Source organism: Aegilops tauschii, chromosome 4, assembly GCF_002575655.3.
Source record: "Aegilops tauschii subsp. strangulata cultivar AL8/78 chromosome 4, Aet v6.0, whole genome shotgun sequence".
NCBI classification, from domain to species: Eukaryota; Viridiplantae; Streptophyta; class Magnoliopsida; order Poales; family Poaceae; genus Aegilops; species Aegilops tauschii.
The window spans coordinates 484,703,577-484,775,457 of NC_053038.3; the positions used below are offsets into that span (position 1 = coordinate 484,703,577).

Here is a 71,881-nt window from a genome sequence, read left to right on the forward strand (position 1 = left end):
ATCATTGTCTTCACCGAGCTTACTGGTTCTATTTCCTCAACTCTTTCATTTCCTCATTGTTGTGTTGTGTGCTTGTCATATCTGTGTTTGAAGACTTTGACTGAAGACTTTCTCAATTTCCTCAGTTCAATTTCTTCAGTTTGTTTGTCTTCATCCTGTGCTATCCTGTGATTACGCTTTCTGTACTCTGTGCTTGTCTTCATTTCATCATGATGACCATGCTTGTATTCTGTTGTCTTTACTTCTGAGTACTTATTCCGCTGCAAGTAGTTCTTCGCTAAGGAATTTCCTCACCCGCAAATTCCTCAATGAAGAATTCATAAAAATCGCCTATTCACCCTCCTCTAGTCGATATAACGCACTTTCAACTGACTACAACCCCTATGACTCTGCTCGCATTAGGAAGAGGCGTTTCTGGATTACCAGCCAGGCAAATTTTTATTCCTCAGTGTTGTTCAACAAAGACAAAGTCTTCGATCATGAGCACATTCCTCACGTGGATATGGAATCTCTGCCGTGCTTCGGGCCAGTCGTCAGTGTTCTTTAGGACGCTGGACTGTTAAATTTATGCACTGACATATGTGATTGGAATGAAGAGCTCATTCTTCAATTTTATGCAACTCTGCACATCACCGGAGACTCTGAAGATGTGAATTCATGGGTGCTGGACTGGATGTCTGAAAATACTCACTACAAAGCACCAGCTACTGAATTGCTTCGTGCTTTGCCTCTCAGTCCTCCCCTTGAAGCTGCTCGTTGCGTCTACAGTGAACCTGAGCTTACAAATCACTATATGCAACTGCTGATGAAGCCTTTGAAGCCAGGTTAGGCCCCAAGAACAAAATTCCTTGTGAAGGAATTGTTATATGTGCCTCGGACTGTCTATCGCATTCTGACGAAGACATTGAGTCCTATCAAGGGCCACGACTCGAATGAACAAGAAGTCGTTGGCATCATGAAGAATCTGCTTTTCAATATCATTCATGGCGTTGCTGTCAACTTCCATGATTTCTTCATGAGGACTCTGGCCAATGTCGCAGTGTCACCGTTTGAGCTAAACCCTTATGCTCCGTGGATTATGAGATTCATCATAACAAGGTCTTCACTCAACTACAAAGCTGATACACTGAACCATTGCGGCTACTTGCCCCCGATTGAAGTCCTCAAACAGACATTTTCCTCAGCTGATGAAAAGGGCAAGGCTACTGCTGTCATTGATGAAGGCATTCGTCCATTGGATGGTCAATTTCGCAAGGCTGCATCCTACTCCACCAATGATGACTCTGCCACCCATGACTCTGCCGCCAACGCAACCAAGCCAAATCCTCAAGGCACAGCTCCCAGGGTGATGACTGACCGTGAGCTTCTCCTCAGTCTTCACTAGAAGGTTGATCGTAATCACAAATGGGTCAAGCGTCAGTTTGGTTGAATTCTTCACAACATGACTACTACCCACAATGCAGTGAAGAAAAACCATTACTACCTTCATGAAACCCTCAACCGCACCTGGGCTGTTCTGTCGCACATATATGGTGAAGAAAATCTGAAGAAAATGGGTCTCAACAAAGATTTTGACTGGGCTGCACCTCCTCCGAAGAAGTACAAGAAGGTAAAAGTTCCTTCCTTGGTGGCCAGCTCCTATTCTTCATCACGTGACACTGATGAACATGAAGACTTGGACGACACTGCGGCAGGCCCTACTACAACAAACGACCCCAACAACGATGACGCTCCTTCATCAACTTGATATTCTTCAGGGGAGTTAGTCCTCATTTTCAAACCTTTTTGGTCATTTGATGACAAAGGGGGAGAAATTTGAGTTAGTCTTCAAGCGGGTCTATCTTATATGGGCGTTTTTTTCTAAGTTACAACTCTCGTTCTTCTGATGACTTTGTCGGATCGAGTTGTAAACTTAAACTCTATGGTGGCCTGATACTTTTGTTGTTTCTTTTGCATGCTTATTCCTCGTTAATGTTATTGCATGCATGCTGAATTACATCAGTCACCATATTTCATCATGCATTTCAAATTCTTCATATATTATGTTAAATGCGTGTATGAATTACAAGATATAGGGGGGGATCTCCATGATTCAACTCTTCAAGTGTGCATTGCTTCAAAAGCAAATTCCTCACTATGCACATATTCAGGGGAGTTCTTCTATATCTTGTAATCAAATTCCTCAATATCAGTATTTACACTTCATATGTTTATCCCCGTTGAAAACTTAACCTATATTGTCATCAATCACCAAAAAGGGGGAGATTGTAAGTGCATCTAGTGCCCCTTAGTGATTTTGGTGTATTGAAGACTTATAGGTTAAGGGACTAATGTGTTTATAAGTGTACACAGGTCTATAAGTCTATGAGACTTTGATATTTACAGTGAAAGTTGACCCCTAAAAATGAAGTTCTTCGGCTGAAGACTTTGGATTTCTGAAGACTTTGAAAGTGAAGAAATTGGTGTGACCTTGAAGACATGGTATTCATTTGAGGAACATGAAGCGTGAAGACTTTTGTTTTCGTAGTTTCATTTTCTCTTTCTTGAGTCATAGGAAACACCGTACTGTAAAAGGGGGTCGAGGAAATACTAAGGAAAAATTTCCATGTGATGCTCAACTCAAAATCCTACACCTACCAATCCCTTCGAGTGAGGCCATTGGAAATCTTATTTAGTTCAGTCATATTCTTCAGTGACAGAGACGAAGTTCTTCTGGTCTCTGAGGAATTTGTTCTGACTGAGGAGTTAGGAATTCGCCAGTGCGGATTGCCTACACAGTGAGGAACATGATAGCCCTGAGGAATTTGATACTCAAATTTCCGACCGTTGTTGTGCTATGTGCCAGCTGTCCCAAAATATCTACCCAACTAACGGTCATATCATTGAAGGGCATTTATGTCTTATCATGACGGGCTGCTCCCTAGGCTATAAATAGCCGCCCCCCTACAACCACTAGCTGGTTGGCTGCTCCGAGAGAAACTGACACTTGTCATTTGAGAGCATCCCATCCTCTGAGGACTTTGAGCGAAAAATCATCATGTGAGGAAAACCCAAACCCAAACACCTACAAACCCAAAGTGATTGAGCATCACTGAAGAGATTGATCCTGCGTGGATCCTACGCTTGTTACCTTTGAAGACTGTGCTTCTTTCCAGATGGTTAGGCGTCATGGTCTTGAGCATCCAAGAGGAAATTGTGGATCGCCGAGTGACCGAGTTTGTGAAGGTTCGGAAGTCACCTGAAGACTTACCACGAGTGATTGGGCGAGGTCTGTGTGACCTTAGCTCAAGGGGAATACGGTGAGGACTAAGTGTCCTGGACTGCGTGTTCAGGACTGGGTGTCCGGGACTGTGTGTCCTCAGGTTTAAATACCTAGTCGCCCTAACCAGATGTATAACTGAGACAGCAGTTGGAACTGGTCTACCAAATCATTGTCTTCACCAAGCCTACTGGTTCTATTTCCTCAACTCTTTCATTTCCTCATTACTGTGTTGTGCACTTGTTCATATCTGTGTTTGAAGACTTTGACTCAAGACTTTCTCAATTTCCTCAGTTCAATTTCTTCAGTCTGTTTGTCTTCATCCTGTGCTATCCTGTGTTTACGCTTTCTGTACTCTGTGCTTGTCTTCATTTCATCATGATGACCATGCTTGTGTTCTCCTATGCATGCTTTTGAGTACTTATTCCGCTGCAAGTAGTTCTTCGCTAAGGAATTTCCTCAGCCACAAATTCCTCAGTGAAGAATTCATAAAAATCGCCTATTCACGCCCCCTCTAGTCGATATAACGCACTTTCATCCTCGTCTCCCGAGTCCATCGCCGAACACCTTGCGGGCGTGGTGGGCGCACACCGCTAGTACACCGCCCTGAGCGGCCGGAACGCCGGAAAAATCGCCCGAACGGTGGTGGAAAGGCTGCCGCGGCGAAACCTCCTCTCTTTTCTAGCGGGGAATGACCTATCTAGTGGTGGTGGGCGATGGGCGGCGCCGGGATCGGCAGGGTGCCGGCCGAGAGCGCGGGGGTGGGGGCGAATCTGGCCGGTTGGCTTGACTTTTCGCCTGACAGTGTGGGCTAGGCATGCTTTTCCCTTGCGCCGGAGCCCCCGAGCGCCTCCCAGTGCGCCGGGTTCGGCCTGCGATCGCCGGGCCCAAAAACGGGCCGAGCCGGCGGATTTTGGCGTCTTGGGGGCGCGACTGGGGTGTAGAAAGTCGCCTGGGGGCTGTTGGGGGTGCAGCTGGAGATGCTCTAACTCCCGGCTATGGATGCTGAAATTTTTGCAAAGACACCCGGATCCGCTTCATTAGAGCATTTCTAGTAGTTCCTCTATAATTATTTAATACCTCTGTACAAAAATGTAAGAAGTTTTTGCAATTAGTAGGAATAATGTCTCACACGTTCTATCCTCATCCCGATAGTGTGTCTAGTATCGTCGGAGGATGTGTGGAGATCTGTCTCCGTCAGATCTTGCGGGATTCGGTCGGTGCTGGTCTTCGATGGATCTATTTTGATTCGGTCTTTGTTGATCTTCATTTAGGTGTTTACAGGTTTGATCCTCCTCATCTACAACTTTCTTCATAGGCGATGGTTGCTACTCTGGTGTGCTGGTCCTATGGGGCCTTAAGACGACAACTTCCCGAATGTCTACTACAACAAGGTTTGCACGGCTCCGGCGAGGGAGGGGCGATGACGACCGTGCGCCTTCGGCTCACTCTAGTGCTTGTAGTCGTCGCTAGGTAGTCCATGGACATGGTTATAATTTTTATTACCTCTGTTGTTCTTTGTACTGCCGTAATTGAAGATGAATAGATCAAAAGTTAAAAAAATGAACTAGAAAAACATCTTACAATTTGCTGTGGAAGGAAGGGAGTACCTTCTTACAAAAATTCGTATGAAATTTACATCATCAGCCCTCTCATATTCCTACGATCCTTTAAAAAACTTTTAATCCCTCAAACTAGCACATTTATGCATATTTTTGCTCGCAACTCTCTCTCTCTCTCTCTCGCACGCGCGCGCGTGCCCCCAGAGCTGCGCACGTCCGCTGGTGCTCACCTCACCACTGGCCACATCTGGCCTTCCTCGCCGCACATACCATCTCTTGAGCCCCGTCTTCGTCTCTCATCGTCTTTAGCTCGATTCCGGTGATCTTTTTAGTTATTCATCTTCCCTGTCGTCTCCGGCCGTGGCGGTGCTCCTCCTTGTTGTCCCTGGCCACAAGCACAACACAAGAGACGAAAGAGTGCCTAATGAGGAGAAATCAGGTACAAACGAGAAACATTACAAAGAAACATGGTCGTCGACTGCCAGCACCAATTACAATCAATCCATGCGTTTCAGATCACGCCATCATGCCATCAGGAGAAGGAGAAGATGAACTCATTCAGAATAAGAAGTACCCAAACCGTGTTGAAAGTGCGTTATATCAACTAGAGGGGGGTGAATAGGCGATTTTTATGAATTCTTCACTGAGGAATTTGCAAGTGAGGAAATTCCTTAGCGAAGAACTACTTGCAGCGGAATAAGTACTCAAAAGTATGCATAGCAGAACACAAGCATGGTCATCATGATGAAATGAAGACAAGCACAGAGTACAGAAAGCGTAAACACAGGATAACACGGGATGAAGACAAACAGACTGAAGAAATTGAACTGAGGAAATTGAGAAAGTCTTTAGTCAAAGTCTTCAAACACAGATATGAACAAGTGCACAACACAGTAATGAGGAAATGAAAGAGTTGAGGCAATAGAACCAGTAGGCTTGGTGAAGACAATGATTTGGTAGACCAGTTCCAACTGCTGTCTCAGTCGTACATCTGGTTAGGGCGGCTAGGTATTTAAACCTGAGGACACATAGTCCCGGACACCCAGTCCTCAACACGCAGTCCAGGACACTTAGTCCTCACCGTATTCCCCTTGAGCTAAGGTGACACACACCTCGCCCAATCACTCGTGGTAAGTCTTTAGGTGACTTCCGAACCTTCACAAACTCGGTCACTCGGTGATCCACAATTTCCTCTTGGATGCTCTAGACCATGACGCCTAACCGTCTGTAAGAAGCACAGTCTTCAAAGGTAACAAGCGTCGGATCCACGCAGGATCAATCTCTTCAGTGATGCTCAATCACTTTGGGTTTGTACGTGTTTGGGTTTGGGTTTTCCTCACTTGATGATTTTCGCTCAAAGTCCTCGGAGGATGGGATGCTCTCAAATGACAAGTGTCAGTTTCTCTCGGAGCAGCCAACCAACTAGTGGTTGTAGGGGGCGGCTATTTATAGCCTAGGGAGCAGCCCGACATGATAAGACATAAATGCCCTTCAATGATATGACTGTTAGGTGGGTAGATATTTTGGGACAGCTGGCGCATAGCACAGCAACGGTCGGAAATTTGAGTATCAAATTCCTCAGGGCTATCATGTTCCTCACTGTGTAGGCAATCCGCACTGGCGAATTCCTAACTCCTCAGTCAGAACAAATTCCTCAGAGACCAGAAGAACTTCGTCTCTGTCACTGAAGAATATGACTGAACTGTATGAGATTTCCAATGACTTCACTCGAAGGAATTGGTAGGTGTAGGATTTTGAGTTGAGCATCACATGGGAATTTTTCCTTAGTATTTCCTCGACCCCCTTTAACAGTACGGTGTTTCCTATGACTCAAGAAAGGGAAAATGAAACTACGAACACAAAAGTCTTCACGCTTCATGTTCCTCAAATGAATACCAAGTCTTCAAGGTCACACCAATTTCTTCACTTTCAGAGTCTTAAGAAAGTCTTCAGAAATCCAAAGTCTTCAGTCGAAGAACTTCATTTTTAGGGGTCGATTTTCTGTGTAAATATCAAACTCCTCATAGACTTATAGACCTGTGTACACTCATAAACACATTAGTCCCTTAACCTATAAGTCTTCAATACACCAAAATCACTAAGGGGCACTAGATGCACTTACAATCTCCCCCTTTTTGGTGATTGATGACAATATAGGTTAAGTTTTCAACGGGGATAAACATATGAAGTGTAAATACTGATATTGAGGAATTTGATTGCAAGATATAGAAGAACTCCCCTGAAGATGTGCATAGTGAGGAATTTGCTTTTGAAGCAATGCACACTTGAAGAGTTGAATCATGGAGATCTCCCCCTATATCTTGTAATTCATACACGCATTTGACATAATATATGAAGAATTTGAAATGCATGATGAAATATGGTGACTGATGTAATTCAGCATGCGTGCAATAACATTAACGAGGAATAAGCATGCAGAAGAAACAACAAAAGTATCAGGCCACCATAGAGTTTTAAGTTTACAACTCGGTCCAACAAAGTCATCAGAAGAATGAGAGTTGTAACTTAGAAAAAACGCCCATATAAGATAGACCCGCTTGAAGACTAACTCAAATTTCTCCCCCTTTGTCATCGAATGACCAAAAGGTTCGAAGGACTAACGTCCCTGAAGAATATCAACTTGATGAAGGAGTGCCAGCGTTGTTGGGGTCGTTTGTTGATGTAGGGCCTGCCGCAGTGTCGTCCAAGTCTTCATGCTCGTCGGTGTCACGCGATGAAGAATAGGAGCTGGCCACCAAGGACGGAACCTTGACCATCTTGTATTTCTTCGGTGGAGGTGCAGACTAGTCAAAGTCCTCCTTGATACCCATTTTCTTCAGATCTTCTGTGTAATAAATGTGCGACAGAACAGCCCAGGTGCGGTTGAGGGTTTCATGAAGGTAGTAATGGTTTTTCTTCACTGCATTGTGGGTAGCAGTCATGTTGTGAAGAATTGAACCAAACTGACAATTGACCCATTTGTGATTGCAATCAACCTTCTGGTGAAGACTGAGGAGAAGCTCGCGGTCAGTCATCACCCTGGGAGCTGTGCCTTGAGGATTTGGCTTGGTTGCGTTGGTGGCAGAGTCATGGGTGGCAGAGTCGTCATTGATGGAGTAGGATGCAGCCTTGCGAAATTGACCATCCAATGGACGAATGCCTTCATCAATAACAGAAGTAGCCTTGCCCTTTTCATCAGCTAAGGAAAATGTCCGTTTGAGGACTTCAATCGGGGGCAAGTAGCTGCAATGGTTCAGTGTATCAGCTTTGTAGTTGAGTGAAGACCTTGTTATGATGAATCTCATAATCCACGGAGCATAAGGCTTTAGCTCAAACGGAGACATTGCGACATTTGCTAGAGTCCTGATGAAGAAATCATGGAAGTTGATGGGAACGCCATGAATGATATTGAAAAGCAGATTCTTCATCATGCCAACGACTTCTTCTTCATTCGAGTCATGGCCCTTGATAGGACTCAATGTCTTCGTCAGAATGCGATAGACAGTCCGAGGCACATATAACAGTTCCTTCACAAGGAATTTTGTTCTTGGGGCCTGACCTGGCTTCAAAGGCTTCATCAGCACTTGCATATAGTGATCTGTAAGCTCAGGTTCACTGTAGACGCAACGAGCAGCTTCAAGGGGAGGACTGAGAGGCAAAGCACGAAGCAATTCAGCAGCTGGTGCCTTGTAGTGAGTATTTTCAGACATCCAGTCCAGCACCCATGAATTCACATCTTCAGAGTCTCCGGTGATGTGCAGAGTTGCATAAAATTGAAGAATGAGCTCTTCATTCCAATCACATATATCAGTGCAGAAATTCAACAGTCCAGCGTCGTAAAGAACACTGAGGACTGGCACGAAGCACGGCAGAGATTCCATATCCACGTGAGGAATGTGCTCATGATCGAAGACTTTGTCTTTGTTGAATAGCACTGAGGAATAAAAATTTGCCTGGCTGGCAGTCCAGAAACGCCTCTTCCTAATGCGAGCAGAGTCATAGGGGTTGTAATCAGTGAAGAATACGTGCTCGCCGAAGAAATCATTAGCCTTGAATTTTTGCTTCCTTGAGAATGGATCCTTTGGCTTGGGCAGAGGAGTGTCAGTCAGTTGCATTACAACCTCAGGAATCGCAATCTCAGGTTCTTCAGGCTGAGGAATTTCTGGTTCCTCTTCAGTGGCAACCTGGGTCTTCAATTCTTCATTTTCATTTGCTTCAGCCTAGTGGCTGGAATTTCTTCATGAGCTTCATCAGATCCCATTTGAACTGTAGTTGCTGGGGACTGAGAAATTCTTTGCAATGGTGTGAAGAGTGGAGAGTTGGGGTGCTGACTTTCCCAAAAGTCATCATTCATCACTGGTGTGGTACAGACAATGTCCACGTCTTCATCTTCTATTTCTTCAACGCCGGCCTCTTCAGTAGTAAACTGAGGCATAGGCGAGGAAACTGTGCGGGTTGAAGGGATTTTATCCACTTCAATTTCTTCATCCATCTGCTCTGACGAAGCAGCAGAAGGATTTTCTTCATCAGATCCGCTAGGGATCACATATTCTTCATCAAAAGGGATGATTTCCTTTGATGGCATGGAGGAAACAGGAACAGCATCAATTGGATTAGCAAATGAGCTTGTCAATTTCTTCATCTTCTTCGGTGCTGAAGAATCTGAAGGAGCTGATGCTTTCCTTTTCTTCACTGCTGCACGCTCTACAGCCTTGGTCTTCTTCACATCTGATGCAGATGGAAGAATTGGAGTTGGGGTAGGTGCAGGAGGAGCAGAGGAATGTGGTTGATTTTCTTCAGGCACAACTGATGCAGTTGCCTTGACCTCTTCATTTTCTTCAGGCGCACCGCTAGTGGATGCCCTGGCAATTTCATCAGCGGCTGGAATGCAGTCATCAGCCCTGGAACTCACATTTTCTTCAGCAGCCTGAATGTCATCAGCGGTGCTGGCATGTTCTTCAGTTGGCTGAGCAGATGCTTCAGCCTGAGGAATTTCTTGTTGCAATGGGGCTGCAACATTGGAGGTGAACTTCTCAGTCAGTTTAACAAACCTGACCTTGGCTCCTTTCCAATCAGCATAGTAAGCATTGAAATCATCGCTGAGACTTTGATTTCAGACTAGATCTTCACAAGTTCATCAGTTGTCATAGAGACAACGTTGTTCTTCAAGAATTTCTCCTTCCTGTACTGCGCTTTCTTGAGCTGCCTGGCCTTCTCAAATTTCCATTTCTCTTCTTGGATGAAGGCAGTCAGCATATGACTTTGGCCAGGAGTCAGCTTGAAGTCAGGCATAGGAGTGTTTGGGTCCTTGTGCCAGAGATCAATGTAATTGAGGATCAACTTTGGATCCAAAAGCAGAGGCACATTTGTGCCCTTGGCTCTAGCGGCCCTGACTTGCCTATCTCTGATGATTTCAGCAAGTTCTTCATCATTAGCTTCGTCTTCTTCAGACGGCACTTGGAAGGCGACCTGCTTCTTGTGAGGACTTGGGCGAGAGCCTCGTCCAGTAGTGGTCTTTGTCTTCAGCAAAGAGGGTCCTGTTGAAGAATTTGGTGCAGCTGAGGAACTAGCTGAAGCTCCTGGGGCAATAGAGATGCCTGTAGTCCTTTGGCACGTGGCAAGATGCACAGGTGCTGAGGATTTGGTCGGAGCAGCTGAGGACTTTGGAGGAGCAGGAGCAGCGTGAGGAATTGGCCGTGAGGACATTGACGGTGAAGCACTTGGCTTACGCGCAGGCTTCTTTGCCATGGATTTCTTCGGCTTGACAGAGACCTCAGCGGCAGCAGAGTCTTCATTGAATTTCCTCAGTGCTTCTCTACCTTGTTTAGCCAGCTTGTCCTGGCGCTTGGCCCATTCATCAGGATAATCTTCACCACGCTTGAGGCTGGTGAGATCAGCTTCTTGGCCAGGTGCCAACGGAGGTCTTGAGCATGGAGGATTGAGTGCGAATTTCTTCATGTACTTGGGAGTCACAAATCTATACTCCCTCCACTCTCTTGCCCATCTCCTCTCTATCTTCTGAATGCGCACCTTGCGCTGATTTTTATCTTCCTCAGGGGGTGTGCAGTACCCAGCATAGATGTCCTCAGGGATTTCAAATGCAGTGTTGATCTCAGGCCTCTTTCCTCCTTTTTGTGGCTTCTTTCCATCAGCCATTTTCTTCAAATGAGGAATTTGAACAATTGAATTCTCTAAAGAAGTATGCAACTTTTCTTCGAGGAATGCTGCAAATGAGTTAAGTTGATGAGAACCTAGAGATTCAGCAGCGGACATGAGTACCTGTGAACAGAGTATAGTTGCGAGGAATTTGGAGAGGTCATATGCGTTCTCAGAAGGTTTTTCAAAAAGAACAAGTTTGAGGAATTTGACCAGATGAGTCTTGAAGAATTTCACTAAGCGTTATTTGTCTTAGGTTCCAGAGTTGTATAGATCGAAGATCCACACAATTGAGGAATCTTGAAGAAAAATTATTGCTTAGAGAAACGAATCAAGAACAGATGACATGTGAGGTGTTTAGTGTGTGAAGAATTTGAAGAATAAACACCTCTGAAGATTTTGTAGAAATCATTTGAATCAAAGAGGGCAATAAAAGTAACTTTTAATTACCCTGGACGAAGAACACGACGAACTGGGATGTGGAGATGTGAAGTTCGTCTGTGCAGATCTTCCACGCCCTAACTCGGCGGAGGAAGACGACTACGGCGGCGGCGGAGTGAAGATTTCCGCGGCCGGCGCGAGTACGGCGGCGATGAGGTTGAGGTAGTGAAGCTCTTCCTCATCGGCGACGATGAAGTAGCGGCGGCGCTAGGGTTTGAGAAGCTCGAGCTGGAGAGAGGTCGAGGGGAGTAAAGGAATTGAGGAAGGGGAGAGGGGGTATTTATAGCCACGGTGAAAAATTGTCCGCCCAAAAAATTGGACGAATGTGCCCCTGACCCTTCTCATTCGCTTGACATGTGTCACCCACGTACTGAGAAGTGGAGATCGTGTTAGATCATGGGTGAATAGATAAGTATTTCGTGGGATGCGGAACGGTTTGAGCGGCAAAGCCGAAAATTTGGATAAGATACGTTAAAAGTTCCGTTCGCAAATTCTTCAGCTGACAAGGACACAGTGAAGATTTTGAACGAGTTTCAAATAGAACGCACATGAAGAATTTGTGAATAGATTGGGTTGAGTATAGCATAGAGGGGGAAGGGTCCGATCACATTCACTTAGTAGAAAAATCAACTTGAAGAATTAGCCATAAGTGAATGCTGTAGAGGACATAAACTCATATATATATATATATATATATATATATATATATATATATATATATATATATATATATATATATATATATATATATATATATATAGCCAATGAAGTAAAACGACGGAGAAGGTGAAGACAATGCAAAGTTGAAGAACATGAACAACTGAGGAATTTCAAAACTGACGAAAAACTCAAATTGAAGATTTTCAACTTTTGTGGTGGCGTGACCCACCGTATAAGAATGATGATTTCAGACACCGCGTACAATTGTCGTAGGGTTCTGAGAATCAAATTCTTCGTTAATTTCTTCACACTTAGAGTGTTATTCTTTATTGATTGAAGAGAAACGTTTCTTCATGTGTTGCACATCTAAGTCATCAATTTTGCATAAGTGTTAGGATGAGTGTCCTTTTCAAAAAACATTCGAAGATTCTAGGATATTTAGCTCACACCGCAACTTTGCTAAATCTCTTCTCATCTAAGGGCTTAGTGAAGATATCGGCTAGCTGTTCTTCAGTCTTCACATGCTCAATAGAAATGTCGCCCTTCAACACATGATCGCGAAGAAAATGATGACGAATCTGAATGTGCTTTGTCTTCGAGTGCTGAACTGGGTTGTGAGCAATCTTGATGGCACTCTCATTGTCACAGAAGAGAGGCACATTCTTCACGTTGACGCCGTAGTCCTTGAGAGTTTGCTTCATCCACAGCAATTGAGCATAGCAAGAACCAACAGCAATGTACTAAGCTTCAGCAGTAGACAGTGATACGCAGTTCTGTTTCTTCGAGGACCAACAGACCAAAGATCGTCCGAGGAAATGACATGTACCAGATGTGGACTTGCGGTCCACATGATCACTAGCATAGTCAGAGTCAGAATATCCAATGAGATCAAAAGCCGAGCCCTTGGGGTACCATAATCAAGTGTTGGTGTGTGAGCTAGATATCGAAGAATATGTTTCACAGCCTTATGGTGTGATTCCATCGGTGTAGCTTGAAATCGGGCACACATGCAAACACTAAGCATAATATCTGGCCTAGATGCACATAAATACAATAAAGAACCAATCATGGAGCGGTATACCTTTTGATCGAAGTCAATACCATTTTCATCAGTGCACAGATGGCCATTTGTGGGCATCGGAATTTTGACGCCTTTGCAATCTTGCATGCCGAATTTCCTCAGTACATCCTTGAGGTATTTCTCCTGAGATATGAATATGCCATTGCGCTGTTGACAAATTTGATGACCTAAGAAGAATTTCAACTCTCCCATCATAGACATTTGATATTCTTCACTCATCATATAGGCAAATTCATCACTATAACGTTGGTCGGTACAGCCAAAGATAATATCATCGACATATATTTGGCACACAAACAATTCACCGTCATAAGATTTAGTGAAAAGAGTAGGGTCGAGTGAACCGGGTTTGAAGCCTTTCTTCATGAGGAATTCCTTCAAAGTATCATACCACGCCCGAGGGGCCTGCTTGAGGCCATAGAGGGCCTTATTGACTCTGAAGACTTTGTCAGGATGCTTTGGATCTTCAAAACCTGGGGGTTGAGCAACATATACTTGTTCCTCAAGCTTACCATTGAGGAATGCACTTTTCACATCCATTTGATATAAAGTGATATCATGATGGTTAGCATAAGCAATTAATATGCGAATAGCTTCAAGTCTAGCAACAGGTGCAAAAGTTTCATCGAAATCAATTCCTTTAACCTGTGTGTAGCCTTGAGCTACAAGCCGTGCCTTATTCCTCACCACAAGGCCATTTTCATCTTGCTTGTTGCGGTAGATCCACTTTGTGCCAATGATATTGTGCTTGCGAGGATCTGTACGTTTAACCAGTTCCCATACGTTGTTGAGTACGAATTGATGTAATTCTTCTTGCATGGCCTGAATCCACTCAGGCTCCGGAAATGCTTCATCTACCTTAGTGGGCTCTGTGATAGAGACAAAAGCATAGTGCCCACAAAAGTTAGATAAATGTGAAGCTTTTGAGCGTGTGAGAGGACCTGGTGCTTCAATGTCATCGATGATCTTTTCAACTTGCACTTCTTTTGCAACGCGAGGATGAGCAGGTTGTCGTCGAGGAATTTGATCAGCATTTTCTTCGACACCATTTTCTTCAGCATTTTCTTCAGGTGCATTAGCTCGACGTTCTTGAATGAATTCTTCAGCAGATTCTTCGGTAGGAATGACATCCTCAGTAGCCTTGAACTTGATAGTTTCCTCAGGTGCTGGTTCATCTCTCACAGAGGGTAGGTGCTCTCTTTGCGAGCCATTAGTTTCATCGAACCGCACATCTACAGTTTCAACAACCTTGTGAAGAACGTTGTTGAAGACTCTGTAGGTGTGCGAGTCCTTTCCGTAACCAAGCATAAACCTTCATGTGCTTTCGGTGCAAATTTAGCATTGTGATGAGGATATCTAATCCAACATTTAGCACCGAAGACTTTGAAATAACTCACATTGGGTTTCTTGTCAGTGAGGAGTTCATAGGCAGTCTTCTTGAAGAAGTTGTGAAGATATACCCTGTTGATGATGTGGCATGCAGTATAAATTGCCTCAATCCAGAAGTGACGAGGCGTCTTGTACTCATCAAGCATAGTGCGAGCCATCTCAACAAGAGTTCTATTCTTGCACTCCACGACGCCATTCTGCTGAGGAGTGTAAGGAGCAGATAACTCATGAGTAATACCAAGTTCATCAAGATAGTCATCAAGACCAGAATTCTTGAACTCAGTTCCATTTTCACTTCTGATGTGCTTGATCTTCACACCAAAGTTGGTTGAAGCCCTCGAGGAAAATCGTTTGAAGACTTCCTGCACTTCATGTTTGTAAGTAACAATGTGTACCCATGTGTATCGAGAGTAATCATCAACAATAACAAATCCATAGAGAGATGCATCATTTGTGACTGCCGAGTAATGGATAGGACCGAAGAGATCCATATGAAGCAATTCAAATGGTCGAGTAGTGGTCATGATAGTATTTGCTGGATGCTTAGCCTTGGTCATCTTTCCAGCTTCACAGGCTCCGCATAAGTGATCCTTAAGGAATTTGACATTCTCAATGCCAATGACATGCTTCTTCTTCGCAAGCGTGTGCAAATTCCTCATGCCTGCATGACCAAGTCGTCGATGCCATAGCCAGCCTTCTGAAGCTTTTGCAAGTAGGCACACGGCTGGTTGCGGTCCTGTAGAGAAATCAACAATATACAAGTTTCCTCTCCTAAAGCCTTCGAAGACTATGGAATTGTCAGCTTCCATAACCACAACACAACGATACTTGCCAAAGACAACAACCATATCAAGATCACAAAGCATTGAGACAGACATGAGGTTGTATCCTAAGGACTCGACAAGCATGACTTTGTCCATGTGTCGATCCTTTGTGATCGCAACCTTACCTAGACCCAATACATGACTTTTGCCTTTGTCAGCGAAGATGATATGCTTCAGATGCGATGGTGATAAGGGAGCATCCATCAACAGATTCTTGTCACCAGTCATGTGATTTGTACATCCACTATCGAGGACCCACTCAGTGGCTTTGGGTTGATCATCCTGTAGATGAATTAGTGCAGCTTACGAACTTCATATACTTCATCAGTGAAGAATATGACATCACAATTCATCAGACCAATTTCATCAAGCAATGCAACAGTTAAAAACAGTATGAGGACGTGAGAAATGAAAGTTCATTTCTTCATGATTAGCCTGCGTCCTTTCAGGCACTTTTCAGGTCTCCAGCAAATTCTTCAGAAGTTCACGCACGTCTAAAGACCTGACCCTGCAGAAGATATTAGTTCTTTTTCTTCACAACCCACATCTGAAGGGGTGGCAAAGAGTTCATCACTCTGCGAGCTCCATACGAGAAAGGTGGCATAGAAGCCAATCCATTTCGTTTCACATAAGAGGAGTTAGGGTAAGCATATGAATAAGCAGAGAAATTCTTCGAGGACTTATGAACATAATGATTAGAATAATAATGCTCATATTCATAGCCCTTGGCTCTTTCCTGCGAAACAGAGTTGTTAGCACGATGATGTTCATATGAGGATTTTGATCCTTTTGAGGAATTTGATCCATGTGAGGAATTTGGTCCGTATGAGGACTTGGATTCATATGAAGAATTTGGTCCATATGAAGAATTTGATCTGGGGTTCCTATTCTTCACAGGTGGTGTCATGAGGACATTCACCTGAAGACTTTCAAGGCACCTTTTGGGAACCCAGATTTTCTTCATAGGAGAACCGTTCCTGCAGTTAGTGCCAACATATCTAGCAAATACTTCACCATTCTGATTTTTAAACAGTTTATAGTTGGAGTCAAATAACTCATCAGAAGAATGAGAAGATTCACATGTAAAGCCAGATAAATTAGATGGATCAACTGGAGGTCCCTTTGCAGCAACCCATGAGGTTTTGGGGTACTGCTCAGGCTTCCAATATGTACCATCAACATTGAGTTTCCTCTCAAAGGCAATACCCTCTTTCCTAGGGTTCCTGTTGAGGATCTGCTTTTTAAGCACATCACAAAGATTCTGATGCCCTTTGAGGCTTTTGTACATGCCTGTCATGTACAATTCCTTTAGCCCTGCATCGTCAGTGATACTAGCAATGTCCTCAGATGAGGAATTAGTGATAGCAGAGACAGTTGAGGAATTTGTAGCATTAGAAGCATTTGAACATTCAGGTGAAGAATTAGCAGATTCACGTTCAATGCATTTCAAACATGGAGGAACAAATTCTTCCTGAGCAGCGCTGATTTGTTGAGAAAGTAATGAATCGCGCTCCTTCTGAAGATCTTCATAACTAACTCTTAGCTTCTCAAGATCTTGCTTTCTTTGAAGAAATTCATAAGAAAGCTTCTCATGATCAGATAAGAGAGTGTTATGATGACCTTGAAGGTTGTCAAACCTAGTCTGAAGTCTCTGAAGATTTTCAGTCAAGGTTTTAGTGCGATCCATTTCTTCACCCAACATATCATCACTTTTGTCTAGCATGTTTTGAACCTTTTCAAACGCCCTTTGTTGTTTCACAACAATCTTAGCAAGTTTAGAGTAGCTGGGCTTGAGGTTTTCATCATATTCATTCTCACTAGATTCAAAGGAGGTATATTTGAGTACCTTGGCACCCTTGGCCATGAAGCAATAGGTGGGAGCGTAGTCATCATTGCCTTCATCAACCTTGTTGGTGAAGCCATTTTCTTCAGAGTTGAAGATAGACTTGCTGGCGAATACAGTAGCGAGAGCTAGACTCGCTACTCCAGACTCGGACTCCTCAGATGCCTCCTCTTCCTCATGTTCCTCAGATTCAGCTTCAGAGTACATTTCCTTGCCAATGAATGCCCGAGCCTTCTTGGAGCTGCTCTTCTTGTGAGATGAAGACTTTGAGGATTTTGATGATGAAGATTTTGAAGATTTCTTCTTTTTCTTCGCATCATCAGAACTGTAATCCTTGTATTTCTTCTTCTTTGATTCCTTTTCCCACTGAGGACAATCTTGAATGTAGTGTCCAGGTTTCTTGCATTTGTGACAAAGCCTCTTCTTGTAGTCACTGGATGAGGAATCATTGCTCCTTGAGGATCTTCCAAAGTGACCACGTCTTGAGAACTTTTGAAATTTCTTCATGAGCAGTGCTAGTTCCTGGCTCAGTTCTTCAGGATCACCAAGGCTGCTGCCAGAGTCTTCATCTTCAGACTCAGAAACTGCCTTGGCCTTCAGTGCACGTGATCTGCCATAGCTCGAACCATAGAGGTCTCTCTTTTCAGCAAGCTGGAACTCATGAGTATTTAGCCTTTCGAGGATATCAGCGGGATCAAGTGACTTGTAATCAGCACGTTCTTGTATCAGCAATGCCAGAGTATCAAATGAGGAATCAAGCGATCTCAACAATTTCTTCACCACCTCATGGTCTGTGATGTCAGTGGCACCAAGCGCTTGAAGCTCATTTGAGATGTCAGTGAGGCGATTGAAGGTTTGTTGAACATTTTCATTGTCGAGTCTTTTGAAGCGGTTGAAGGGATTGCGAAGAACATCAACTCGAGAGTCACGCTGAGTTGAGACTCCTTCATTCACTTTGGACAGCCTATCCCAGATAAGCTTAGCAGTTTCCAAAGCACTCACTCTTCCATACTGTCCTTTGCTCAGATGGCCACATATGATATTCTTCGCTTGAGAATCGAGTTGCTTGAATCTCTTCACATCGGTAGCGTTCAGTGAGGGTGAGACAGAGGGAACACCATTTTCCACAACATACCAGAGATCGTTATCAATTGCCTCAAGATGCATTCGCATCTTATTCTTCCAGTAGGGGTAGTCCGTCCCATCGAAGGTAGGACACCCAGCAGAGACCTTGATCATACCTGCGGTCGACATAACTAAAACTCCAGGCGGTTAAACCAAAATCACACAGAACAAGGGAGTACCTTGCTCTGATACCAATTGAAAGTGCGTTATATCGACTAGAGGGGGGTGAATAGGCGATTTTTATGAATTCTTCACTGAGGAATTTGCCAGTGAGGAAATTCCTTAGCGAAGAACTATTTGCAGCAGAATAAGTACTCAAAAGTATGCATAGCAGAACACAAGCATGGTCATCATGATGAAATGAAGACAAGCACAGAGTACAGAAAGCGTAAACACAGGATAACACAGGATGAAGACAAACAGACTGAAGAAATTGAACTGAGGAAATTGAGAAAGTCTTGAGTCAAAGTCTTCAAACACAGATATGAACAAGTGCACAACACAGTAATGAGGAAATGAAAGAGTTGAGGAAATAGAACCAGTAGGCTTGGTGAAGACAATGATTTGGTAGACCAGTTCCAACTGTTGTCTTAGTTGTACATCTGGTTAGGGCGGCTAGGTATTTAAACCTGAGGACACACAGTCCCGGACACGCAGTCCTGAACACGCGGTCCAGGACACTTAGTCCTCACCGTATTCCCCTTGAGCTAAGGTCACACAGACCTCGCCCAATCACTCGTGGTAAGTCTTCAGGTGACTTCCGAACCTTCACAAACTCGGTCACTCGGCGATCCACAATTTCCTCTTGGATGGTCTAGACCATGAAGCCTAACCGTCTGGAAGAAGCACAGTCTTCAAAGGTAACAAGCGTCGGATCCACGCAGGATCAATCTCTTCAGTGATGCTCAATCACTTTGGGTTTGTACGTGTTTGGGTTTGGGTTTTCCTCACTTGATGATTTTCGCTCAAAGTCCTCGGAGGATGGGATGCTCTCAAATGACAAGTGTCAGTTTCTCTCGGAGCAGCCAACCAACTAGTGGTTGTAGGGGGTGGCTATTTATAGCCTAGGGAGCAGCCCGACATGATAAGACATAAATGCCCTTCAATTATATAACCGTTAGGTGGGTAGATATTTTGGGACAGCTGGCGCATAGCACAGCAACGGTCGAAAATTTGAGTATCAAATTCCTCAGGGCTATCATGTTCCTCACTGTGTAGGCAATCCGCACTGGCGAATTCCTAACTCCTCAGTCAGAACAAATTCCTCAGAGACCAGAAGAACTTCGTCTCTGTCACTGAAGAATATGACTGAACTGTATGAGATTTCCAATGACTTCACTCGAAGGAATTGGTAGGTGTAGGATTTTGAGTTGAGCATCACATGGAAATTTTTCCTTAGTATTTCCTCGACCCCCTTTAACAGTACGGTGTTTCCTATGACTCAAGAAAGGGAAAATGAAACTACGAACACAAAAGTCTTCACGCTTCATGTTCCTCAAATGAATACCAAGTCTTCAAGGTCACACCAATTTTTTCACTTTCAAAGTCTTCAGAAATCCAAAGTCTTCAGTTGAAGAACTTCATTTTTAGGGGTCGACTTTCTCTGTAAATATCAAACTCCTCATAGACTTAGACCTGTGTACACTTATAAACACATTAGTCCCTTAACCTATAAGTCTTCAATACACCAAAATCACTAAGGGGCACTAGATGCACTTACATGTGTCCCGTAAAGGATGAATTTTGCCGATTTTCTTGACTCCACAAGATGTATGTCACGCTTATTGAGCATCTATCAAATTATTTTTGCACATCATCTACCTTAGGCCCTTGTTTTATTTTTCAAAGGGAGGCAAAAACCACCACCCTCTGTATAGTAAGATGCATACATCCATTTTTATTAATTATTAAATAGAGTACATAACAAAGGCAATCAAGGCTGAACCACTACAAGATATGAAATTAGCACCTACGACCAGGTCAACTTCTTTCGCATCGACACCTTTAAGAAGGGGTAAACGTCCTCACACCACCATTGCCATGTCCGGCTGTAGACGGAATGAACAAAGATTTTCATCCTGGTTGTAGAGATCAGTCAAGAAAGACCATCACACAACAAGTAGACACTGTCTTCAACAAGGTAGGGGCGCAAGTTTATCGTTGGTGAGCCCGACTAACTAAGGTTAGAGACAAAAGTTCTCAGCTCAGACATGAAGTGGTGTCTCAACCAGCTTCTTGATGATAGACCGTTCAATAGTCGCATCCGCTAGTACTCCATGCCAGGCGAAGAAGTACTAGCAGATTGGTGGGGCATCTTCCCACCTTGGACCACCGCCATGGACGTCAAGAGGGGCACGTCAAGGCACCTGAAGCGCTTGTCCTTCGTCTCGAGCAGAACCTCCTTACAAGCCGCGGAACGCGGTGCGTGCATCTGCCATATCCAACCCATGTTGATGCCTCCACATGGTCTTTCTCAAGGGGTGGAGCTGCTCCGAGTCCGCCGCCCGACGGCCAGACTCGACCTCCTGGAGCGGCCCGACAATCCCTCCACGCCTGCCCGCACTCCGGACTTGTCTGAACCCGCGAACAAGCCCAAGCCAGAAACCACTTTGCCTCTTGTTCGCGTGATGGAACGACGAGGTGACTGATTGGGGGCTAACAGTCATGGAGGCGAACTGGAGGGGTAGGGGGTGGAGGAGGGTGGCCGCCGCGGCTGGAGTGGCAAGCTGCGGGGAAGGTGGACGCCGGCGTCGGATGGACGCACGAGGAGGGACATGGGCAAAGAGAGAAGTGTGATGAAACGAGCTTTGATGGCACAATTTTCATTACTCACTCCGTTTCTAAATATAAGTCATTTTAGAGATTTTAACACAGACTATATACGAATTTATATAGACATATTTTAGAGTGTAGGTTCACTCATTTTGCTAGTTCATACTCCTGACTTATATTTAGGAACATAGCGAGTATATTTAGGAACATAGCGAGTATTATAAAATCTCTAAAAGACTTATATTTAGAAACATAGCGAGTATACAAGGGAAAAAAAAAGTAAGATAACCCTGATTATAGTATACCTCGGTACCTCCCTCCCTCCTACCGACACGCCCCCACGGCATGACGCGCATCGAGAGACGGCCGGCCGCCACGTCTTGCCCACATTTATTCCCTCCCCCGTCTTCCCATCCCGGCATCCCACCCCCAAAATAAGACGGCGTTCAAACCCCCAAATCCCACACCGGCCGCCACCAAAAGCTCCGCCATTCCCATTCCCGTTCCCATCCCCAGCGATAATAGGCCTCCTCCTCTCCCCCTAAACCAAAACCAAAACCAAAACCTTCCCCCCCGAGCCCGACCCGCCGATCCGCTTCTCCCGCCCCGACTCCGCCCCTGTCGCGCGCGCCGGTGGGGGTTTCGAGGCCGGTGCGGCGGCGCTGGCCCTCGGCTGCGAATCCGGCGTCGGCGCGGCGAAGGCGCGTCGTGCGCGGGCGCCTGCTGCCGCAATGAGGCGGCGCTCCGTGCTGCCGTCCCACCACGACGACGCGGAGAAGGGCGGCGGGAAGCCGCCGCAGTCGCGCCTCTGCTTCCTCGCCACGCTCTGCGTCATGTTCTGGGTCCTCATCTTCTACTTCCACTTCTCCGTCCTCGCACCCGACCCCGACGCGCGGCCCGTCGCCGTCGCCACCCAGGCCCGCATTGCCCACGACCACCTCCCGGACCGCGTCTTCAACCACGACGGCCTTCTCCGCACCCCGCCCGCCGCCGTCGGCAAGGAGGAGGCGCCTGCGGCCGTCGTCGGCAAGGAGGAGGCGCCCGCGGCCGTCGTCGGCAAGGAGGAGGCGTCCGCGGCCGTCGCCGAGAAGGAGGAGGCGCCCACCGCCGTCGTCGGCAAGGAGGAGGCGCCTGTGGCTGTCGTCGGCAAGGAGGAGGCGCCCGCGGCCGTCGCCGGCAAGGAGGAGGCTCCCGCGGCCGTCGCCGAGGAGGAGGAGGCGCCCGCGGCCGTCGCCGAGAAGGAGGAGGTGCCCCCGAAGGAGTACCCGTTCCAGCGGGCGCTCAAGACGGCGGAGAACGCGAGCGACCCGTGCGGCGGCCGGTACATCTACGTGCACGAGCTGCCGCCGCGCTTCAACGAGGACATGCTCCGGGAGTGCCACAGCATCAGCGTCTGGACCAACATGTGCAAGTTCATGAGCAACGACGGTCTCGGCCCGCCGCTGAGCAACGAGGACGGTGTTTTCTCCAACACCGGCTGGTATGCCACCAACCAGTTCGCCGTCGATGTCATCTTTGGCAACCGGATGAAGCAGTACGAGTGCCTCACCAAGGACTCGTCCATCGCCGCGGCGGTGTTCGTGCCCTTCTATGCCGGGTTCGATGTCTCGAGGTATCTCTGGGGGTATAACATTTCGATGAGGGACGCCGCGCCACATGATCTGGTGGATTGGTTGAGGAAGAGGCCCGAGTGGAATGTGATGGGTGGGCGTGACCATTTCTTGGTTGGGGGAAGGATTGCGTGGGATTTCAGGCGGTTGACGGACGAAGAATCTGACTGGGGCAACAAACTGCTGTTCATGCCGGCTGCGAAGAATATGTCAATGCTGGTGGTGGAGTCAAGCCCATGGAATGCCAATGATTTTGCGGTACCATATCCGACTTACTTTCACCCTGCCAAAGATGAGGATGTTTTCCTTTGGCAAGATAGAATGAGGAGCCTGGATAGGCCATGGCTGTTCTCATTCGCAGGGGCTCCTCGTCCTGGTGATCCAATGTCTATCAGAGGGCAGCTCATCGATCAGTGCAGGACATCAAGTTTCTGTAAATTGTTGGAGTGTGACCTTGGAGAGAGCAAGTGCCACTCCCCAAGCGCAATCATGAAGATGTTCCAGAGCTCTTTATTCTGCTTGCAGCCCCAGGGTGATTCCTATACTAGAAGATCTGCCTTCGACTCAATGTTGGCTGGCTGCATACCTGTTTTCTTCCATCCTGGTTCAGCATATGTCCAGTATACATGGCATCTTCCGAAGAATTATACGAGTTACTCCGTCTTCATCCCTGAAGGTGGCGTCCGTGATGGAAATGTCAGTGTTGAGGAGATACTAAGAGGTATCCATCCAGACATCGTCAAGCAGATGAGGGAAGAGGTTATCAATCTCATACCAAAGGTGATATATGCTGATCCAAGGTCGAAACTGGAAACGCTGAAGGACGCGTTTGATGTTTCGGTTTCGGCAATCATCAACAAAGTGACACAATTGAGAAGAGATATCATCTCAGACAGTGAAGATAAAGATTTTATTGAAGAGAATAGCTGGAAATATGAACTGTTAGAAGGACAGCGGACAATTGGACCTCATGAGTGGGATCCATTCTTCTCGAAGCCCAAGCCCAAGGACAAGGGTGCAGATTCTGGTAATTCATCAGCTGAAGCGGCCAAGAATTCTTGGAAAATCGAACGAGGAGACCAGAATTAGACCGCACAACTGACTGCTCTTAGAGATGAGCAAAACAGCTATCCTAGCTGACGGTGCACTGATGCAAATCCGCGGTAAAGAATCCTTAGATGCTGTAGTCTTGGCGATCATGTATGTTCTTGATGATCCAACCCCTACAGCTGGTGTAAGAAGTGGTGCCACCAAAAGTCCTTGAGAAAATATGACACATGGCCTTTGCTTTGCCTCTACAGATATACTTTTCTCATACTAGAATTTTCATTTGTTTTGTTTGCCCAATAACGCTATGTAAATCCTTGCAAGATCTAGTGGTATGTCAATTTTGTTGCTGTCCTGTTTTCTGCATTCTGTCTGTTTTATCACTCTGGCCGCATGACTTGGAATTTACTGCATACACCATCTTTTTACATGCCCAATTTAGCATAGAACTGGGAGTCTCGGGCTGACAAGTGGCTGGATCGAGCCTCGCTCCATCATTGTCAATGTGTTCCTGTTCATGGTGATGTAGCCTGTCTGCCTGGATCATGTGAGAAGTTAATGTGGCCATGTGGGACTAGTTTCCTCTTCACCTGTTTGCAAACCAAGGAAGAGCTCTGTCATTGTTGTGATATCACTGTCCTGTTTCCTCACATTGTGATTTCATCAGGCTGTGGGAGTCAGAGCTAGGCCATTATTGAAGGGTTTGTGAGCTGATTTCATCAAGATACAGTAATGTTTCATAATTTGCTCATGGCAGTCGGCAGCGTCTTCTTGAAAACAACAAGATGAGCATACATGTGGTGGATTGATGATTCTACAGAGTCCGAAGGATGAGACGAAAGAGAACCGGCTGCTCCTTAATACCAGGTATATGCTTGCTCTCTGAAGCCACCCTTTGCTGCTACAGTAGTAAAAGTTAGAATTGACGATTGAAAATTCCAGTAATGCGCCTTTTAGTCTGAAAGCCCATTTATATAATGCAGTTTTCCTTTCCCTTGTCTCTTGTTCTGCATAGTACTCCCTCCGTTCCAAAATAGATGACCCAACTTTGTACTAACTTTAGAGTTAGTACAAGTTAGTACAAAGTTGGGTCATCTATTTTGAAACGGAGGGAGTACAGTACTATGTAATTTTTGACGGCGTGGAGAGTGGTCCTTTGCCGACATAAATGGGGAACAGATTTGATATTAGGTCAGCATATAGTACCACGGGCTATACTACCGAACTAACCATGACTTATACTCAATTTTCAAAAGAAAAAGAAAAACCCATGACTTATACTGGCAGGAAATCCGGGTGTCCTTCTCTTTGGAGCGGAAATTGAGGCCTTCGTCATGTGGAAACAATCCAAGTTGCTGTCAAGTCCCAAAGGCCAAAGGCCAGCCACGTCCATCAGCGACAGCAACAGCGAGCGAAAGCAGGCATAGTACTGCACTGCACGTTTGCTCATGAACTTGGGCGGTCTGGCGTGAAAAAGCGCGGCACCGTCCCGGCCTTTGGGATCTCGGAGTTGGGTCCATTTTGCAAGCAAAGAGACGGTGGTGTCGCCTCGAAGCAGGGAATCCAATCCGTTCCAATCATGGGCGGGGAGGTCGTGGCATGGAGGCGCGCGGTTTGTTATATTGGGTGGCGCAGCTTTTGAGCTGTAATCTTCTTTTGTTTTAAGCTTCCGAGCCTGATGAGATGATTATGGTTATGACAAAGCTGCTCATATTACTACTAATGCTACTCATGTCGTTTTGGAACATAGTCATATCAGTCATATTTTATATGGAGTAAAATGCATTGTAAGTCCTAAAACTATTGGAGGTGTGTCAGTCTAGTCCTATAACTTTGAAACTGCAGTTTTGGGTCTATTGGAGATGAGGTGCGTCAGTTTAGTTATATAACTTTCAAACTGCAGTTTTGGATGCCAAAACTATGTAAGTTTGTTCATCTCAGGTCCTAAGCTGCTTGCATGGCTAGCATTGACCTGCTGACGTGTCGCTTGAAGATGCTTGGACTGTTGCCATGTTGACCCAATGGGCCCACCGGGTTAATTTATGAAAGATAATTACACAAGAAAACCCGTAGAGCGTTGTCTCGCCTCATTCTCACATCCTCATCTTCTCCCATGCACAGAATGTTCAGAGGAGATAGTACAGAAGCCATTAGTGGCATGATGGCTTGAGCTCCAGCTAGGAGTAGACTAGTCATCTCAGCCTCACCCTGCAGTAGCAGAAATACACGTCGTGCGTCCAATTGCTACCCACTTGTGGCTGCTGTTGGGGCCGAATAACTCTCGCCGACCTTTGCGCCAGCTTCGTGGTTTCCGTGCACTCCTCCGCGCTGTCCGATAGCATCGACAATTGCCAAACAACAATCTATGGCAAGGGTGCCGGGCAACAACGATGACAGAGAGGAGAGGGAGAGAAGCGGGATAGCGTCCTCCACCCCGATTGGCTCGGGGTCTCCCCGACGGTCGCGCCGAGGGAGAGGGATGTCATCCTCCATGCCGTCTGGCTCAGGTCTCCCCGGTGGCCACGCCAAACTTCTCGACGAGGCTGCCTTGCAGCTCATGGCCACGCAGGTGATGGACATGCAGGTTGCAACACACATTGCGACGTTGTAGGGTATGGATCACTTTTCATGACATAAACACATATAAAGGGCTCATTTGAAAAAATGCACAATAGATGTTGGCCATGCAAGTTTAGGACCAGAGATGAACAAACTTACATAGATTTGGTACCCAAAACTGCAGTTTCAAAGTTACAGGACTAATCTGAGACACCTCCAATAGTTTTAGGACCTAAAACTGTTGTTTGAAGTTCTACGACTAAACTGACACACCTCCAATAGTTTTAGAATCTATGATGTATTTTACTCTTTTATGTACTCTCTTCATCCCATTACATCCAATATGCTCACATATTGAAGGCAATAACGTTTTATAACTTATACTATGGGACGGAGGGAGTAACATTTAGCTGACATGAAATTGTAAGTTTGGATCTACTACCTGTGTCAGGGTTTATGAGTCATTATCATATTCTGGATCAAAGTTTAACCACATAGTATTTGATTACCAAAATGTTAATGCATGTCACAAAAAATTATATTGTTTGATTCGTGTTTGAATGTAAAATTTCAATGGTATTACTTTTGTTATGTATAACTTATATTCTATTAGTTGCAATCATGATCAAAATATGATTCAAAATACGAGGGGACTAGTAAACCAGGATGGAGGCAGCTACAAATCACGATGATGACATATGGTGTCAGGCGCTCCAGATCGATTCAAGGGTTCAATGACGACTACTACGTCTCCAGGGCGTTGATCCTTATGGGCATGTGCACGAAGACTTTTTGGCTGTCATCGACAAGGTCAGGGCGGTTCTTGTAGGTAGCGGCAACAACAACTCGTTTTGGTGGAGGTAGTTGTCATACGGTGGTCTCGGAACTTGATTTTTATTGTGTTGAGGATGCTTTATAATTCTGTTGAACTTTTATAATAGGTCCTTATCCTTTTCACCAAAAAATAATCCCGTATCCATACAACAACTGTAGTATAAGGAAATGTGGACCCAAAAAGCTCTAAAACAATTTCATAAACGCGTAAAAGAGATTACAAGATCCTGTATAATCTTCGAAACTTCTCCTCTGTAAAGTTTTCGGGATTCTTTATAATCTCCAAAATTTCCCCTTTCTCTACATGAAGATGGCCCATGTGCGGGGCGGGATGCCCCTGGTCTTTCCATTTCGCCTTTTGTTTTTTCTTTTCCTTTTTGTTTTTTCTCTTCTTTAAAGTAATCAAGGATTTCAGAAAAGTTCCTAATTTAAAAAAATGCTAATTGTAATAAATATGTTTGAGAAATCATAAAATGTTCGTGAATTCAACTAATGTAATGATTTCGAAACTATTGGGAAAAACATAAAATTTTCGCAAATTTTAAAAACTATTATGATTTTAATTTTTTTCCGCATATTAAAAAAATGATCAAGAATTTGGAAAAATGTTCGTGAGTTCAAAATTTGTTCCTCATTTTTTTAAATGTTTACAGAATTCAGATTGTTTTCCAAAATTCGAGGAAAGTTCATTGATTAAAAAAAATGTTCGTGGACTCAAAAAATGTTCATCAAAACAAAACAATGTTTGTGAATTAAAAAAAAAATTCCCAAATTTCAAAAAAATATTTCACGAGTTTCAGAAAATGTTTCCAATTTTTTTAAAAAAATTCATGAATCGGTAAAAATATGTTGGGGAATTCAAAAAATGTACATGCTTTGTAAAAATGTTTACGAATTTAAAAAATAAGTAGGTTCTCATAAATAATGTTTGAGAATTCTAAAACAATACAGAAAATGAAAGATGTACAGAAAACGAATAAAAAATCATAAATTTGAAAGATGTACAGAAAATGAATAAAAATAAAAAATAGAATAAAGTAAAAGAAGAATTTTTTTAAAATAAAACTAACATGAAAATAAAACGAAAATAATAAAAGAAAGAAAGAAGCAATATGGAAAAAGGAGAAATCGAATATGAAAAAGGCAGAAAAGACACGAAAGAAAACAGAAAAAAGGGTCTCTAACACCATCCCAAAACCGAAAAGAAGCTACTTGGACCGGCTCAAGTGTACGCTAGGAATGGCGGGAGGTACTCGTTTGGTGGCTAACACGTGGTCTGAAGTGCGAGGCAAGATGGCTGGCCTATTTGACGCATGCACTTTTTTCTTTTTTTTTTGGGTTGTTTTGATTTGGTTTTTTTTCCTTCTTTCGTTTTTGTCTTTCTTCTTTGAGTTTTTGGTTCGTTTTTTTCGTTTTCGCATTTATTATTTTTTATTTATAATTTTTGCAATATACAGTGAACATTTGTCTAATATACGGCGAACATTATTTCAAATATGGTGCACATTTTACGTTTTTATGTACATTGAGCATTTTTTAATTATATGGTACATTTTTATAACACACTGAACATTTATTATTAGGGTCTGTCTATATCTCATCTAGATGTGAGATATTATCTCACATCTAAATTGTGACATCAGCAGGAAATCAGGGCATGTCCACCAATGTCGTTCTATTGTTCGTTTGTTTCTTTTTTGAACCGGCGCGCTGCATAGGCGACTTGACCGCAACAAAAAAATTATGACCCTCAGCACATCCTTTGAATCGAACTCAGGACCAAACGAAGCGCCGGAGACTCGTTTGATGCTCACGCCCTTACCGCGGGCTGTGGCCCATTGGCAACTCGCACCACCGCTGACTGGTTTTCTCTCCGCGTTGACCGCTAGGTTGTTAAAGGTTTTTTGCTACAGATTTTTCTGCTAGGCCGCGTTTTAGATTGCTACAGGTCGCTAGGTCACTAGGTCGCACAGTTTTTTTTTGGAGGGAAGTCGCTACATGTTGCTACACATGCATTGCTAGGTAGCTACAGGTTGCTTGCTAGCTCATTTTTTTGCGGGCGTTGCTAGCTCTTTTTTCCCCACGAACATCTAGAAAAGTTTGTATCTCCGTTATGAAAGTAATGGAAAGGGGAAAAACTTGGTTAGAAAAAAAAGCATTGACTGTTGACCAACAAATGCTGACTTTAAAAAACAAAAAAATTAAAAGTGTTCATTAAAATAAAAATATAATGAATATAAAAATTTCATAATTGTTTTAAAAGTTCACGACTTGAAAAGGTTCGTAATTTTAAAAAAATTCTTAAAAAATTAACGAATTTGGAAAAAGTTCACGACTTGGCAAATGACGTAATTTGAGGAAAAAGTGAAAATAAAAATATGTTCATATTTTTTTTGAAAAAATAGTTCACAATTTGAAAAAGGGTTAAAGAAATTTGGAAAAAGTTCATGAATTAAAAAAACAATTTGGAAAAAGTTCACGCAACTGAAAAAAGATGAAAAGAAAGGGGAAAAAAGAGGAAGTTGATCAAACCCGTGCTGAAAAAAACGGTCGAGAAATAATTACTCTGTTTGTGAGAGCATTCAACTCTGTGAAGATGACAACAAGGAAAATCATGGCATTCTATCATTTCATTCGTATAATGCCCCACTCACTTACGCAAAAGAATATGTACTAATATGAGGACGTCATTGAGGAAGGAAAACGACAAAAATGAGATGATGATGGTCCTGGACTACTCTAGGGGGGAGGCAGGCTGTTGACTCAAGATTCTACTACAAAGTTCAAAGTAGATTCAAGAAACACAAACAAGGGTCTATGCATCTTCTAGTGTGATGGGCACTTAGGGGAACAATATGATCTCTATGGTGACTGTCTTAATTTTGACACGACTTATAAAACAAACAAATACAATCTCCCCTTCTCTCCCTTAATTTGTTGGAATAACTGGCCATGGTCATAATTGCTTGTTTGCATGTGCAGGAGTTTAAAAATAAAGTATTGTTGGAAAATCATGTAGCAAAATCACCCTTGGTGCTCTTATTGCTTGGCCACTGCTTTTCTCTCTACAATAATGATGCAGTTGACCTCTCGTGTATTTTAGTTTGAAAAAGGACAACAACAAAAAAAACACGAGTGTCACATATTTCTGTAGGCTTCGTGCCCACGTCTCACTGCAACACCACCGTTGGAAAATTGAATTTGTGCTCCCAGTTAGTCAGCAAAAAAAATAGTGGCCTGGAATTCCTACAACAGGCCAGGCGCGTCCTCCCTTGTGAGGTAAACCTACGGACCAGTTGCGAGTCGAGGGCGTGGCTTGCTACTCGGATGAAAACAACTACATGCCCAGTTTGCGAGTCGAGTGGGGACATGCAACTGTGATAACAACAAGAAAAAATGGGCCCCAGTTGCGAGTCGAGGACGGACATGCAACTGTGATAACAACAACAAAAAATGGGTGTAGTTGCGTGTCGAGGGTAGGCTTGCAACTGGGACAAAAAAACTACAGGGACACGTTGTGAGCCAATGATAATTTGGATCTGTTGAGGGTGGGCTTGAAATTGGGAGGAAAACAACCACAAAGGCCCAATTGCGATAGACTAGCATGGGCTTTCAACTCACACAAGAAAATACAGCAAACAACTATGTGCTCAGTTGCGTGTCAAGGATGGACTTGCAACTGGGACGTAAACAACTATGAGCCCAGTTGCGAGTCGAGGGTGAGATTGCAACTAATGAAACACAACTACATGCCTAGTTGCGAGTCGACGGTGGACTTACAACTGAGACAAAACAACTATGTGGTCCAGCTGCGGGTCGAGGCTAGTCTTGCAACTAGGATGAAAATAACTATGGGGTCAGTTTTTGGTCGATGATGGGCGTGCAAGTGGGACACAACACCAATAGGGCAGGTTGCGGAGATGGGGTGTGGACTTGCAAGTGGGACAAAAATACAACTACAGGGGCAGTAGTATGACTATGATGGGCTTGTAGCTGACACAAAACAAAGAAAAACTATGGGCCTTGTTGTGAGTCGAGGGTGGACTTACAACTAGGGAAAAACAACAACGAACCTAGGTGCGAGTTGAGGGTGGACTTGTAACTGGGACAACATAAAAACTATGGGCGCAGTTTCAAGTTGAGTGTGGACTTGCAACTGAGATGAAAAACATACTACCAACCCAGTTGTGAGTCGAGGGTGATCTTGCAACTAGGACAAAACACAAGCTCCAGTTGCGAGTCGAGGGGTGGCTTGCAACTCAGACAACTATGAGTTCAGTTTTGTGTCAAGTGTGCACTTGCAACTGGGATAACTACGAAACTATGAGCCTAGTTGCGACTCAAGGGTCAACTTGCAATTGGGATGAAACAAGTTATATGGGTCCAGTTGCAAGTCAAGGGTGGACTTGCAACTGGGATAAAAAACAAAACACATGCACTAGTTGCGAGTCGAGGGTGGACATGCAACTCGGACAACTACGAGCCGATTGCTAGTCGATGATGGACTTGCAACTGGGACAACTACAAAACTACGAGCCTAGTTGTGAGTCAAGGGTGGACTTGCAACTGGGACAACATGAAAAACTATGGGCATAATTGCGAGTCGAGTGTGGACTTGCAACTGAGGTAAAAACATACTACCGACCTAGTCATGAGTCGAGGGTGAGCTTGCAACTGGGACAAAAATATAGGCTCCAGTTGCGAGTCGAGGGGTGGCTTGCAACTCAGACAACTATAAGTTTAGTTGTGAGTCAAATGTGCACTTTTATCTAGGATAGCTAAGAAACTACGAACCCAGTTGCGACTCAACGGTTGACTTGCAACTAGGATGAAACAAGTTATGGGTCTAGTTGTGTGTCAAGGATGGACTTGCAACTGAAATGAAAAACAAAACACATGAACTAGTTGCGAGCCGAGGGTGGACAACTACGAGCCCAGTTGCGTGCCGAGGATGGACTTGCAACTGGAACAACTACAAAATTACGAGCCTAGTTGATAGTCAAGGGTCGACTTGCAACGAGGGTAAAACAAACTACGAGACGAGTTACGAATCAATGGTGGACCTGCAACCCGGGCAAAAAAAAAGTCAACCCTCAGTTGTGAGACATGGTGGACTTACAATTGACACGAAAAAGTGAGACTCACTAGTAACTTGAGGATGAACTTGCAACTAATGCAAAAAAGTAAGGCCGAGTTACGATTCAAAAGATACATCGAGACTAGTGGCAAGTCGAGGGTGGACTTACAACTGGAGACAAAAAAATGCCAGTTATGAGTTGAGAATGGACTTACAACTGGGACAACTACAAACCATGAGACCAGTTGCGAGTCAAGGGTCGACTTGCAACTGGGATAAAACAAACTACGATCGTAATTGCGAGTCAAGGATGGACTTGCAACTAGGATGAAAGACAAAAACACATGCCCAGTTGCGAGTCATGGGTGGGCTTGCAACTAGGATAAAAAATATGGGCCTAGTTACGAGTTGAGGGTGCACTTGTAACTGAGACTAGTATATAGATACGAGTTGCAAGTTGAGGTTGGACTTGCAACTGAGATGAAACACAAACACACCCCAGTTGCGAGTCGAGGGTAGACTTGCAACTGAGACATCAACAGACTATGGGACCAATTGCGAGTCGATGGTGGACTTGCAACTGGGACAACAACAAACTATGATCCCAGTTGCGAGTCGAGGATGGACTTGCAATTAAGACAACAATGAAACAAATCACCCAGTTGTGGGTCAAGAGTCAACTTGCAACTAGGATGAAACAAACTACGGTCCCAGTTGCGAGTCAAGGGTGGACTTGTAACTGGGATGGAAAAAAACCAGGTGCCTAGTTGCAAATCGCAGGTGAGCTTGCAATTGGGAGAACTATGAGCCCAATTGTGAGTCAAAGGTGGACTTGTAATTGGGACAACTACGAAACTACAAGCCCAGTTGCGAGTCAAGGGCCGACTTGCAACTGGGATGAAACAAACTACAGTCCAAGTTGCGAGTCAATGGTGGACTTGCAAATGAGATGAAAGACAAAACACAGGCCCAGTTGCGGGGCAAAAGGTGAGCTTGCAACTCGGAGGGGGGCTTGCACGTCAGACGACTACGAGCCCAATTGCGAGTCAAGGGTGGACATGCAACCGAGACAACTACGAAATACGAGCCTACTTGCGAGTTAAGGGATGACTGGCAACTCGGACGAAACAAGCTATGAGCTAGTTGCAATCAAAAGGTAGACTTGAAACTGGGATGAAAAACAAAACACATGTTCTAGTTGTGAGTAGAGGGTGGGCTTGCGACTTGGACAACTACAAATCCAGTTGTGAGTCTAGGGGGGCTTGCACCTGGGACAACTACGAAACTACGAGCCGGTTGCGAGCCAAGGGTTGACTTGCAACTGGGATGAAACTAGCTATGGGCCCAGTTGTGAGTCAAGGGTGGACTGGCAACTGGGATGAAAAATGGGTCGAGAGTTGGCTTGCAAGTCTGACAATTACGAGCCCAGTTGCGAGTCAAGGGTCGACTTGCAACTAGGATGAGACAAACTACATGCCAAGTTGCATGTCAATGGTAGACCTGCAACTGGGATGAAAAACAAAAACACGTGCTCCAGTTGCGAGTCGATGGTAGACTTGCACCTAGGACAACTACAAACTACGGGCCCGGTTGCGAGTCAATGGTTGACTTGTAACTAGGATGAAACAAACTACATGCGAGTTGTATGTCAAGGGTGGACCTATAACTGGGGTGAAAAATAAAACATAGGCAAAAATAACCGGGGTCAAAGATCGGTCAGTGACAAGATGGGGAATAAGCTTCATAGTCGAGCCCCCCAAACACCAACATATATAGGCTCATGTGAAAATAAATGCGAGAACATGACACACAAAACAAAACGGAACAAGAGGACGGGCGACAAAAAAGAACAAGCTGACACAGACGCGCATGATCGAGTTTGTGCAAACATTAAAGCAAACAAATATAGACTTAGATGAGCTAAAACTTATTTAGATTAGATTTAGCAAAGCTGAAATCAAAACATCTAGTTACATTCCCTCCTAGCTACACGGTCAAACAAAAAATAAAAGAAAAACAGGGAACAAAAAGACACATGTCCCTCCACAAAAAGGCTAAGCCCACACAAAAATCAATACGCAAAAACATAATGAAGGCCCATTAAAAAATGTCATATCGGGTCTCACGCTTCGCGAAGAACAAATAGAAAACACGACACAAGGACAACGAGCATGAATCAAAAGCACGTGTATCTAACGGTATATGAGTTAGATGAAAAATTATTAACTCTCATTTAGATAATAATTAGCAAACCAACCCGAAACGAGACCTCAGACCGCGCCGCGAAAATGGCCTAACAAAAGACACACGCGTGAACAGGTCGACAAATAGACACCAAACACATGACACGACACAGAGCGCGTGTGACAAAATAACCCGCAATCAAGATTAGCACGACATTTAAAGCGAACATATGATAGAGTGAAAACAAGTTGATGATTTTTAAATGAATAAATAAAGAATAAAAGGAAAAAAGAATAAAGAAAAAGGTGAAAATAGAAAAAAAATAAAAAAATCGTGAATTTGAAATAGTTTATAATTTAAAACAAATAATGAAATAGAAAAAACAAAATAAGGACAACAAAACGGAAATGGAAAAAACAAATATTGGGAGTCAAATGGGAGTGTAGAAAAACGAGAGGAACTAGAACGGTGTAGCACAAACTTGTGAAAAGAAATAGAAAAAAGCAATCGACGTGGCACTAGCAACGCATAGGCTTGTGAAAACCAACAACGGAACCTCGCACTAGCAACGACCTGACAGGCAGCGCGCGAGACAACGCGCCGTGAGCCAGCGCACCATCCAGACTATCACGTTTTACATAAATATTAAAGACAGATGATCTAACGACTCTAGACTTAAATGTAAGGTAGCTATTTCATATCTAGATGTGAAACAGCAAACCCGTTCAAAGAAATGTAAATTCTAAAAAGTTTTTGCACACTTCATAAAGTTTTCATGTACAAAAAATGTGGTGGATTAAAAGTAAAAAAAGGAAAATGAAAAAAATAAAAATGAAAAAGTGAACACATGCAATTGCGCAGCGAGGGCGAGACGTGTAGTTGCGTGTTTGTTGGTGGACATGCAATGGACACCCGACAAACACTTTCATTCTCTATCACAAAGTTATAGTCGTGTTAAAGACATTAGTTGCAGTTATGGATGATACTTGCAATTGTGTGTATAGTAGAATACATGCAGCTGCCCTTCCAACAAACATTTTTGCCTTGAATTGCAGTCGCATCGGAGGTATGCAGTTGCGGGACGAAGACGACACTGTAATTGCATGTTTGATGATGGACATGTATCTGACACGAACAAAAATCATAAATTTTTTAAAGGACAAATAGAGCAAAAAATAAAAAGAGAAAAACCGAACAAAAAAGACAAAAAAAAAACAACAGAAAAAACGGTTGGAAGCTTCTCTCAAAACCGGTAGAAAGAGTCCTTCATGGGTCAAGCTCATTCACACACGCTCACACACAACTGGTAGAAAGCAAAAAGTCTCACAAGGACACACTCACACACAACACTAGATCGGTGGGTCTTTTTGAGCTTCGGGATGCTGCAGTCAGGTTTTCTCTTCTTCAGATGCCGCCCCAACCTCTTGGCAACGATCGTTTTGTGCGTTTTATGTAACACGATGAGGATGAATCTTTTAGAGGTGCTCAGGGTTTCCGTCAGGGACTGCTCATGTTCTTGGGGATTCCGCTTGATCTTCGCAATGAGGATAGTATTCGGGCAGCGGTCAACACATTTGGGAAGTTTCATCTTTGGATTAGTGAGGATCCATACCTTGTGCGCACTTTGGTCTTTGCGTCTTTTCCAGAAGATATTTTGGTGCCAAGAGATGTGGTGTTCATGGATTATGCTACCTGGGGTGGTGCCAGGGTGTCTTGGACGGCGCCTCTGTATATCCTTGGGGCCAATTTTGCTGAACAGATGCCCCAAGATGAAGACTGGATGCCCATCAATGGCAATCCTCATCCCCTGCCTGGTGTACCCTTCCCGGAGATGCCACCTTTTATTCTGCCTCCATTCCCGGCTCTGGGGTGGAACGATGTGCCACCACCTCCGCCTGAACCTGCACATAATGAGGTGCATGAGGACAATTGGGGCAACTGGGAGGAACCTGCTGCGGAGCCTGCTGTTGAGGATCAAGAATCCGTGGTGTTGAATGCCTCGGCTCAACCCAGTTCGGCTCACCAAAGTTCTGAAGCTCAACCTCAGGTGCCCCCTGCACCTATCGTTCTCATTGATGGGGCTCCACCTGACAACCTGAATGATCTGATGGAGATTGCACCGGACCTGGAGGATGCTAGTAATTGGGCAATTGTGGTCTATCAACCTCCTCTTTTTGATGTCCAAGCTTTGGATCAGCCTGTGGTTAAGATCCCCTTTGGTCCCCCTCTGCCCCCTGAAATGATTTGGAGGCGCTCGTTTGAAAACCTGCTGAATGCTCCAATGGTGTTTGAGGTGCCAAAACCTCTGCTGCCTAAACCCCTGTCGCCTGTCATTTTGACCAAGAGAAACTGGGACTTTGCTTTCCAGCAGGATGATCTTCCTTTGCTGACATGGAAGGAGCCGGTACCTGCCCGACCTGTGGCTAGAGCGTTATTTGTGGATGATGCTGAGAGGGCTGCGCCTGTTGTCCCTTCTCCTCCTGCGCGTGCACCTACGAGGAGGCCACGCAAAACTCTGGCGCCAACGCCTCTTATTGAAACATCTGTTCGAAGGTGTACCAGAAGTTCGGCCCAGCGGGATGGGTTTAAGCCCACTTTCCATGAGCTGGTTCTGCAGCCCAAGAAGAAGAAGCCCAAGGCCAAGCCCCTTTCTGCAGAGATGTCTGATGACCCTGCATTTGGAGATGTTCCTCCACCTACTCCCATCAGTCATCTGCAAGCTATTGGCAAGGAGCTGGAGATTGATGCAACTCTGCTCACGGAGGATGCACTTATGGTGGACCCTGCTGCTGCTGCTGCAAATCAAGCCTCCAATGAATAGTGTGCTCTTCTTCTGCTGGGTTTGGCAAGCCCATAAATCTGCTTTATGCGTTTGGTTTTCATTTTCTGATCCTTGGATATGTAATAATGTTGGTTCGGAACTATTATGTGCTTTTGGGCATCTGACACTGTGTGTCATGTGCATGGCAGACTTGTTTATGTTATTCCTTTATGAATAATCACTGTAGAAACTGGAATGTCCTGTGCTGGAATGTCAGGGGTTTAAACTCTGAGGCTAGGCAAAGAGCTGTTAGACAAAAGATTGACGAAAGTCACTGTGCTATTGCTTGTCTGCAAGAAACTAAATGTGCTTCATTCGATTCCAGAATGATTAAAAGCTTTTGCCCCAAGAGATTTGACAGCTTTGCTTTCTCTCCTTCCTTGGGGGCCTCTGGTGGAATTCTAGTTGTTTGGAACTCGTCTATATTTGGTGGGACTTTGTTGCAAGTCCAACAATTTGCAGTGGTGATCGAGTTTGTTTCTAGGCAAAACAATGAGCGGTGGACTCTTGTGGTGGTTTATGGACCTTGTCAGGGGGAAGCTAGGGATAATTTTGTAACCTGGTTGTATCACCTGAACATTCCTGTGGATGAGAATTGGCTGTTACTGGGGGATTTTAATTTCTTACGTTCTATGGATAACAGAAATCTACCTGGTGGTGATTTGAATGACATGTTCATCTTTAATGAGATTATTGGACACCTCGGCCTTTTGAAATTGCCCATCAAAGGCAGGTCCTACACTTGGTCCAATATGCAGGATACTCCACTCCTTGAGCAGCTTGACTGGTTCTTCACTTCTGTTGATTGGATATCTGATTATCCCATGACTGAGGTGCTACCTCTTGCCAGAACTGCTTCTGACCATGTGCCTTGTATGGTTACAATCAAAACTTCTATTCCCAAGTCTAATATCTTTAGGTTTGAGAATTATTGGTTGGAGTTGGAGGGTTTTATGGACTGCGTTGATTCCTCATGGCAGAAACAATCCAGAAAGGGCCATATTACTGCCAGGATAGCTGACAAATTTAAGTCCTTGAGAATGTGTCTAAAGAGATGGCAGAAGAACATTTCCAAACTGAAAACTCTAATTTGTAAATGCAATAGTGTTATCCTGCTCTTGGATGAGCTTGAGGAATATAGAACACTCTACAGACATGAATCAAATTTCAGGATAGTGGTTAAATCCCATGTTGAGAAATTGCTCCACCTTCAATGTCTCTATTGGAGGAAAAGATGTACTATCAGATACATAAAAGTGGGTGGTGAGAACACCAAGTTCTTTCATGCTATGGCCACGGAGAGGTATCGAAGGAATTCTATTGCTAGCTTAAAATTGCCTGATGGTACGGTGGTGACTGATCATTCACAAATGGAGGGTATTATCTGGAATTGTTTTAAGAACAGAATGGGTTCTTCCAGGGGAATTAACATGGGTTTTGATCTTTCTTCCCTCATTACCAGTTGTGGGATTGGATGTTCTCACTAAGCCTTTTGAGAAGGAGGAAATAGACTTGATTGTCAAGCATATGCCAGTTGATAAAGCTCCAGGTCCAAATGGTTTTAATGGTCTTTTCTTCAAAAGGTGCTGGCACATAATTTCTCAGGATTTTTATGAACTGGCCCAGGCTTTCTTTGAGGGTACTGCTCATCTGGAAAATATCAATGACTCTTACATAACTCTGGTGCCTAAGAAGCCCTCCCCTGAGGAGGTGAGTGACTTCAGACCTATCTCTTTAACAGGAATGAGTCTTAAGTTCTTGTCTAAGATGGCAGCCAATAGGTTTCAAGAGGTGATTATGCAGTGTGTCCACAAGAACCAATATGGTTTCATAAAAGTAGAACAATTCAAGATTGTATTGGGTGGACCTTTGAGTATTTACACCAGTGCCACCAGTCCAAGAGACCTATTGTGATTCTAAAGTTGGATTTTGAAAAGGCTTTTGACTCCCTTGAGCATGAGGCCATTGTGCAAATTTTGAGATATAAGGGCTTTAATGAGAAGTGGATCCTCTGGATGAAGCAACTTCTATCCACAGGTATCTCATCTGTTCTGCTCAATGGAGTCCCTGGTAGGAAGTTCAGGTGCAAAAAGGGTGTCAGACAGGGTGATCCAGTCTCTCCCCTCCTTTTTGTCCTAGCTGCTGATCTCCTGCAGACTGTAATTAATGACATGTTCAGAAGGGGCATTCTTCAGTTACCTATACCTTGTCATGATCAGGATTACCCTGTGATTCAGTATGCTGATGACACTCTTATTATCTTGCCTGCGGACAAGGACCATCTCATAGCTCTCAAGGATATGCTCAGGGTCTTCTCTGTGTCCACTGGTCTGGATGTGAACTATCACAAATCCTTTATTATTCCCATCAATGTGGACACTGCTGTCATGTCTGAATTAGCTTCTGCATTTGGCTGCCAGATTGGGAAAATGCCATTTACCTACCTTGGGTTGCTAGTGGGAACTACAAGGACTAAAATGGTGGATTTTATGCCATTGGTTGATTGCATGGAGAGGAGAATGACAGCTAGTTCATCTTTTCTGAATCAGGGGAAAGGCTGCAGTTTCTTAACTCCGCTCTGTCATCTATGCCCATTTTCTTCCTGTGCAGTTTGGCTGTCCCAGCTGGAATTCTTAAACAATTGGAAAGAATCCAGAGACAATGCCTCTGGAGGAGGAATAGGGGTCAGCCTGCCCCCTCCCTAGCTGCGTGGGACCTTATTTGCAGGCCAAAAAACAGGGGAGGTCTTGGTATTCTCAACCTTGGTTCTCAGAACGTTGCACTTCTGATCAAACATGCGAATAACTTCCTTAATAAAAAGGATCTCCCTTGGGTTTCTTTAATTTGGGATACCTACTATCATAATAGGGTCCCCCAGGGAACTTCTGATTGTGGCTCATTCTGGTGGAAGGATATTTGCAAGGTCATGCATCATTTTAGGGAGTGTGCTTGGGTTCAGATTAATGCAGGGGACACTGCCCTCATGTGGTCAGATAACTTGCAGTTTGATGGTCAGGTGTCTAGCCTTCAACTCAGATTTCCCAGGCTCTATTCTTATGTTAAGGACCCCTGGGTCACTATTCTTGAGTTCTTGGACTCTCAGGACATTTTCCAGCACTTCCACCTTCCTTTGTCCAGCCAGGCTTTTGATGATCTGACTATTCTCCAGTCCATGTTGGGTGGCCTTAATAGAACACCTGGGTCCAAGGATATTTGGTTTTGGAAGGGCACTGCCAAGGGATACTCACCAAAGTTGTTTTACTCACATACTTTTGTATCAGCATCTTTCAACCCTTTGACAGCTTGGATCTGGAAGTCCTCTTGTACAATGAAAATCAAAGTTTTTGCTTGGATGCTTATTATGGACAGATTGAACACCAAGGACATGGTGGATAGGAGGCATTGGCATTTGGAGGATGGAGTAAACTGTGTCCTTTGTCCTTTGCAGACTAGGGAAACAAGGGATCATCTGTTCTTCAATTGCAACTTTAGTGTCAGAGTTTGGAACTATCTGCAAATTGATTGGTCTTCTGGTGACTCCATGGCTCATTTGGTTCTTAATGCTAGCAGGAGTTTTAGGAAGCCCTTCTTTACCGAAGTGGTGTTCATTGCTTGCTGGAATATCTGGATCATCAGGAATGCTAAGGTCTTCAGGCATGAGAGAGCTAGATTTAATAAATGGAGATCTGCTTTCGTTCATGACATCAGCTTAATGCAATATAGAGTGAAAGCTGCCTACAAAGATGATCTTCTACGCTGGATTTCATTTCTGCCACCTTGAGGCCAATAGTCTGTATCTTTTAACTTGTTTTTTCTCCTTTTTCCCCTAGCTACTTTGATTACCTCTTGTAATCCCCCTTTGTACTTGTACTGTATCTCTTTTTCTTAATAAAGTTTTGATATGCTGAGGGGGTTTCCCCTACAGTTTCCAGTTAAAAAAAACACTAGACACATTTTCCTCCAAAAATTCGCGTTTTCCTAGCTGAAAGCCCACAAAGCACAAAAACGGGGGACCCACAAAAAAGAAAAAGGCCACAACGGGCAGGCGGGTGTGCGCACTTATTTTTTTGACGGAAAACGAAACCAACCTAGCGACAAGAGGCCACAAAGCGACACAGGACATCAGTTCAAAAAAAAAAACAAGTGACAAAGGACACGGGCTTGACACGATCGAGCTGCCCGCCTCGCATGGACCTGGACACAGGCTGCCACGCGCGACAAACACGATGCCAGCGAGCGCACGAGCGAGACGAACAGTCTGCGCCACACAAATCTCTACTTCTAATGTCTCAGTTGATAGTCTCCGTTCCACAGTTGATAGTCTCTGTATCTTTTAACTTGTTTTTTCTCCTTTTTCCCCTAGCTACTTTGATTACCTCTTGTAATCCCCCTTTGTACTTGTACTGTATCTCTTTTTCTTAATAAAGTTTTGATATGCTGAGGGGGTTTCCCCTACAGTTTCCAGTTAAAAAAAACACTAGACACATTTTCCTCCAAAAATTCGCGTTTTCCTAGCTGAAAGCCCACAAAGCACAAAAACGGGGGACCCACAAAAAAGAAAAAGGCCACAACGGGCAGGCGGGTGTGCGCACTTATTTTTTTGACGGAAAACGAAACCAACCTAGCGACAAGAGGCCACAAAGCGACACATGACATCAGTTCAAAAAAAAAACAAGTGACAAAGGACACGGGCTTGACACGATCGAGCTGCCCGCCTCGCATGGACCTGGACACAGGCTGCCACGCGCGACAAACACGATGCCAGCGAGCGCACGAGCGAGACGAACAGTCTGCGCCACACAAATCTCTACTTCTAATGTCTCAGTTGATAGTCTCCGTTCCAGGTTTATTTTCGTCTCACCTCACCCGGTTTATTTTGGTACCTTTTTTGTACCTCCTCCCACCTCACGCTGACCCGCTATGAACCGAAAAAACCACGTACCGAGTCCTCCACCAGCCCCCGCGCTCTTCGTAACCACGGATCGCGCCCGAGACAAGTGTCGAAGAAAAAATCTACGAAAATTAACCAGCGATAAAAAAACCTGAAAAAAAAACCCGAGAACGAATCGCACGAGCGAGGCCTCCTGCCCTCGAGCGACCAGTCGCACGCACGACTCGCACACCAGATTCCTTCGCCGCCGCCCTCCATCCCTTCGCCACCGCAGATCCATCCCGCCGCCGCCGCCGCTCCATCCCTCTCTTCCCTCCAAGCTTGTCACCGGCGACGAAGCGTACGGCGCCCTGCGGTCGTGATCAATCGCCTCCAGGAACCTACCACGCGCGCCGAGGCGAGGGCCTCGTGGACTCCGTCCGTCGCCGCTTGGCCGACGACCCCGCCGCTTGGCCGAGGACCTCGTGATGGATCGATTATTTCTCAGCTTGGCGCATGCAGTACGGCAGCACGCCGCACGCAGTTTCCTTGGATTCTATTGCATCTCTTCGCGTCCGCTTCCTCTAATTGTGAGTTTTGGCTGTAATGCGTTTTACAGATTCCCATCTACTGTACTTCCTATGTAGTGCATATCCCGTTCCTCCTTTTACAGGCTTCTCAAATCATTCGTTCGTTCGTGCTGGTCGTCCTCCTACATCTGTCTGTCTCGCTCTCCGATTGATTAATCGTGTTCATTGGGATTTAAAAAGAGGAACATGGATTTTTGTTGGTGACTTGTAAGCAGCAACAAGATCTTGCAATTTCTAATTTTCTAGCCATCCACGTGAGTACAGATCAGGTACCTTGTTCCCTGCCTTGCTTTGCATTTTTTATTTAATCAGTAGTGTTCATAATTTCATCTGTCATATGTGTTGTTTGCTACTTCCATGCCTTGCTCCAGTAATTAGCAAGACTGCTCCTAATTTGACAGTTTTTAGAATAGTTACAACTGCTTCGAATTACGAGGAATTAGCTTTAGTTAATGTTAAAAAACCAGAATTAGCTTTAGTTAATGTTAAAAAAAACAAGTGAAAATTTTAGGATGATAACAATTTGAGTGGGCATGAAAGTGTACCTTGTTTACCTAATATTCGAAATATAAGTGTCGATGACAAGATCACAAGAGCGAGCAACTTTTACCTTTACTATTTATGATCCTGTTTTTTCGATAGGTCACATGTTTGCAACATAGGTTATAGTGTACGGAGGATCTTTTGGCAAGAAAATGGTAATATGAATGCTCATATATTATGTGGCATCAGGGCCCCTTTGTGTTACCTATCCCCGGGCCCCTGAAATCTCAGGACCGGCCCTGCACTACGTTATCCTCCCCTCTGCACCATTTCTCTTTCGGTTGGGAGAGTAGTTCTTGACATTGCCACATGTTTGATCAGGCGAGTACCTTGGGGCAGAGCCCGCGCTGCCGTACCTGAGCCCCTACATGCGCGGCGAGAACCTGCTCGTCAGCGCCAACTTCGCGTCCACCGGCGTCGGCATCCTCAACGACACAGGCGTGCAACTCGTAAGCTCCACGCGCACGCACACACACATGCTCGAATCATGTATACGTATCTACAATAATGCAATGGAGATGACAATAATGTTGTATGTGTGCGTGTGCAGGTGAACATCATCAGGATCGCCCAGCAGCTGCAGAACTTCCAGGACTACCAGCAGAGGCTAGCGGCGTACGTCGGCGAGGACGCGGCGAGGGAGCGCGTGAGCCAGTCGCTGGTGCTCATCACGCTTGGCGGCAACGACTTCGTCAACAACTACTACCTGGTGCCCTTCTCCGCTAGGTCCCAGCAGTTCGAGATCCACGACTACGTCCACTTCATCATCTCCGAGTACAAGAAAGTCCTCGCGGTAATAATAATTAACCTCTTCTCTTACTTACCACTAATCAATTCCCAAACATGCAATATTTCTGCTCCAAAACATAATTGCATTTGTAAAACATGATTAGCATTCAAGGTGAAAAATTGCCGGGACGTTTTTTGTCTTCTATTTTGTCAGTATGGTGCACAAGAGTGGTAGACCTAAAATTCCCAAAATTAGACAGGGAAATGAAATGTTTGCTGCATGCCGGCTAGAACAGTAGTGGAAAGAGATGAGTCTGTAGACTGCCTGCCCGCCTGCCTGCCTGGTATGATGGTGAGAGAGATGGGTGGTAGCACCGTTGAAGTCATTTTTGTAGTGGAGTCATTTTTGGGTGGTATGTTCAGCAAGCAATAAACTGACACGCGGCCTGTAGTGTTCTGCACGCTGAAATCAGAAGCACACACTGTTTCTGGTAAGAGTTGGCCCATGAAGCGAGAAACGATTTTATTCATGGTTGATAGCCACTTTGAGTAACTGTCTGAGACATCTTCACTGCGGAGGCCTAACCCTAATGAGCTATTGCAATATATTATGCAGTACCCTAATTGTTCATTACTAAATTCTAACTGCTTGAATTCTGATTTTCATATACATCTTAATATTTCAGTGGAGTTTCCTACATTGCAGGGTGATATGGATGAAGGAAAAGAGGCCAGCAGTGCTGGGCTAAACAATTCAGGGAGGTATTGGATTGGCCTCTGTAGAAACTATGGTAAAGGTAATTTGAGAGTGCACTTTAGGTCTTTATTACATTTCTAAAATGGTTGCTTATAAGTTTTAGCTATCCTATTGAGTAAATCTCAATCTCTCATGGTTGGGATAAACTTTCTCATAATGCATTCATCTATATATGTCAGAGAGCTAAATTTCTCTTAGTGTCGGAGAAAGAAGGTTTGAATATTATTTTCTTGACATGTAATCTTATTTTCATTGACGCAATACTAACTAATCTATCCAACCCATTTGTTCAAAATAGACAAAGGTGAATACTCAGGTAACAATTTGTTGAGCAAACCATTCCAATAATCCTATTTGTTTCAGGCATAGCTAGAGTGTATTACAACAGAAGAGTTTCTTGTGCTGATACTTGAAAATCTGCACTCACCTAAATAATGAGCTCCTGCACCTGTTTATCCACCACATGTATCCTGATTATCAAAACAAAGATACTCGGATGCTTGACAATATTGTTACTGAGTCTAGAAATCTTGTTACTGTGATTGTCCACCACAGGCAACCATTCTTTGACTTTGATTGTTACTGAGTCTATATGGTTATAAAAAATAATATCGTGTGAGAAATCTTGCTAGCTGAAGGAGGTTCCTGGAAATAGATTACATGCTGAAGCCTAGAAGTAAGCAATTAAAGTGCATATCTACTTGTAGACAGAACACGTTCTTGATATCTTTGATTTTAAATTGTAAAGGTATTGTCATTTCTAGGACCACGTACTCATCTGCTATGCATTACTTGGCTTCGTGCTCTGTTGGTGCTTTTCTTGATTACGAAAAGGGTAGAATAGAGTGTTGGCATTCGCTGCTTTATAGCATATTTTTTAATACGATTTTGGATATTTTGTTTCCGTACTGTACCTTAGTTTGGGACTTATTTTGCAGGCACCTAATCTTGGGCCCCTAGAAGAAGGAAACTCAACATGCATGGTTCTCATTAGAGGCAACCAGACCATTGTTGAAAATATTGATGATTCCTGTTGTGTATTCTCAAGGAATGGTCAGGTTTAGTACTGTAAGTATTTTCTTGTTCAATATATTTGGGTGGTGCCCAAAATGCAGAGGTGAAAAGCAAGAAACATAAAACTACCTCTGAAGAAAAGTTCACCACGCCTCCCAGAATGTCACCCTGCTTAGTTGAACGGAAGTTTAATGATATTTAGTTTAAGTGGAAAATTGATCAAATCAGATCATCTAACCTTTGTAAACTAGGCAACTGAATCATCTCATCTCGACAAAGTTCAGTACATGGTGAAGATATTAGAGTTTGACTAATTCTCTTGAAAAATGAATCACCTCTCACCTCTCAACTTGCATCGCGGGGCTAACAAAATATAGGTACATGGTGAAGCCAAGTGACACTCTTATTTTTCTTTCATACAGGACCGATGCGGTGCGTAGAAGAAAGGTGCTACTTTCACTTAGTTCTCTCAGTTCTAAGTTGGGACTGCAAAAATTTGAGGATTTCCCCACATGTGAGTTGCCTTGATTAGTTTTGGCTTAGTTAGTGAAATGAACTGGAAGTAACTTCTGAATTTGTTTGACTTTGGACTTGCTAGAGACCTGAAGTTTCTGCTTCTAGCATTTCTCTTTTGTAAGCAGCATGGCAAACCCGGTTTCAAAGTAAAGACCTGAGGAAGAATGTGGATTGATCACTGTGATTTCAAGTCCTTCAGGTGATTGATCACTGTGGTAATTCATTCTTTTGTCAAAATTTGATGACAATTGGGGTTGGAGGGAAGCAACAAAATTCCTATCCTGTAATAGACGTTTTTGGTGTGTGACTTGATAGTTGTTCACGTCGATACAAAATTTCATTCATGTGGTTTTTTAAGGCATTTGAATTTAACATTGTTTTTATGATTGTCTAAGAGCTGGAGCTGCTAAGACTTGAGACAGATATATACAGGTAACAGGGGCCTACAAGATCCAATTCATGTTAGTTACCTATAACTCTGTACCTAAATGCATCTTTCATAATGTTATTTCTGTAATTTATAGAAGTAAACAGATTCCTTACAGGTTTGACAGTTCGTCAAAATAAACAAGTAGTATTGATGGGTAAAGGTGGGTACTGATTTAGTATGAACAAGTCTGCATGTTTTAGAACTTCTGTATTTTCTGAGTTTTCTTTCCTTCATGCATTTTCCGAGCTTATGTATTTTTTGAGTTTTAGCAAGCTGAAAATATGGCGCTTATTCAGAAATGTTGGCATATCAATATCATGTGCTTGCATATGTAGTATCCAGAGAAAAATGATGTGCAATGATGAATCCTGACAATCTACACACACATCACTGTATTTTGTTCACTTGCTTGCTATTTCTGGACTATTATTGATGGAGCAGCAGAAGAGGCTTTTAGTGTTATAATATATGTTCGACTTATAAATTCAATAGCTGAACAAAACTTTCAAAAAGATTACTTTGACTGACTAAAGTATGGACATATATACCGCGTGTTATCGTTTCTTCTTCTTCTTCACTTAACTACATGTGAAGCTGAAGCTGAGCCAATGTGCTTTTCCAGAAGAAACTGAGGCACATCAATCAAACGCCAACCCACCTGCTATTGGCACTAAATGAGGAAGGAAAAAGAACATTGTCCCTGAAGGCTCGAGACACACAAACAGGAAACTGAGTTTGGGAAAGGTGGTTGTCTCCTTGATGCACACCATGGTGCCCTTGTCTACTCTCTGTCTTCTTCCTTGCACAGGTATTTTATTTCAAGATTTCGTAAGTGGTCCGCACTGACAAATGAAATACGCAAAAAAAGATACTTATGTTGTTTTGTTCTTGCAAACACCTTATTTACTGGTAGTAGGTTCTCTCATAGCATTTTTCGGTGGAGTTGTACTGACATCTTTGACTGAAGTTTCTTTCAACTGGTTAGTTATAATCTTCCCATTTCTGAAATTTCAAAGTCAAATGATTGGGGAATGCATCACACTATCCATTAGTTCAGTCAAGCTCACATTATTGGCAATTGAGTTAAGTCTTATATTTATATGCCTGTAACACTCAAAACTTTCTAAAATGAGAAGTGATATGTTAATTTTTGAAGAGACTGTGATTATGTTACAAGCATATACATCACTGGCAATGCGAAAAAAAAATTAATAATACATTTTCCCGTTATTTTAGCTAAAATAATGGAGCACATTTTATTTTATTTTATTTGCAATCTGAAGCTTGGTTGTACTTCAGTCTCTGGCAATTGGTTTATTTCTTGTGGTCAATTTTGGAGCAGATGATGGGTTGTTGGTTGTAGTGATTTGATATTTTAATGACTATTCATATCAATGATTATGCTTGGCCCCATGAGAAACACACGAGGTAGAAACGATTGTGAGATAGGGAGGGGAATAGAAAGATGACGAGGAGATGCATTTATCTACCACATCACAAGCATGAAATATCATCACATGTCAATTGTCTATGACTCCCATATCATATAAATAGAAATCCAATATTTTTGTTTCTTGTGAAGTTGGTTCACTTTATTCCCTTCCTGTTAGAGTTGATGCTTGAGATCTAGGGCCCAAACAATTTGTGACCATAGACTGCTCAGAGTTGTCCTATTTGATCTTCAAGTGCAACCCTTCCATTGTTCTATTGCATCTCTGAGCCATATTAGCATACATTTCTAATCAACAATGAACTACCGGATTTACTTCATGTCAGTTGTTACTATCTCTTAGAAATTCTTTCTGCATTCATCATATAAGCAATTAAATTCACTATCAGCAAAGTTCACTGCAAGTTTGCTGCACAATTTTTATTTGATAGATACACGTGAGATTATTATTTTTCTTTACGTTTGTTGAATATATGAATAATTCGTTTGAGAACAGGGACAAAACATGACAAGAAAGGGGAAGAACTAACCTACATGGAGCTTGGTCAAGGTCGTCGCTCATGTTTGATGGCATTGTTTCTGGTTCCACCGACGTTGTCGATGCCTATTACCTATGGCCCCTTTGCTGCTTTCCTCGGTCGGGCGTGGTCCATCAGCCACTGCATGCAGACAATAGAATTTAGGCCAGCAATTGTCGCTTATCTACGCTACAGATCGACCCATAGACAGGGAAAGGAAGCGATGGTTGGTGGGGAGAGGAGCCGGGGGACGTGTTGTGACGGGACAAGAGGCGCAGTGGCAGGAAGAGAAGGTGAAGACTACGCCATGTGAGTTGCTGATGTTGTGCCTTATGCGGTGGGGATAAGGGATGTGTGATGTGCTTGTGTGGTGAGAGGCGAGGAGTGGCTTTTCCTTTTTGCGGGAGGCTGTTCATTTTTGTCTATTCTATTTTTATATTCAAGATACATACAATATTTATCATCATTATAATCGAGATAATAAATAGTTATTTATTCCATTAATGTGTTGAGTTATTTTGTTTTTGATTTTAATATGCTCTCATGGAATGGTAAAAAATTGGTCCATCCAATTTACAAGTTGAGTACTCTATGTTTGCACGTTCTTACATTTTCATGTGAAATCTTCATGCTAACTGTATGAAGTACTCATGTAAGATGGTTACAAGTCAACGAAGATTTTTTTACTATAATTGCTCAAGTACTGTGGGAAGGAAGCTGAAGACAATATTCCTGATATTTTAGGAGATGTAAGTGAAGTGGAATAATGAAAATACATTGCATCAAGTACATTTTTCGATTGTTACTGTAAATTTTTTCTATACATGTGAAATTGGAAGTGCATAGCTTATGTATGCAATCAGAAAAAAATTTAGAAGGCCCGTGGCAACGCACGGGTATTGTACTAGTAAGATCTAAGGGTTCTAAATTTAGATGTGAGATAACTATTTCACATCTACTCCCTCCGTTCCACAATACATGCCTTCCATTTGTTAAAATATAGATGTATCTAGACATGTTTTAGTATATAGGTGCATCCATTTTTGGAGAAATGGAAGTCAAGTATTTTGGAACAGAGGGAGTAGATGTGAAATAGCAAACCTGTTATTATTATACATTGAACTTTTTATATACACCAAACTTTTATATATTACTCCCTCCGTTCCTAAATATAAGTCTTTTTAGACATTTCAAATGGAATACAACATACGGATGTATGTAGACATATTTTAGAGCGTAGATTCATTCATTTTGCTCCGTATGTAGTCACTTGGTGCAATCTCTAAAAAGACTTATATTTAGGAACGGAGGGAGTATGTAATAACACATAAGGAACAATTTTTAAAAAATATATTCTTCTATTTTTTAACAGGTTATAAAAATATCTAGCTCCTAAAAAACAACAACCGGATTTTCAGCTAAGACTCCCTGTTTGACGCCCACGGGCCTCATACATGAGCTCTCGTCTGAGAGCAGTGTCTGAAGGTAGACCATAAATCGCCCACAAAAACTCTTCGAGCAATTCATACAAAAGGATTCCTAAGAAAACATTTTGGTTCAAAACGCAAATTTCAGTCTATTCAATGGTACGGTCGGCACGATGGCAGTCGTTCGACTAACTCAAAACTAACATAACCTCTATCAGCAAGTCACTGACGACGCCGTGCATTCATATCGCGCGCGGTTACTCGGGGTCGGATAATTTCTGCTTCTCTGGGGCGTGTTACGTACAGCTTGTTTGTTCTCACATTTTCTTGTGATCCACCCTTTCTTTATTCCTTCTTTGCCTTCTTCTGCAAACAGAGCAGATTCACAATCATGAGAAGACCGTCCTACTTTCTTCAGTATACAGCAGCAGCAGCCCATACTCTAAAATAGGTTTAAAATGGTTGGACAAGATTTTCTATCAAAGCGTAGAACAACGAAAGTGGTGTTACCTTTGAGGGCATGGCCACCATATCAGCAACCTTGCTATCGCCACTGGTGGCCATGGCAGATTCAGATGAACCTGCAATGCTCTCCTGAAACAAAAACAACCAGTGCTTAGTAACTAATACAAGAAAAGGTGGATCATTTTTTTTCGATAAAAGAAAAGGTGGATCATACTGACAGAAAGAAAACACAAAAGGGAAACCTAACCTTTGGGGGAATAGATGCAGCTTCTCTCTTTCTTTTGTTTCCATCCACTTTCTTTGATTGCTTGTCGGGCTTCTCTTGAAGTTTCTTTGTCGACTTCTTTTTGTCACTCAGAGAATACTTGCCATTCTCAAGTTCAAGATCAGTCTACAGTATCCATAATGACAAGATATTATTAATCAAACAGTAGGTGAAGAAGCCAACATTTTCAGTTGCAACTACTACAATACAATACCCACACAGCACAAGGAAAACATGCAAAAATCTACATAGCATGTGGGTTGTTGATTCTACTAATTCAAGTAGCATGTCGTGAACTGCAGTGATCTTAGAAATTAACATGGAATGAATTATATGGTCAACTGCACTGCTGTAGGATGGCCAGCTCGAATGAAATCACGAAGTTCCATGACAGGACTGCTAACCACCATAGCAGTTCATGAATTGGTGAAGAAAACAGTATATCTAAAACTGTAAAACAACTGTAATAGCACGCGCTAGAAACCAAAAAATAAATTGAGTTCACCTTGCTAGGCTGCTGCGGAGATGGAAAGGGTGTGTATGGCTTCTTCAGTTTGATATTCTCCCTAGAAAACAGCAAGCAATGAGCAGGCATAAGACACAATACCCACTTTTCAGTATGAAATACGGTGCAAATTCCTTACTTCTCATACTTTGGTAGAATCCTGCCCCAGCTTTCATTAGCCAGGGCAGGTGTTTTAGCTGGCTCACGTTCTTTTTTGAGTTCCTGATTAGTTAACAAAAACTGGTAGTAATTTCAGGCAACAGGCATACACCTTATAACAAAACACATGTGGTAAAACCAAATCAGTCACCTGAATGTGATCCAGTGGACCCTTTATGTTATTCATACAATCCTCTGCGATCTTTCTGACTTGTTTTAGTCCCCTTCCGTCAAGGGAACCCATGGCAGCAACAGTATTTCCCTTTCATGATGGTCAATATTTAAGCATAAAGAGTAAAAGGTAGTAGACCTATAAATCTGTACTGTAACTTTGATGAAAGTACTAAGGTTGAAATTATGGAAAAACCTGAACTAAGATGTAGCAGCCAGTCAAATTCTCTAGGGCCTGTAGTGCAGAAAACAAACATGTGAACACAAGAGTACATTAAAAGAGACGCAACAACAGGACAAGAACCATATGAGAGTGGTACCTTAAGGGTAGACATATTAGGTCCTAACAGACGGTCTCTCCGTTCAGAAAACCTTTTCTGTACATGGCACATTATTACTGTACTGAGGATATCAGAGCTAAATTCATCAAGAGCGGCAAAAGAAAATGATCTAAGGTCTAATTTAAGATAACACCATAATCTAAATCACACCAAAAGGAGAAATATTAAGTTGTACAATACGAAACAAATATTTTTATAATTGGATTCATGAAATTGTTATGGAGGAGACAGATTTAGCACACGCATTTATGCAACTATGTGAAACACAGTATACATATATGGAGCATATGTGAAAAAGGCAACACTGGAAACTACAGTGACCTTGTAAAATTATGTTATGAGCACAATCATCTGACATAAAAGTAATTTAGGGGTCTCATCATAAAAATGGATAAAACAAAGTAAAATAAATACAGCACACAGTGCATATAACAGATGAAAAACTTCCTAACCCAATTACAGTGTATTAGGTAATTCTGAAACAACAAAAATGCAATTAAGCACCCAGAGTCTAGAGAAAGGGGAATAAGCTAAAGTTTAATACAATTCTTTGATTGGTTCTGCAACCTACTTTGACAATTAAAAATTTATTTATATTTTTCTTCCTGTTGAAATATTTGATAGCTAGCAGAGAACCACAGAATGCAGCAATAACATGGTAAAGTCAAAGCAATTCTGTAAAACTGCAAGAGCTGTAGTCAAGAATGAAAGAGTCTTACCCTATTCCGTACGAGGTCACCAATCTTAATAATATCGCAGGTCATATCATCGTTGAGTATTTTAATCGCCTGCAAAAATCAGTACAAGTTTAATCAGGGATGAACAACTCCCACAAAATATGATCGAGTTGTCAGCTGCTCAAGAATAGGAATGGCACACTATTACATATAAGAGAATGTTTTTTTTCATATAGAGTACTCAAATTCTCATCCAGTAGTTACTTGCCCAATGAGTCGGATGGACAAAAATTAAGATACAAGGACGATCCTTTTAGCAATTCACTGGATATAAATTGCCGCCCACGAGATAAACAAAAACCTCCATAATTGGTAGATACGTAACACATGTCAGACAGAGTTGCACAAAAACTCAAGGGCTCGATCGATCAGCAACAAAGCACATGCATGTGTACTGTACCTGATGTACAGGGACACTCCGCGACAGGAGTCTGGTCAGGTCCCTGGCCTTGACAACAATGTAGGGGTCCCTGGTCTTCCTGGTGGTCGAGACAGTCATGGATCCCTCACTCTGTACACACAAGTTTGTACAACATCATGGGACTGACCCCAAATTTTGGATATTAATTAATCTATCTATTGCTTGAAGAAAGGGAAAGCCCAAACAACTGATCGGCGTACCACACTGAGCTTGCACGAGACCCCATGCTCCTTCAGCGCGCCCTTGACGACCGGCCACGCCTCCAGCAGAGACTCCTCTGCACCCGAACAAACAAACAAACAGGGCGCCTCAGCGATCAAATACGCCTCAATTCCATTGAATCGCAGGATGGGGGAGGGGGAGGGGGAGGGGGGAGACGGTTTGAAGGGGGGCGGGATTGAGTGGTCGGTCGCATGCCTCTGTCTTTGGCGAAGGTGGTGGAGAAGGAGGTGGTTTCGAGCAGGGCGCCCTCGTTCGAGGGGGGCTCGAACTTCTCCGCCTTCAAGAGGTTGCTGCTGCCGGGGTCATCCTCGTCCCAAGGCTTCCCCTTCCGACTCCGATTCTTCCCCTCCGACGTCGCCGACGCCGCCGTCGCTGCCGCATTGGTTCCGCCCTCCGACGCCATACTGGAGTGCTAGCTTAGCTAGGGTTTAGGGCCAGTTCTTTTGCTAGCTTTTTTGGCTTTCAGAATAAGCTGCTCTCTACCTAGCTTATTCTAAAAGCCCAACCAAAATTTCCTTTTTAGAATCCTACTAGTCAAGTCTTAACTACTAGGTTTTAAAATAAACAAATTTGGTTGGGCTTTTAGAATAAGCTGGATAGTGGGCAGCTTTTTACAGTTTATTCAGAAACCACCAAAAGAACCGGCCCTTAGTTGGATTGGATTTCGAGGGTTTGGGAAGCCAGGACGAATTTGTGTCGGCGAAACGTCAGAGCGTGCTGCGTGTTTTTTTCCCCTTTTGAGATCAAGCGTGTTTGTTTTTGGTGTGCTGCTGGGCAAATGTGATGGATTGGGCCTTTCGGCTCACAAGTTCGGTGGACAGTGCTCATATGGGCGGGGGTCAGTAATCTGTTTTTTTCTTTCTTTTTTCTCCTTTTCCCCTTTTCTCTGGGGTGCCCTCGACACAAATATCCCCTCAATTAAGATGTTTTAACTTTTTTCTCTCAAACTGGATGTATATAAACATGCTTTAGTGTGTTTGTTTTCTTATTTCGGTCCGTATGTAGTCCATATTAAAATATCCAAAACATTTATAATAGTGAATGAAGGGAGTAGTTTTTATGAGACACATGAACATTTTTTCAATATGTGAACATTGATTTTAAAACATTATCGTCAGTTCAAGATATATGAACACTTCCTTTTATATAGCATTTTTAAAATATATAAACATTTTTTAAAATACACATCAATGTTTATTTTCATATGCGTGAGTATGCTTAGTTCAACACATGGAAATTTTTTCACATACAGAGCATTTTTTAAATGAACATTTTTATGAACATGGGAACTTTTTTAAATGAACATTTTTATAAAACTAATATATTTTCAAAAATTATTTTATAAAAGATGCACCTTAACCAGCGCATTAAGAACTGAGGCACACGAGAACGAGGGCACCAACGGTGTGCGGTAGGGTAGCCAACATGCAGGTGGGGAAACCGCGATGGTGCGCGGGAGAAAACGAGGTAGTGACGCGTTTGCACACCGTTTATGTTTATCCACCCATATGTGATAGTACATACATTGCAGACGGTCATTTCTTTGCAATCATGTGAACAACACTGCACACGACTTTTAAAAAGCCCGTGTGTGATGGACCCAATCATTGGGCATTGTGAATTTTTGTTAGCTACGCACAAGACATCACACACAGTTTTACTCTTCATATTGCGAGAGATGAGTTAGCCCTCATGCAAGGTTTGTTTTTGAGGCACACGGTTCTATTTTCCAACTATGTGTGATGTCATCATCCCACACAGTTTCACATTATCATGTGCCCCATAGAAAGATAAAGACCCATAAATCCTTTATGGAGGTTGTTACAGCCGAAAAGGGCAGATTGTTTGGAACAAAACAATAACTTGTGTTGATTATAGGGTCTAAGATCCTGCCAATATGCATAAAAAATATATATATAAAGTATAGTCTGGTTTGGAATTGAACATATGTTCCAATGGAGAGACAAGGTTTATCTCTTTACAAGGAAGGTGAATGATTAAACACACACATGTGAGAAAAGCCATGTCCAAACTTTAAAGGGCATGTACGCATGTACAAGAAGTGATAACCCAACTTCAACAATGAGGTAATGTTAATGTTTATTTGAACCATTTTGTTGGTATATGGACAAGAGATGTGATATGAGCAATATCAAAACGTTGAAAGAAAGGATTAAGTTTTTGATAACCCCCCGACAATTAGTTTGTAGAGAGAGATTCCTTTTGTCAAAGATTCTCTCAGCATACTCCATCCGTCTCATAATGTAAGATGTTTATTGACACTTGACACTAATGTAGTGTCAAAAAATGTTTTACATTATGAGACGGAGGGAGTAGTTTCCAAACTCTTGAAATTTCTTAAAACAAAAAAAGGAGGCAAATCCAATAGATTTTTCTATAGTCATTGTTGAGGCTCACATAATGTTTATTTCCACTAATAGATTTAATTGTTGGAACCCAAACATCGTAATATGCAAGTTCTAAAGGAGCATTCGAACAATTTGAAGAATTTCCATAAGGGAGTTGAACTGCTAGTGCTAAGCACTTTCTGAACATGTCAATGTGACACGGAAGGCTTGGTGACACCATAGGCGATCTTGTGAGGGGTGCTCAGTGAGATTCTAGAGGATAGAGATCACTCCTAGCCCTTCCCTTGAGAAGAACTTTCCTCGACTCCTCATCCTTAAGACAAAATAATTTCGTGTAAAGTTCAAGAAAGAAATTAATGTGTGTGACAAAGCGATTTGTGGATAGGATATTTTTGGTTGCACAAGGAACATAAAAGAACATTTTTATGATGCAATGTTTAGCAAGATGAAGGAATCATAGAGTGATTAATATGTCTGATTTTCATATGTGAACGACTGATGCCATGAACTTGATCATCTAATGGTACTTGTTTCTGGTGGTCAACTTGTCAACCTCCATAGTAATATGATATGTGACACTACTGTCCACGTACCAGTTCGTGTCCACCTCGTAGGTGGAGGCAGATCCAACAACACTCTCTCCAGGACTGTTTTACTCGCGCTCAAAGCGCTTCCAACGGTCCACTACTTATTGTTCATCCTTCCGACACAGTTGGCAATTGGAGACATTAAAGAAGCATACTTTCAACCTATTAAAAGAATCGATATGGCCCTAGAAGGGATTGAATAGGGACAACTACAATTTTTAGTTAATTATCAGCAAGCTTAGGCTATGCGGAATATAAAGGTGTGCCTAAACAGTTGTTACAATGATATAAATAATCGTATATGATGAATGCAATAAGATATAGTGAATGCAATGCCAAGTGACCAAATAAACCACAACTATGGAGCTATGATTAGAGATTAGCAAAGACACATGTACAAGGATGTATCCCGATGTTCATTTCCTTGGAAGGAAGCTACTCATCATTGGAGGGATGAGTGTTACCATGAAGTCTCATCCTATTCTCCTTGTTATAACAAATACGATTATCAACCACTAGTGGTAGACCTTGAGTTGGACTCCAAACCTTAAAACAAATCGGGGATAAATCACAAGTGTTGGGGAACGCAGTAATTTCAAAAAAAATCCTACGATCACGCAAGATCTATCTAGGTGATGCATAGCAACGAGAGGGGAGAGTGTTGTCCACATACCCTCGTAGACCAAAAGCGGAAGCGTTATGACAACGCGGTTGATGTAGTCGTACGTCTTCACGATCCGACCGATCCTAGCACCGAAGGTACGGCACCTCCGCGATCTGCACACGTCCAGCTCGGTGACGTCCCACGAACTCTATATCCAGCTGAGGTCGAGGGAGAGTTTCGTTAGCACAACGGCGTGATGACGGTGATGATGAAGTTATCGACGCAAGGCTTCGCCTAAGCACTACAACGATATGACCGAGGTGGAAATCTATGGAGGGGGGCACCGCACACGGCTAAACAATCAACTTGTGTGTCTATGGGGTGCCCCCTCCCCCGTATATAAAGGAGTGGAGGAGGGGAGGGCCGACCCTCTCATGGCGCGCCCAAGGGGGGGGAGTCCTACTCCCAATAGGAGTAGGTTTCCCCCCTTCCCTAGTTGGAGTAGGAGAAGAAGGAAGAGGGAGAGGGAGAGAAGGAAAGGGGGGCCGACCCCCTCCCAATTCGGATTGGGCTTGGGGGGGGGGGCCTCCCCCACCTTGGCCGCCTCCTCCTCTCTTCCACCATGGCCCATTAAGGCCCATTAACTCCCCGGGGGGTTCCGGTAACCCCCCGGTACTCCGGTAAATGCCCGAACTCATCCGGAACCCTTCCGGTATCCAAACATAGCCTTCCAATATATATCAATCTTTATGTCTCGACCATTTCGAGACTCCTCGTCATGTCCGTGATCACATCCAGGACTCCGAACTACCTTCGGTACATCAAAACACATAAACTCATAATACCGGTCGTCATCGAACGTTAAGCGTGCGGACCCTACGGGTTCGAGAACTATGTAGACATGACCGAGACTCACTTCCGGTCAATAACCAATAGCAGAACATGGATGCTCATATTGGTTCCTACATATTCTACGAAGATCTTTATCGGTCAAACCGCATAACAACATACGTTGTCCCCTTTGTCATCGCTATGTTACTTGCCCGAGATTCGACCGTCGGTATCATCACACCTAGTTCAATCTCATTACCAGCAAGTCTCTTTACTCGTTCCGTAATGCATCATCCCGTAACTAACTCATTAGTCACATTGCTTGCAAGGCTTATAGTGATGTGCATTACCGAGAGGGCCCGGAGATACCTCTCCGACAATCGGAGTGACAAATCCTAATCTCGATCTATGCCAACTCAACAAACACCATCGGAGACACCTGTAGAGCATCTTTATAATCACCCAGTTACGTTGTGACGTTTGATAGCACACTAAGTGTTCATCCGGTATTCGGGAGTTGCATAATCTCATAGACATAGGAACATGTATAAGTTATGAAGAAAGCAATAGCAACAAACTAAATGATCATCATGCTAAGCTAACGGATGGGTCAAGTCAATCACATCATTCTCTAATGATGTGATCCCATTCATCAAATGACAACTCTTGTCCATGGCCAGGAAACTTAACCATCTTCGATTAACGAGCTAGTCTAGTAGAGGCATACTAGTGACACTCTGTTTGTCTATGTATTCACACATGTACTAAGTTTCCGGTTAATACAATTCTAGCATGAATAATAAACATTTATCATGATATAAGGAAATATAAATAACAACTTTATTATTGCCTCTAGGGCATATTTCCTTCAGTCTCCCACTTGCACTAGAGTCAATAATCTAGATTACATTGTAATGATTCTAACACCCATGGAGTCTTGGTGCTGATCATGTTTTGCTCGTGAGAGAGGCTTAGTTAACGGGTCTGCAACATTCAGATCCGTATGTATCTTGCAAATCTCTATGTCTCCCTCCTTGACTTGATCGCGGATGGAATTGAAGCGTCTCTTGATGTGCTTGGTTCTCTTGTGAAATCTGGATTCCTTTGCCAAGGCAATTGCACCAGTATTGTCACAAAAGATTTTCATTGGACCCGATGCACTAGGTATTACACCTAGATCGGATATGAACTCCTTCATCCAGACTCCTTCATTTGCTGCTTCCGAAGTAGCTATGTACTCCGCTTCACACGTAGATCCCGCCACGACGCTCTGTTTGGAACTGCACCAACTAACAGCTCCACCATTCAATAAAAATACGTATCCGGTTTGTGACTTAGAGTCATCCGGATCAGTGTCAAAGCTTGCATCGACGTAACTGTTTACGACGAGCTCTTTGTCACCTCCATAAACGAGAAACATATCCTTAGTCCTTTTCAGGTACTTCAGGATGTTCTTGACCGCTGTCCAGTGATCCACTCCTGGATTACTTTGGTACCTCCCTGCTAAACTAATAGCAAGGTACACATCAGGTCTGGTACACAGCATTGCATACATGATAGAACCTATGGCTGAAGCATAGGGAATGACCTTCATTTTCTCTCTATCTTCTGCAGTGGTCGGGCATTGAGTCTGACTCAACTTCATACCTTGTAACACAGGCAAGAACCCTTTCTTTGCTTGGTCCATTTTGAACTTCTTCAAAACTTTATCAAGGTATGTGCTTTGTGAAAGTCCAATTAAGCGTCTTGATCTATCTCTATAGATCTTGATGCCTAATATATAAACAGCTTCACCGAGGTCTTTCATTGAAAAATTCTTATTTAAGTATCCTTTTATGCTATTCAGAAATTCAGTATCATTTCCGATCAACAATATGTCATCCACATATAATATCAGAAACGCTACAGAGCTCCCACTCACTTTCTTGTAAATACATGCTTCTCCAAAAGTCTGTATAAAACCATATTCTTTGATCACACTATCAAAGCGTATATTCCAACTCCGAGATGCTTGCACCAGTCCATAAATGGATCGCTGGAGCTTACATACTTTGTTAGCACCTTTTGGATTGACAAAATGGTTGCATCATATACAACTCTTCTTTAAGATATCCATTAAGGAATGCAGTTTTGATATCCATTTGCCAAATTTCATAATCATAAAATGCGGCAATTGCTAACATGATTCGGACGGACTTAAGCATCGCTACGGGTGAGAAGGTCTCATCGTAGTCAACTCCTTGAACTTGTCGAAAACCTTTCGCAACAAGTCGAGCTTTGTAGATAGTAACATTACCGTCAGTGTCAGTCTTCTTCTTGAAGATCCATTATTCTCTATGGCTTGCCGATCATCGGGCAAGTCAACCAAAGTCCACACTTTGTTCTCATACATGGATCCCATCTCAGATTTCATGGCCTCAAACCTTTTTGCGGAATCTGGGCTCATCATCGCTTCCTCATAGTTCATAGGTTCGTCATGGTCAAGTAACATGACCTCCAGAACAGGATTACCGTACCACTCTGGTGCGAATCTTACTCTGGTTGACCTACGAGGTTCGGTAGTAACTTGATCTGAAGTTTCATGATCATCATCATTAGCTTCCTCACTAGTTGGTGTAGGAATCACTCGAACTGACTTCTGTGATGTACTACTTTCCAACTCGGGAGTAGGTACAATTACCTCGTCAAGTTCTACTTTCCTCCCACTCACTTTTTTCGAGAGAAACTCCTTCTCTAGAAAGGATCCATTCTTAGCAACGAATATCCTGCCTTCAGATCTATGATAGAAGGTGTACCCAACAGTATCCTTTGGGTATCCTATGAAGACACATTTCTCCGATTTGGGTTCGAGCTTATCCGGTTGAAGCTTTTTCACATAAGCATCGTAGCCCCAAACTTTAAGAAATGACAACTTGGGTTTCTTGTCAAACCACAGTTCATATGGTGTCGTCTCAACGGATTTAGATGGTGCCCTATTTAACGTGAATGCAGCCGTCTCTAAAACATAACCCCAAAACGATAGCGGTAAATCAGTAAGAGACATCATAGATCGCACCATATCTAATAAAGTACGATTACGACGTTCGGACACACCATTACGCCGTGGTGTTCCGGGTGGCGTGAGTTGCGAAACTATTCCGCATTGTTTCAAATGAAGACCAAACTCGTAACTCAAATATTCTCCTCCACGATCAGATCGTAGAAACTTTATTTTCTTGTTATGATGATTTTCCACTTCACTCTGAAATTCTTTGAACTTTTCAATTGTTTCAGACTTATGTTTCATTAAATAGATATACCCATATCTGCTCAAATCATCTGTGAAGGTCAGAAAATAACGATACCCGCCGCGAGCATCAACACTCATCGGACCGCATACATCAGTATGTATTATTTCCAACAAATCTGTTGCTCGCTCCATCGTTCCGGAGAACGGAGTCTTAGTCATCTTGCCCATGAGGCATGGTTCGCAAGCATCAAGTTGTTCATAATCAAGTGATTCCAAAAGCTCATCAGCATGGAGTTTCTTCATGCGCTTTACACCAATATGACCTAAACGGCAGTGCCACAAATAAGTTGCACTATCATTATTAAACTTATATCTTTTGGCTTCAATACTATGAACATGTGTATCACTACTATCAAGATTTAGTAAAAATAGACCACTCATCAAGGGTGCATGACCATAAAAGATATTACTCATATAAATAGAATAACCATTATTCTCCGATTTAAATGAATAACCGTCTCGCGTCAAACAAGATCCAGATATAATGTTCATGCTCAACGCTGGCACCAAATAACAATTATTTAGGTCTAAAACTAATCCCGACGGTAGATGTAGAGGTAGCGTGCTGACGGCGATGACATCGACTTTGGAACCATTTGCCACGCGCATCGTCACCTCATTCTTAGCCAATCTTCGCTTAATCCGTAGCCCCTGTTTCAAGTTGCAAATATTAGCAACAGAACCAGTATCAAATACCCAGGCGCTACTGCGAGCATTAGTTAAGTACACATCAATAACATGTATATCAAATATACCTTTCACTTTGCCATCCTTCTTCTCCGCCAAATACTTGGGGCAGTTCCGCTTCCAGTGACCAGTCCCTTTGCAGTAGAAGCACTCAGTCTCAGGTTTAGGTCCAGACTTGGGCTTCTTCACTTGAGCAGCAACTTGCTTGCCATTCTTTTTGAAGTTCCCCTTCTTCCCTACCCTTTTTCTTGAAACTGGTGGTCTTGTTGACCATCAACACTTGATGCTCCTTCTTGATTTCTACCTCCGTAGCCTTTAGCATTGCGAAGAGCTCGGGAATCGTCTTATCCATCCCTTGCATATTATAGTTCATCACGAAGCTCTTGTAGCTTGGTGGCAGTGATTGAAGAACTCTGTCAATGACACTATCATCAGGAAGATTAACTCCCAGTTGAGTCAAGTGGTTGTGGTACCTAGACATTCCGAGTATATGTTCACTGACAGAACTATTCTCCTCCATCTTGCAGCTATAGAACTTATTGGAGACTTCATATCTCTCAATGCGGGCATTTGCTTGAAATATTAACCTCAACTCCTGGAACATCTCATATGCTCCATGACGTTCAAAACGTCGTTGAAGTCCCGGTTCTAAGCCATAAAGCATGGCACACTGAACTATCGGGTAGTCATCAACACGCGACTGCCAGGCATTCACAATGTCTGCAGTTGTCGGCGCGGGTAGTACACCTAGCGGTGCTTTCAGGACGTAATTCTTCTGTGCAGCAATGAGGATAATCCTCAAGTTACGGACCCAGTCCGTGTAATTGCTACCATCATCTTTCAACTTAGCTTTCTCTAGGAATGCATTAAAATTCAACGGAACAACAGCATGGGCCATATATCTACAACAACATAGACATGCAAAATACTATCAGGTACTAAGTTCATGATAAATTAAAGTTCAATTAATCATATTACTTAAGAACTCCCACTTAAATAGACATCCCTCTAATCATCTAAGTGATCACGTGATCCATATCAACTAAACCATGTCCGATCATCATGTGAGATGGAGTAGTTTTCAATGGTGAACATCACTATGTTGATCATATCTACTATATGATTCACGCTCGACCTTTCGGTCTCAGTGTTCTGAGGCCATATCTGCATATGCTAGGCTCGTCAAGTTTAACCCGAGTATTCTGCATGTGCAAAACTGGCTTGCACCCGTTGTATGTGAACGTAGAGCTTATCACACCCGATCATCACGTGGTGTCTCGGCACGACGAACTGTAGCAACGGTGCATACTCAGGGAGAACACTTATACCTTAAAATTTAGTGAGAGATCATCTTATAATGCTATCGTCGAACTAAGCAAAATAAGATGCATAAAGGATAAACATCACATGCAATCAATATAAGTGATATGATATGGCCATCATCATCTTGTGCCTCTGATCTCCATCTCCAAAGCACCTTCATGACCACCATCGTCACCGGCTTAACACCTTGATCTCCATCGAAGCATCATTGTCGTCTCGCCAACTATTGCTTCTACGACTATCGCTACCGCTTAGTGATAAAGTAAAGCAATTACATGGCGATTGCATTTCATACAATAAAGCGACAACCATATGGCTCCTGCCAGTTGCCGATAACAGTGTTACAAAACATGATCATCTCATACAACAATTTATATAATCACGTCTTGACCATATCACATCACAACATGCCCTGCAAAAACAAGTTAGACGTCCTCTACTTTGTTGTTGCAAGTTTTACGTGGCTGCTACGGGCTTAGCAAGAACCGTTCTTACCTACGCATCAAAACCACAATGATTTTTCATCAAGTTTGCTGTTTTAACCTTCAACAAGGACCGAGCGTAGTCACACTTGATTCAACTAAAGTTGGAGAAACAGACACCCACTAGCCACCTGTGTGCGAAGCATGTCGATAGAACCAGTCTCGCGTAAGCGTACGCGTAATGTCGGTCTGAGCCGCTTCATCCAACAATACCGCCGAATCAAAGTATGACATGCTGGTAAGCAGTATGACTATTATCGCCCACAACTCTTTGTGTTCTACTCGTGCATATAACATCAACGCATAGACTTGGCTCTGATGCCACTGTTGGGGAACATAGTAATTTCAAAAAAAATCCTACGATCACGCAAGATCTATATAGGTGATGCATAGCAACGAGAGGGGAGAGTGTTGTCCACGTACCCTCGTAGACCGAAAGCGGAAGCGTTATGACAACACGGTTGATGTAGACGTACGTCTTCACGATCCGACCGATCCTAGCACCGAAGGTACGGCACCTCCGCGATCTACACACGTTCAGCTCGGTGACATCCCATGAACTCTAGATCCAGCTGAGGTCGAGGGAGAGTTTCATCAGCACGACGGTGTGATGACGGTGATGATGAAGTTACCGACGCAGGGCTTCGCCTAAGCACTACAACGATATGACTGAGGTGGAAATCTATGGAGGGGGGCACCGCACACGGCTAAACAATCAACTTGTGTGTCTATGGGGTGCCCCCTCCCCCGTATATAAAGGAGTGGAGGAGGGGAGGGCCGGCCCTCTCATGGCGCGCCTAAGGGGGGGAGTCCTACTCCCAGTAGGTGTAGGTTCCCCCTTCCCTAGTTGGAGTAGGAGAAGAAGGAAGAGGGAGAGGGAGAGAAGGAAAGGGGGGCCGACCCCCCTCCCAATTCGGATTGGGCTTGGGAGGGGAGGGGGGAGCCCCCACCTTGGCCGCCTCCTCCTCTCTTCCACCATGGCCCATTAACTCCCGGGAGGGGGGGAGGGGGGTTCCGGTAACCCCCGGTACTCCGGTAAATGCCCGAACTCATCCGGAACCCTTCCGATGTCCAAACATAGCCTTCCAATATATCAATCTTTATGTCTCGACCATTTCGATACTCCTCGTCATGTCCGTGATCACATCCGGGACTCCGAACTACCTTCGGTACATCAAAACACATAAACTCATAATACCGATCGTCATCGAACGTTAAGCGTGCGGACCCTACGGGTTCGAGAACTATGTAGACATGACCGAGACTCACTTCCGGTCAATAACCAATAGCAGAACCTGGATGCTCATATTGGTTCCTACAATTCTACGAAGATCTTTATCGGTCAAACCGCATAACAACATACGTTGTTCCCTTTGTCATCGGTATGTTACTTGCCCGAGATTCGATCGTCGGTATCATCACACCTAGTTCAATATCGTTACCGGCAAGTCTCTTTACTCGTTCCGTAATGCATCATCCCGTAACTAACTCATTAGTCACATTGCTTGCAAGGCTTATAGTGATGTGCATTACCGAGAGGGCCCAGAGATACCTCTCCAACAATCGGAGTGACAAATCCTAATCTCGATCTATGCCAACTCAACAAACACCATCGGAGACACCTATAGAGCATCTTTATAATCACCCAGTTACGTTGTGACGTTTGATAGCACACTAAGTGTTCCTCCGGTATTCGGGAGTTGCATAATCTCATAGTCATAGGAACATGTATGAGTTATGAAGAAAGCAATAGCAACAAACTAAACGATCATCGTGCTATGCTAACGGATGGGTCAAGTCAATCACATCATTCTCTAATGATGTGATCCCGTTCATCAAATGACAACTCTTGTCCATGGCTAGGAAACTTAACCATCTTTGATTAACGAGCTAGTCTAGTAGAGAGGCATACTAGTGACACCCTGTTTGTCTATGTATTCACACATGTACTAAGTTTCTGGTTAATATAATTCTAGCATGAATAATAAACATTTATCATGATATAAGGAAATATAAATAACAACTTTATTATTGCCTCTAGGGCATATTTCCTTCAACAAGTTGATTCCTCACCGAAGACTCCTACAGCCTAGGAGTCCCTAACCTGCAAGAGTAACAAGATCAAGGGGTAAATGCTCAACACTTCCTCAAATCACTAATTGCTTTGGGCAAAGAGACAGGAGGAATGGATCTATGCTTCTGTGAAATCTCTCTCAAGAACTCTCAGAAATCTCCAACTCCAAGGAACCTTCGATTTGGTGTGGGTATAATGAGAGGGAAATTTTCTTAGATCTAAGGTTCTTTTTCTTGATCAACCCCTCCACGAAGTGGTGATGGGGTATATGTCGGTGTCAAAACCGGCGGATCTCGGGTAGGGGGTCCCGAACTGTGTGTCTAAGGCGGATGGTAACAGGAGGCAGGGGACACAATGTTTACCCAGGTTCGGGTCCTCTCGATGGAGGTAATACCCTACTTCCTGCTTGATTGATCTTGATGATATGAGTATTACAAGAGTTGATCCACCACGAGGTCGTAGAGTCTAAACCCTATAGGCTAGCCTATGGTATGATTGTTGTTGTTGTCCTACAGACTAAACCCTCCGGTTTATATAGACACCGGAGGGGGCTAGGGTTACACAGAGTCGGTTACAAGGGAGGAGATCTACATATCCGTATTGCCAAGCTTGCCTTCCACGCCAAGGAGAGTCCCATCCGGACACGGGTCGAAGTCTTCAATCTTTTATCTTCATAGTCCAACAGTCCGGCCAAAGGACATAGTCCGGCTGTCCGAGGACCCCCTAATCCAGGACTCCCTCAGTAGCCCCTGAACCAGGCTTCAATGACGATGAGTCCGGCGCGCAGATTGTCTTCGGCATTGCAAGGCGGGTTCCTCCTCCGAATACTCCATAGAAGATTTTAAACACAAGGATAGTGTCCGGCTCTGCAAAACAAATTCCACATACCGCCGTAGAGAGAATAATATTTCCACAAATCAAATCTGCTGACACATTCTGTAGCATGACATCATACTATGGCCCAGTCATTATTCGAACCGTTTTTCTCAACCAGCCATTGCACATATCGCGAGGCGGTTTTCTTGACACGTCTTGTTGAAGCAGAGATCGTGTCCCCTTATCACGGGATTCTCATCAATACGAGTGTGGGTAACCCAACCGCGCCATCAATTACGGCGCTTGGGGAATAAGCGAGTTTACCAGGTAGGTTGGGAGGCGCATAGCTTCCTCTGCCCTTATAAAGGGACAAGGATTCACCCTTTTCACCCACGCCTTCTTCCTTCTTGCTCATCCATTCTTGCGCACTCGAGCTCCAGCACCCAAGTTCGCGTTTTTCTCCTCAAACCACTCCAAGCATGTTCGGAGCGGGAGGCAAGTGGATGGTCTCCTCCGTTACGAAGGAGAACATCACAAAGCTGCGGGGAGCCGGATATCTGGCCGCGGATATCGCACACCAGCTGCTAGATGCGGGGCAGATCATTCCTACTCCAGAACCCCATGAGAGGGTGGTTTTTCTTACCCACTTTGTCCGCGGACTAGGATTTCCGCTCCACCCGTTTGTCCGCGGGCTCATGTTCTACTACGGGCTGGACTTTCACGATCTGGCCCCCAATTTCATCCTCAATATCTCGGTGTTTATCGTCGTGTGCGAGGCCTTCCTCCGCATCAAGCCCCACTTCAGCCTGTGGCTGAAGACCTTCAATGTTAAACCGAAGGTGGTGGTCGGCCAGCAAGCGGAGTGCGGAGGCGCCATGGTGGGCAAAATGCCCAACGTCACCTGGCTCGAAGGCTCCTATGTGGAGACCATAAAGGGGTGGCAATCGGGGTGGTTCTACATCACCGAGCCGCGCGACACCAACTGGGTGGCGGCCCTCGAATTTCGATCCGGAATCCCCGTGCGGCTCACCTCCTGGAAAGAGAAGGGCCTGTCCTGGGGTTCCTCGGTAGAGCTGATCGGACTCTAGACAGGCATAAAAAACATGATGAGCAAGAAAATCAAGCTCGTCAACGTGGTCCAAGTCATGCTCTTCCGCCGGATCCTCCCGTGTCAAAGACGGGCATTCACTTTGTGGGAGTTCGACCCGGCCGAGCACCAGATGCTGCGAGAGCTCTTCGACACGACGCACAAGGACGTCTGGAAGGTGCTGTTCAAGAGCGCCGAGGTACCTCCTCCCCTCACCGAGGACCGTGGACTCAGCGCAAAGCGCCCTGCCAACCCGGTAAGTCTTTTACATCTCATAAGATGTTCTTTTCCCTAGTATAACCACGCGCGGGATCTAAGCCTCCACGCCATTTAACAGGACTGGGTAGCGACAGCGGAGCAAATCGATTGTCCGGCTCCTCTGCCCGAAGATCCAGCAGATACTCTCCTAACGGAGATGCTGGTTCCGGCGCCTTATGAGGTGCCGGAGAAGAAGGCCACGGGGACCAGGAAGGGTCTCCAACGCAAGGTTATATCGGACTCATCGTCCGAAAACACCGAAGCACACTCCTCCCACGAAAACGAGGAGGAGGAAGAGAAAAGTTCTCCCCCCCAGCAGGAGGAGACAAGAAAAGGAAGGCCGCCCTGGCTGGGGCGGCCGAAGGGTCCAAGAAGGGAAGGACCCTCCTTCCGGACAACTCCACAACCGCCGCCTACAGCGATGACGAGTGGCTGCCCAGGGATAAGCCCCTGGCTAAGTCGTAAGTATCCGGATACCATAGTAATTCTGGTATGTTTCGTTTTGTTGCTTCTTATCATGCCGAACATGATCACACAGCCCCTCCAAAGCTCATATTGGCGTATCCTCTTCGGAGGAGTCTTTGGGCGAGTCGGAGATGAACAACGATTCGCTCCCGACCGCCTCCTCCCCCCGCCCTACGGACGACGCCGAGGTGTTGTCTCAAAGGGAACAGAACCAAGGGGGGACAGTTCCGGAGGCGCCCCAAGGCGATATTCCAGGTGCTGGGCGTACGAGGGGCAAGACTCCCCTGGGCCCCAACGCCGGGGGCAGCAAGTCTAGCCCCAAGCCGAATACGGCGCCGGAACCTCCAGTGGTTCCGGATTCTGTCAGGCAACCCCTTGGTAAGGGGGGTAAGCCATCTGCGCCGATGGCCTCTGTCCATCCAGAGGCATCGGACAACTTGCTGGAAGCGCTTCGCAGCACTTCCATTGATGAAGAGCACCGCACTATCATGAGTGCGGTGGTCAAGAAGGTTCAGTCTGCCAAAAGCGGACTGACAGAAGCCTGTGCCAGCCTCCTAACAGGCTTTGAGGTAAGTAATCAAATTATAAGAAAATATTCCGGCATAGACAGTAGCCCCTGATGCTCTGTTTGGCGTTCGCGAAGGAAGGCCGAATAGAGGATCAAATAATAATCGCGGGAGTCTAATCATAATATGTCTATGTTCATATGCAGGCTTCACTGCTGGCCGCTGCCGCACGTACTGCGGAGGTCGCCGCACTGAAGCAGGATCTTGAGCGGTCCCAAGAAGAGCTCGGCCTTACCAAAAGGCAGCTCGAAGAGAACAAAGGTAAGAAAATACCCCGTCTGTATATCGATAAAGAAAAAGTTGGTTTTAGAATAATAGGATCGTCATGAATTTTGCTAGGGGCCATGACTAAAGTGGCGGCCCTGCAGAAGGCGCTAGCCGAGGCCGAAGACAAAGCGGCCAAGGAGCGCATCGAGCGGGAGAAGCAAGAGGCCCGAGTGGGCGAGGTGCAGCAAGAGCTCCAGGCTCTCGTCAAGAAGCACGAGTCCTTGGAGCGTGACTCTAAGACGCAAGGGTCCGAGCTTGCGAAGGCCCTCGAAAGCGCACAACATGCCAAGGCCGAAGCCCAAAAGGCCCTCCAGGAAATTGAGGCGGTTAAGAAGGTAGCGGCGGGTAAGGAATTCATTATGCAAAGCAAGCATATGAAGGAAACTTTCTTTTTTACTTACCCGAGTTCGAAGCTCTCCAGGAGCGTTCATAGATCTACCCCGCAGTGTGTCAGATGCCGCGGAGTTCTACCGGGCCGAGGAGGGGAGCTCGACGGAGAAGTTGTTCTGGTCTCAGTATACTGGGACCGAACACCCGATGCCCTTGAGCGACCAGCTGAAGCAACTGGTTGAGCTCCACAAGGCGGCCGAACAGGCCATGAAGGGTCTTATAGTCCGGATGTGGCCTGGCGAGCCCCTGCCTGATAGCTACTTCGGTCTGGTGAGGCGGCTTGTAAATGCCTGCCCATGGCTTGAAGTCATAAAGCGGTCCGTCTGCATCGAGGGTGCGCGTAGGGCTTTTGCCCGGGCGAAGGTGCATTGGGTGAGGCTGGACGCCGAAAAGCTAGTGAAGGAGGGGCCGCCGGAAGGCAAGAGCATCGCCACCCCGAAAAGTATTATGAAAATGTCCTGAAGGGTGCTCGCCTTGTGGCGGAGGAATGTGCTAAGGATGTCATATTTGAATAACTGTACTTCATATGATCCTGTAATATGAAACGAGTTCATCTGCGCTATGCAACGCTTGTGAATTTAAAATATTACCTTCTGTGCGGCCGTTTATAAAATCTGAGAGTTGGCCAGTCGTCGGCTTCTGCCCCCATGTAACTAGTACTGAGGTGTTCGGGATAAATCTGAGCACTCTTTATCCCAATTTTGGGTCCTTCAAAGGAGGTGTTCAGCGCAACGAACCAGGCAATCGGACTATAAGGCTTTACCACTCTCACTTAGCCATAGAAGTCTACAATTTTAAATTTTGGCGAAGCCCCTAGTCTTCGGAAGGCCGAATTTGGTGCGCTATATACGCCTAAGTCGGGCAAGGCCGACTCCTCGCCCGAAGCGGAAAAAGTCTTTAAGGACTTGAGACCTCTCGAACAGCGACCAGCTCTCGCCTTATCATGACAGTCAGTTTTCGGCTTTCTCTACTGAGGTGCTCGTCCGGAAGAACCGGGACACAATCGCAGTAGTTCTCCCAGTGCTACCTTAGCCGATATTGCAGAACGTAAGGTACCAAAACATGGGAGCCGGGCAAACCCAACTATTGACCCAAGACATGATTCGGAGCTGATGCATATAATGCTATAAGTTCGGGGTGCCGCACTGTCGAAAGTGTTCGGACTTTTCACGCCGTATTTATGGGGTATAAGGAAGCCCCTGGCGTACTGGTCGTACCAGAATGTATGGGTGCAATTTGTCGTAAATAAGCAGACAAGAGAGAAAAAAAGGGTAATGCAATAATAGACTAACGCTATGCATTGTTATTAAATAATACGTCGAAGCGTACTGATACAAGTAGTGCAATAAGCAAAAAATAGGACTATTTGACATGTCCTATCCAAGGGCAAGCTGCGTATGGGTATTTAAAATAGGTATTTCGATCGTTATCAGAGACCACCTGGGGATTCCCTTGTACGTCTTAGCTTCTTGCCTCCTTGGTATTTCCTTCCCATAATGCGTCCAGCAATCAGACTGCCGAAAAGGGTTTCCAGAGAGTAAGGTCCTGAAAGAGAGAAAATGATAAAGGTATACAGCCTCTGGGGTGGTTGAGCCGCATTGTGGGACGTGTCCTGGCCGTGCCGCCTATGCCCATGGTATTTTTAGTGCGTAATTATGTACGCGCGGCACATATTTCGTTGCTTGACCGGGACTAGGACGGAGGCCGAATTGCTAGGCGAGCTCTGAACGTGCCAGGCGATCCTGCTGCAGGTTACTCCGGACTCGCTTGAAGGTGTCCGGGGTCTTTATCGCCGAATTGGCGGTTTGCCTTGAAAGGCTGCTTTGTTCTTCTGCTGCGAGGGCCGCAGTGTGCTCCTCCGTGCGGAGCGAGCGTTCTGTGTTTCCATTGACTATTATAACCCTACGAGGTCCTGGCATTTTGAGCTTGAGGTATGCATAATGTGGTACCGCATTGAATCTGGCAAATGCGGTTCGTCCGAGCAGTGTGTGATTGCCACTGCGGAACGGGACGATATCAAAGACTAACTCCTCGCTTTGGAAGTTGTCCGGAGATCCGAAGACCACTTCCAGTGTGATTGAGCCCGTGCAGCGGGCCTCTACACCTGGGATGACACCTTTAAAGGTGGTTTTAGTGGGTTTGATCCTCGAGGGGTCTATACCCATTTTGCGCACTGTATCCTGATAAAGCAGGTTCAGGCTGCTGCCACCATCCATAAGGACTCGGGTGAGGTAAAATCCGTCAATGATGGGATCAAGGACCAATGCGGCAGAACCGCCATGACGGATACTAGTGGGGTGGTCCCTACGATCGAAGGTGATCGGACAAGAAGACCATGGGTTGAACTTTGGGGCGACTGGCTCCATCGCATAGATGTCCCTTAGTGCACGCTTCCGTTCCCTCTTGGGAATA

At 44.2% G+C, this 71,881-nt stretch overlaps 3 protein-coding genes across 11 annotated transcripts; 2 read left to right on the forward strand and 1 right to left on the reverse strand.

Moving 5' to 3' along the window:
- The first annotated feature begins 21,589 nt into the window (after positions 1–21,589).
- Positions 21,590–25,514, forward strand: LOC109765898 (xyloglucan galactosyltransferase KATAMARI1 homolog). The gene is given in 6 exon segments (XM_020324662.4): positions 21,590–23,749; positions 24,527–24,543; positions 24,545–24,636; positions 25,026–25,045; positions 25,048–25,107; positions 25,110–25,514. Coding segments are annotated over 6 exon segments (2,397 nt in total). The 5' UTR covers positions 21,590–21,843; the 3' UTR covers positions 25,412–25,514.
- A 16,818-nt stretch (positions 25,515–42,332) lies between these two features.
- LOC109765902 (GDSL esterase/lipase LTL1) lies at positions 42,333–49,540 on the forward strand. Of its 9 annotated transcripts, none has more exons than XM_073497089.1 (9): positions 42,333–42,973; positions 43,569–43,696; positions 43,798–44,040; positions 44,663–44,767; positions 45,672–45,801; positions 46,170–46,261; positions 46,346–46,462; positions 46,659–46,724; positions 46,809–46,853. In XM_073497089.1, the coding sequence occupies exons 2-4, from the start codon at positions 43,616–43,618 to the stop codon at positions 44,723–44,725; spliced, it is 387 nt and encodes a 128-aa protein (XP_073353190.1). In that variant the 5' UTR covers positions 42,333–42,973; positions 43,569–43,615; the 3' UTR covers positions 44,726–44,767; positions 45,672–45,801; positions 46,170–46,261; positions 46,346–46,462; positions 46,659–46,724; positions 46,809–46,853. The 9 variants fall into 9 exon arrangements, 7 of the variants coding, with proteins under 7 accessions (XP_073353190.1, XP_073353189.1, XP_073353188.1 ...); XM_073497088.1 differs by having other exon boundaries at positions 42,334–42,973; positions 44,663–44,773; XM_073497087.1 differs by having other exon boundaries at positions 42,340–42,973; positions 44,683–44,767.
- A 459-nt stretch (positions 49,541–49,999) lies between these two features.
- LOC109765894 (KRR1 small subunit processome component-like) lies at positions 50,000–53,777 on the reverse strand. The gene is made up of 12 exons (XM_020324658.2): positions 53,570–53,777; positions 53,353–53,429; positions 53,132–53,242; positions 52,714–52,782; positions 51,974–52,030; positions 51,850–51,888; positions 51,634–51,744; positions 51,463–51,545; positions 51,324–51,384; positions 50,801–50,944; positions 50,599–50,682; positions 50,000–50,454 (listed from the first exon to the last, which is right to left on the reverse strand). The coding sequence occupies exons 1-12, from the start codon at positions 53,775–53,777 to the stop codon at positions 50,434–50,436; spliced, it is 1,065 nt and encodes a 354-aa protein (XP_020180247.1). The 3' UTR covers positions 50,000–50,433.
- Between the last annotated feature and the right edge of the window lie 18,104 nt (positions 53,778–71,881).

Excerpts from the sequence above, each read along its gene's own strand:
- LOC109765902 (XM_073497086.1), top strand. The coding sequence starts at position 43,616 with ATGCGCGGCGAGAACCTGCTCGTCAGCGCCAACTTCGCGTCCACCGGC. Across the intron at positions 43,697-43,797 it reads ACGACACAGGCGTGCAACTC|GTGAACATCATCAGGATCGC; the intron begins GTAAGCTCCACG and ends GTGCGTGTGCAG. Across the intron at positions 44,041-44,682 it reads AGTACAAGAAAGTCCTCGCG|GGTGATATGGATGAAGGAAA; the intron begins GTAATAATAATT and ends CCTACATTGCAG.
- LOC109765894 (XM_020324658.2), bottom strand. The coding sequence starts at position 53,777 with ATGGCGTCGGAGGGCGGAACCAATGCGGCAGCGACGGCGGCGTCGGCG. Across the intron at positions 52,783-53,131 it reads GGAGTGTCCCTGTACATCAG|GCGATTAAAATACTCAACGA; the intron begins GTACAGTACACA and ends TGATTTTTGCAG. Across the intron at positions 50,683-50,800 it reads CTGCATCTATTCCCCCAAAG|GAGAGCATTGCAGGTTCATC; the intron begins GTTAGGTTTCCC and ends TTTTTGTTTCAG.